Source organism: Bos taurus, chromosome 18 (genome assembly GCF_002263795.3).
Source record: "Bos taurus isolate L1 Dominette 01449 registration number 42190680 breed Hereford chromosome 18, ARS-UCD2.0, whole genome shotgun sequence".
In the NCBI taxonomy this organism is placed as follows: Eukaryota; Metazoa; Chordata; class Mammalia; order Artiodactyla; family Bovidae; genus Bos; species Bos taurus.
Window position 1 is genome coordinate 52037017 of NC_037345.1, and position 51639 is coordinate 52088655.

At 39.8% G+C, this 51639-nt stretch overlaps 2 protein-coding genes and 1 long non-coding RNA gene across 8 annotated transcripts; 2 read left to right on the plus strand and 1 right to left on the minus strand.

Moving 5' to 3' along the window:
* Positions 1 to 3061: 3061 nt before the first annotated feature.
* ZNF283 (zinc finger protein 283) lies at positions 3062 to 24259 on the plus strand. Of its 6 annotated transcripts, XM_059877574.1 has the most exons (6): positions 3062 to 3127; positions 4540 to 4598; positions 4855 to 5076; positions 5247 to 5334; positions 7637 to 7763; positions 14509 to 24259. In XM_059877574.1, the coding sequence occupies exons 4-6, from the start codon at positions 5326 to 5328 to the stop codon at positions 16209 to 16211; spliced, it is 1839 nt and encodes a 612-aa protein (XP_059733557.1). In that variant the 5' UTR covers positions 3062 to 3127; positions 4540 to 4598; positions 4855 to 5076; positions 5247 to 5325; the 3' UTR covers positions 16212 to 24259. The 6 variants fall into 6 exon arrangements, with proteins under 6 accessions (XP_059733557.1, XP_005219475.1, XP_059733556.1 ...); XM_005219418.5 differs by lacking the exon at positions 4855 to 5076 and having other exon boundaries at positions 3062 to 3238; XM_059877573.1 differs by having other exon boundaries at positions 4540 to 5076.
* Positions 24260 to 25581: 1322 nt separating this feature from the next.
* Positions 25582 to 45918, minus strand: ZNF404 (zinc finger protein 404). Its single transcript, NM_001104965.1, is given in 3 exon segments — positions 25582 to 27201; positions 30315 to 30466; positions 45809 to 45918. Coding segments are annotated over 2 exon segments (1494 nt in total). The 5' UTR covers positions 30460 to 30466; positions 45809 to 45918; the 3' UTR covers positions 25582 to 25852.
* An 81-nt stretch (positions 45919 to 45999) lies between these two features.
* Positions 46000 to 47688, plus strand: LOC101903309 (uncharacterized). The gene is made up of 2 exons (XR_238442.5): positions 46000 to 46123; positions 47450 to 47688. It is a non-coding gene; the product is annotated as an uncharacterized lncRNA (long non-coding RNA).
* The last annotated feature ends 3951 nt before the right edge of the window (positions 47689 to 51639 follow it).

Genomic DNA, 51639 nt, shown 5'->3' on the forward strand with positions numbered 1-51639 from the left:
TGCAAAAGTAGGAAGTTAAGAAATACCTAGAGTAACAGGCAAATTTGGTCTTGAAGTACAGAAGGAAGCAGGGCAAAGGCTAATAGAGTTTTGCCAAGAGAATGCACTGGTCATAGCAAACACCCTCTTCCAACAACACAAGAGAAGACTCTACACATGGACATCACCAGATGGTCAACACCGAAATCAGACTGATTATATTCTTTGCAGCCAAAGATGGAGAAGCTCTATACAGTCAGCAAAAACAAGACTGGGAACTGACTGTGGCTCAGATCATGAACTTCTTATTGCCAAATTCAGACTTAAACTGAAGAAAGTAGGGAAAACCACTAGGCCATTCAGGCATGACCTAAATCAAATCCCTTATGATTGTATAGTGGAAGTGACAAATAGATTCAAGGGATTCAATCTGATAGACAGAGTGCCTGGAGAACTATGGATGGAGGTTTGTGACATTGTACAGGAGGCAGAGATCAAGACCATCCCCAAGAAAAAGAAATGCAGACAGGCAAAATGGTTGTCTGAGGAGGCCTTACAAATAGCTGTGAAAAGAAAAGTGAAAGGCAAAGGAGAAAAGGAAAGCTATAAGCATCTGAATGCAGAGTTCCAAAGAATAGCAAGAAGAGATAAGAAAGCCTTCCTCAGTGATCAATGTAAAGAAATAGAGGAACACAATAGCATGGGAAGATTAGAGATCTCTTCAAGAAAATTAGAGATGCCAAGGGAACATATTATGCAAAAATGGGCACACAAAGGACAGAAATGGTAGGGACCTAACAGAAGCAGAAGATATTAAGACGAGGTGGCAAGAATACACAGAAGAACTATACAAAAAAGATCTTCATGACCCAGATAATCACGATGGTGTGATCACTCACCTAGAGCCAGACATCCTGGAATGCGAAGTCAAGCGAGCCTTAGGAGGGCTGGTGGAGGTGATGGAATTCCAGTTGAGCTATTTCAAATCCTAAAAGATGATGCTGTGAAAGTGCCGCACTCAATATGCCAGCAAATTTGGAACTCAGCAGTGGCCACAGGACTGGAAAAGGTCAGTTTTCATTCCAATCCCAAAGAAAGGCAATGCCAAAGAATGCTCAAACTACCACATGAGTGCACTCATCTCACACGCTAGTAAAGTCATGCTCAAAATTCTCCAAGCCAGGCTTCAACAGTATGTGAACCATAAATTTTCAGATGTTCAAGCTGGTTTTAGAAAAGGCAGAGGAACCAGAGATCAAATTGCAAACATCCATTGGATCATCGAAAAAGCAAGAGAGTTCCAGAAAAACATCTATTTCTGCTTTATTGACTATGTTACAACCCTTGACTGTGTGGGTCACAACAAACTGTGGAAAATTCTTAAAGAGATGGGAATACCAGACCACTTGACCTGCCTCTTGAGAAATCTGTATGCAGGTCAGGAAGCAACAGTTAGAACTGGATATGGAATAACAGACTGGTTCCACATTGGTAAAGGAGTGTGTCAAGGCTGTATATTGTCACCCTGCTTATTTAACTTATATGCAGAGTACCTCATGAAAAATGCTAGGCTGGATGAAACACAGGCTGGAATCAAGATTGCCAGGAGAAATATCAATAACCTTAGATATGCAGATGACACCACCCTTATGGCAGAAAGCGAAGAAGAATCAAAGAGCCTCTTGATGAAAGTGAAAGAGGAGAGTGAAAAAATTGGCTTCAAGCTCAACATTCAGAAAACTAAGATCATGGCATCTGGTCCCATCACTTCATGGCAAATAAACAGTGGAAACAGTGACAGACTTTATTTTGGGGGGCTCCAAAATCACTGCAGATGGTGACTGCAGCCATAAAATTAAAAGATGCTTGCTCCTTGGAAGGAAATTTATGACCAACCTAGATAGCATAATGAAAAGCAGAGACATTACTTTGCCAACAAAGGTGTGTCTAGTCAAGGCTATGGTTTTTCCAATAGTTGTGTATGGATGTGAGAATTGGACTATAAAGAAAGCTGAGCGCCAAAGAATCGATGCTTTTGAACTGTGTTGTTGGAGAAGACTCTTGAGAGTCTGTTGGACTGCAAGGAGATCCAACCAGTCTATCCTAAAGGAAATCAGTCCTGAATATTCATTGGAAGGACTGATGTTGAAGCTGGAACTCCAACACTTTGGCCACCTGATGCAAAGAACTGACTCATTTGAAAAGACCCTGATGCTGGGAAAGATTCAAAGCAGGAGGAGAAGGGGACGACAGAGGATGAGATGTTTGGGTGGCATCACCAACTCAATGGACATAAGTCTGAGTAACCTCCAGGAGCCGGTGATGGACAGGAAGGCCTGGTGTGCTGCAGTCTGTGGAGTTGCAATAAGTCAGACACGACTGAGCAACTGAACTGAACTGAACTAATCCTGTCATCTTAAAATGCAAATTGTGGGAGTGGGCCTAGTAAGACCTTTACAATCTTGAGACATTCTTTTGATTTATTGCATGACCAATTTAAAAAGTATATAGCTCCCTTGCTAAGACTAGCGAGGGGGGGACTCTCCGTCCACTTTCTGATGTCTATGTCAGAAGCTTTCTCTGTCCCTTTTCATACTTTAATAAAACTCTGCTACACAAAAGCTCTTGAATGATCAAGCCTGGTCTCTGGTCCTGAAACTAAATCTTTTTCGGAGATCACAAATCCGACATCGTTCAAGGTAAGCTATCATAACCCCCATCTCCACCTGCCCTGGACTTGAGAATGCCTTCCTCGACCTTCATTGACAACTTCTTAACTTTCCCTCAGCCACACCAAAGACAACGAAGCCACTAGGTTCGGCCAATACTCTTCTCTCTCCGGCAAAGATCAGAAATTCAGATTGGCTTTAGAAAAGGCGCCCCTGACAGGCTGAGCCAAGTTGCATGCTGGGATGAAGGTCCGGGTTCCCATCTTCCGGGGGATTCGCTGGCCCTGGACTACATTTCCCAGAAGTCTTTCGGCACAAATCCTCTCCGGGCGGGGCGAGTTTGCGGAGAGCGCTTCGAAGTGCTGGGCTAGAGCCTCTGAGGATTTTCGGGCTCTTATTTCCCATGAACCTCTGGGCCTAAACTAACCTCAGTCTCTGGGTCTCTTTCCGGTGTTTCCGAGATTTTTGGACTCTGCGTGGTGAGTTGGACGAGTTGGAGGAAGTGGTCAGCCCCCAGTCAGGGTGGGAGGGCTCAGCGGACTTCTCCAGCGCCCTGTCAGAAACGGCAGTGAGGGAGGGAGGCGCTCGAGGTGAGAAGGCCCGGCGGCTGACAGGTTGTGTGGTGTCCGGAACCTCAAGCCTGGTGTGTGAGCGAGAGTCTGAGAAAAATGGTGTGTGACAGACGGCGTGACAGAGCCAGAGTATGTCTCCCTAACGGTGTGCGAGATTGGGATTGTGTGACAAAGTGACGAGGTGCGTGGTCTTGTTAGTACGTGTGGTTTGCTTTGGCGGACGCTCTAGGTTCCCTCAGTCGCTGCCTGAGTTAAGTGACCACAAGAAAAGAAGCCCTGTATTAAGCCTTAGAATGTGTGTTTCCGGCAAGAAGACACAGATCGAGTCTTGAGAATTTTACAGTTTTACATCTGGAAGCGTCCTCATCACAGTCTCCTGGGAAGATGTGTACGATTCCTCTTTGCGGGGCCACCTTCACGTGTCAGCACCAGTGCAACCAGACCTCTGTCCCCAGGAATTGCTCTCAGCTGAGTTGCAGCTTCCCCTTTAATTCCGTTTGTTTGTGTGTGGACGACGGCAGATGTGCCCCCGGAGAGTGTTTTGTTTGTTTTTAGTTAGGTCTGTCTGTGTTCCAAGGAATTCTGGTGTCTCACGATTTCTTCTCATCCCTTCTCGCCGTCCCTACCGACCCCCTCACCCCCACCTCCTCCACCACCTCCGGTGCTGCTGGGTTTCTGAGACGACCCTGAGAAGTAGGAAAGAACTGTTGCATATTTTTGTGTTGCATACTTAGAAATCAAGGTTCAGGTGAATTTGTCTTTCTTTTTTTAATTCATAGTTCCCTTTGTTTCTTATCTCTCTCTGCTTCTCTTTTTTAAGTCTTTATTGAATTCGTTACAACGTTGCTCCTGTTATATGTTTTGGTTTTTTTGGCCAGAGGGATCGAGCTCACACTCCCTGGATTGGAAGGTGAAGTCCTAACCACTGGACTGCCAGGGAAGTCCCACCTTTGTTTATAATTATGAGAATTTTTGTTTTCCTTGACGTTAAGTATCTCCATTAGTAGTGTCTGTCCTGGGCCTTCTGGTGAATGACCCACCACGCTGATGCAGCCCTCTCCCCAGAGACCCCCTATTGTCCTTCTCCTCAGTCAGTAGCCATCTGTTCATATGGCAAATTGTTCAAATCCTCGAATGCATTGGAAGGCATTTTTCAAGGATTATATCCAAATGTTTTAAATTGACCATTCAGTGAAGAATGAGAATGGTGTAGCCACACTGGTTAGGTATCTACTCTGTAGGAAATATTGTTGTGTTTATGTGTGTAGATTTCCCTGCTCTGACTTTGAAGGGAAAAAATAATTTGTGTTCGTTCACAGGAGAATCTTGACAGTGAAAGTGTCTCACTGTGCTACAGCTACAAGATGTTGAGGAGCTGGTAGGTGTCATTTGTTTCAGACCCACTGATTTTCAGTGTTGGGCCTGTTGGTTCATTTTTCTTCATGACTGAATTCCCTATCACTCAATTTTTTACATTTGGAAATATCTTTATTTTTCTAATTGGGCTTCCCTGGTAGCTCAGCTGGTAAAAATTCACCTGCAATTCAGGAGACCCCAGTTTGACTCCTGGGTCAGGAAACTTCCTGGCGAAGGGATAGGCTGCTCACTCCAGTATTCTTGGGCTTCGCTGGTAGCTCAAGATGGAAAAGAATCTGCCTGCAATGTGGGAGACCTGGGTTCAGTCCCTGGGTTGGAAAGATCCCCTGGAGAATGGAACAGCTACCCACTCCAGTATTTGTGCCTGAAGAATTCCACGGACAGAGGAGCCTGGCAGACTACAGTCCATGGGATCGCAAAGAATTGGACACGACTGAGCAACTTTCACTTTTATTTTTCTGATTTCAGAGTTAACACAGGTTTGTTGCAAAACATTCACCAATCTGGGAAATGTATAGAAAAGGAAGTTAAAATTATATCCCATAGAGTTAATCATTCTTATTATTTTGATGTCTTTTTATTCAGTTGTTTAAGTCAGGACAGGCTCACTTCAGCACACCTGGACTAAAGCTTCTTTTTCCTTCTGCAGCTCTGGCTTTTCTGGACTCTGTGCTTCACCAATAGAGGAACTCTATGGAGCACTAATTAGTTCCTGGGATTCTAGAACCATGACTGACGTAAGTTGGTCTTTCTCCTTGACATGTTGTGATGTTTAGGTCATGTGGATCTTTTCCTGAATTACCCTAAAGCTTTCTACTTAACAGAACCCCCTCCTTGAACCTCCTTCTCAGTTCTTCCTGTTCCAGTAAAGGATGATGCCAAATATCCCAGCGTCTGCCCTCTGTGCCATTTCCAATCAGCACCATCGTATTCATCAACCACTTAACTCAACATCTCCTGTGGCTCAGTCTTCCATCAAGAGCAGTGAAGGGATGGAGTCCTCTAAGGGAAATATTTGAGCATCTGTCCAAGAATAACACAAAGAAATATACTGAACAATCAGTTCGCTTTTATTTATATACTAGGAAAACCAACAGTAGGTTGAGTTCATCATCTTTCAAAGGCATGAAGAGGATTCATATAAGAGGAGGAAAGAGGAGAGAATGAAGACTTAAGACCTTTGGAAAGCACCAGTTTTCCTTTTGCAAGCCAAGATGCTGATTAATTCATGTTCTATCTAGAAAAAAAAAAGGATAAAGTTTCCTCAATAGTTTTCCTTTTTCAGGCTAATATACAGCTATCAAAGAAGCGGGTCAGGGTGCTCTGCCCTTAGCCAGCTGAATGGTCACCCATGGGAAGAGTTTCAATTGTGTATTCTCTGGTAGAGCTTTGGTGTTTAACTGGCACAGATCCATATCAGGCTGTCTTAAGTCTTGCCTTTTGTTATTACTTCCATCTTCGTTCAGCCAGGGCTGCCCCGTTTCCCTTATTAGGGTTTCTCATTCCCATGACAGGTCTGTGGTGTGATGAGTTAGTGATGAGGGTTCCTTTGGATCACACAGGAAAACTTGGAACATCTACACAGACCTGAGTTTTCCAGAAAGATAACATAGAATATAGGATTTCTTAGTTTCAGCTTCAGTTTGTATGAGATCACATGTTTTGTGAACTTTCAGGATTAGAGTGGGGAGTAAGTGGTTCTTTCCAGGGATTCCCTTATCAATAAACACCAGTGTCAAAGTCCATTTTGTTATTGACCAGGTTGTGACATCTGTGTCATGTCATGATCTTCTATCCGTATCTTCCAACTCGAGAACAAGGAATGTGTTAAGCGATGGATGGTTGATGGTACCACATAAGAAGAGGATCCAGATTCTTAAATACTGGATGATAACAGACTCCTGGAATTAAGAAACTCTTTAAAAGTTTTGTTCACCCTAAATGTGTAATAGTTATTAATCTTGTACATTCATATGATGAACTGAGTTGCATCTAATAAAAATGTTTTATGTATTAAATTCATCATAATAAGAAAAAAATGCTAACCACAGGGAACTATACTCAGTATTTTATAATTACCTATAAGGGAAAAGAATCTGAAATCCGTGTGCTATATACCTGAAACTGCTGCTGTTGCTGCTGTCACTTCAGCCGTGTCTGACTCTGTGCGACCCCATAGACGGCAGCCCACCAGGCTCCCCCATCCCTGGGATTCTCCAGGCAAGAACACTGGAGTGGGTTGCCATTTCCTTCTCCAATGCATGAAAGGAAAAGTGAAAGTGAAGTCGCTCAGTCGTGTCTGACTCTTGGCGACCCCATGGACTGCAGCCTACCAGGCTCCTCCATCCATGGGATTTTCCAGGCAAGAGTACTGGAGTGGGGTGCCATTGCCTTCTCCAATACCTGAAACTAGCACAATATTATAAATCAACTATACTTCAGTAAAAAATTAATATAAGAAGAAAAAGGAAAATGCCTATGATATAATCTAAGAGAATGATTCACTTGAGGTTTAACGGTAATCTTTAATTTAATGGAAATCATTTTTCTAAAATAAGAGATTTTATAGTACATTTGGGAAAAGTGGTTTTTTTTCATATTTTTTTAAAGGGACAAGATGGTGTAGCAATTCCTATATATAAAGAATTTATGAAGTGGGCACATAGCAGGTTGTATGTATGTATACACACCCATAAACATCCCTGTCCCTTCCCACAACACACTTTTTATTTAATAGAGGAGAAACTAGGATTATTTTATGCATATCAGACAGATCTGGGAAGGTGAATTATCTCAACAGTATACAGGAAGTTCTTTCTGCGATAACAGGTTTCTTTTTGAACGTGTAGACACTCTGCTTTAATCATACTAATTTCCTTACTTTTTCCTACCCATCTGTTTCACAGGCTTTCAGCTGACTTGGTTGCTATATTTTTCTCTTCTTATAGGTTATCCTTCATACTCCTCTCTTTTTTCCTCTTGGGAATATTTTTTTAATTTCTTTAATTTCACAAGTAATGAGTGGGTTTTTGGTTTTAGGGCATGGTGACATTCAGGGATGTGGCCATTGACTTCTCTCAGGAGGAGTGGGAATTTCTGGACCCTGCTCAGAGGGACTTGTATGTGGATGTGATGTTGGAGAACTACAGCAACTTGGTCTCACTGGGTAAGGTCATATGCCTGAAATAATTTACTTTTCTATCTGCAACATCAGCTTTCTCCACTGGGAATTACAGGGCTCTTTTTGAAGAAATCAGGTGAATTTCACCTTCATGTTCTCAAAATAATGCGTTGGTATTCATTGGCTTAGAAGTGGGTTCATTGAGCACCTTGATCATCCCATCCCTCAGGGAGCTTCAACCCTCCTCTGGCCTTTTCTGCAGTGGCATCTCTTCAATGACCAAGGAGCTGGATTTGTATTATGGGGCATATGTTTATTTCATAACTACTGTCAGAGAAACCACATTTCATGCTGTGTTTAACGTCAGCATTTCTACAGGTGATCTCTGTCCTTGCTAGTCATAGTGTGGTTCTTTTGTGTGAGGGACCATAGAAAGGCCAGAAGAGAGTTAGTGAAAGAGAGAGTACCCAGAAGTGAGTGAGGGAGACAGGAAGAGCCTAGGTGACAGGCTGTGGTGTTGGTTTCGGGGAATAATGTGGATTGTTCTCTCAGTGATTAGAAGCCATGATTTGGTTTACGTGGGGTTTTAACTTTTTTATTTTTAAGTGTTACACAAACACCTATCATCAACTTCTTCCAGGGTTTGTTAGAAATTGCACCTTGTCAGGTCCTACTCCAGCATCTGTATTTACTTATGGTCCCTGGTGATTTTTATTCACCTTAAAGAATTGCTCCCCTTTGTTATGTTCTGACCCACATATGGGAAGTACAGCTAGAAACAAAATCCTGATACACTGTGGCTCTCAGAAGAACCTCTCTACTTTAATAGAGTGGTGGATTGAATGAACAGAAATTCATTGCATGCTAAGTGAACATGTTCCTTTACTTCCAACATATTTGAAGTTGAAAATTACAATCTGAACTTTGCACTTGACAAAGTTAAATCCTACACTGAGTTAAATCCTAGAAATGTCTCACAAAACTTGTTTTCACCTTAGCAAAATAACAACAGTAACAATAATAACATTAATAGTTAACATTATGCTTACTAAAAACCAGGCCCTGTACTGAGCAGAGCAAATACATGAATGTTTTTAACTTTTACAACATCCCCATGAGGTAGGTACTATTTTTAACCCTTTTTATAGATGAGATTACTGAGGCACATACACAGTTTAAATGACCTCCCAAGGTCACACAGCTGGTGGGGACAGAGTGGCAACAGTTGAACCTAAGAAGTCTGGCTCTAGAATCTGTGTTTTAAAATCACCATTATGTGTTCTGTTTGCTCAAAAGAGGTAGAACCTGAATGAGCCTAAAACAAGGTCATTTTTCTACTTTATATGATCTCATGTTCATTCCCACTGTTTCGCTCTTCTCTGGAGTCTTTGTCAATATTATTTTTACCTTTATTGCAAATTTAACCAAATGTTTTGCACTTATAATTAAAAAAACAAAACAAAAAAATCTCTGCACCATTTGAGATTTCTTTTCCTGCAAGCAGACACTCCATTTCTAAGCAGAAGAGCCCTGGATAATTGCTGGGGATGTGAGGAGGTGCAAGAAGTTAGATCCCAGGAAGGCAAAGGCAGGAGGGAGCCATCAGCCCAGGGAACAACCTCACAGGTCACACAGGAGGAGAAAGGGAACAGCTGGGATGGTGTTTGGAAGTTCCTTATGAAGGACCAAGGCCTGTGGAGTGAAGGCCTGACACCTGGGAGAAGATAGAGATCTCAGTTTGAGCTACCAGAGAAACTTCATCCTGATCTCATTTCTGAGACTCCTTGTTTCTCTTCTTCTATTTCCCTCCCATTTCAGTGAGGAATTCTTTTTTGTTCTTGTTGGAACTATTTTACTTATATGTTGGATATAGCTATTTTCCAGCTGTTTTGCATTTGTGTATGTGAATGAATACACATACTCGTTCATCAATTCACCACATATTTGGAGTTCCTACTCCTAGCCAGGCTGCATACTGGGCACTATTAATACCATCAGGAACAAGATTGATAACTTGCTCATTCTTGTGTACTTTGTGTCATTGGGGAGAAACATAAATAAATAGATAAATAGTATCATGTAATGAAACATGTTCATGAGAGGCAGGCAGCATAAGAGAACAGAAAATGATGGGAACTGATACAGCTAATTCAGATAAGGGGGTCAGGGAAAGCTTTTTTGAATAGAAATGTGAGGTCTAGAATCAGGTTATATGAATACCTGTGAACTGAAGGGCAAAGGTCCTGAAGGTGGTAAGGAACTTTATTGGAAGAACTCTAAGAAGGGTAGAGTTAGTAAAGGAGTGTGTACTGGCCCTGGAGATAAACACGGGTTAGATAATATACAGTTGTGTTGTTGTTTTCATAGGAATTTGGATTGTTTAGTTTCAGTCTGAAACCATTCATCTTTTCTTGATTTACATTCCTTATTTCTTGAATAAAAATTTACAATATTATGTTTCAAGTATATAGCAAAGTGATTAAGTTATACATATATATGTGTGTGTATATATATATATATATATTTCAGATTGTGTTCCATTATAGGTTATTACAAGATATTGACTATAGTTCCCTGTGCTATACAGTAAACGCTTATTGTTTTTCTATTCTGTGTATAGTAGTTTTGTTAATCCCATACTCTTAATTTCTTCCTCCCCTGACTTTCCCCTTTGGTAACCATAAGTTTCTTTTCTATGTCTCTGTTTCTGTTTTGTATATAGATTCATTTGTATTATTTCTTAGATTCCACATATAAGTGATGTCATATAATATTTGTCTTCCTCTGTTTGACTTACTTTACTTAGTATGATATTCTCTAGCACCATCCATGTTGCTGGAAATGACAATGTTTCATTCCTTTTTATGGCTAAGTAATATTCCATTGTGTGTATATATATCATATTCTCTTAAACCAGTCGTCTATTGATGGGCATTAGGGTTGTTTCCATGTCTTGGCTATTATAAATAATGCTGCTATGCACATGGGGTACATGTATCTTTTTGAATTAGAGTTTTTGTCTTTTCAAGATATATGCCCAGGAGTGGGATTACTGAATAATAATAATTGCTCTATTTTTATTTTTTTTAAGGAACCTCTGTTTTTGTTCTCCGTAGTGACTGTACCATTTTATATTCCCACCAACAGTGTATGAGGGTTCCCTTTTCTCCACACTGTCTCCAGCATTTATTACTTATAGACTTTTATGGTGGCCATTCTGACTGGTATGAAGGGGTGCCTCAGTGCAGTTTTGTTGTGCATTTCTGTAGTAAATAGTGATGTAGAGCATTTTTTTATGTCCCTGTTGGCTATCTGTATGTGTTCTTTGGAGAAATGTCTATTTAGATCTTGTGCCCATTTTTTGATTGGGTTGTTTGTTTTTATTGAGTTGTATGAGCTGTTTGTATATTTTGGAAATTAACCCCTTTAATGAGACTTTTATGAGGAGGAACTTTGAGGCTATTAAATGTTGTATTCCTCTTCAAACTTTCGGTTTATTCATATGTTGGATTTCTAGTCAGTAGGTTGTAATTTGTTCTTCCCATTATTTATTTTGAAGCTCAAAATATATGAGCTGGTTGCAGAGGTGGGTGGGAACCCTCTAAATAGTAGCTTCTGTGTCCTTTGACATGTCTCCATCACACTTAGAACACCTTATTTTCTGACATAACTCCATGTTCCAGCCCTAAAGTCAGCCTTTTCTTCGAGGTGCCCTGGTTCCTTTTAGTTGAGTATGGTATTTAGAAGCCAGAATCTGAGTGCTAGATTTGCTCATTGCTGCTGGGGAATGGCTGTCCCTAGGCCCTCTCAGTGAACAGAGTAGGAAGAGAATATGTTTATATGCAGCATGCATGTATGTACACACATTTACATCTATCCCATGAGTTCACACAGATGTCTCCAGTTCCTTTTCAACACTACAGGTTTCATTTCAGCTTATTCACCTTCCATATTTCTAACTCCCTTTTCTGACAATGAAAAACATGGGTTCCATTATTCTTACTCTATTTATAGTTGACCCTTGAACAACATGGGTTTGAACCATGAAGGTCCACTTATATGCAGATTTTTGTCAAGAAATATACAGTAGACTCCGTTTCCACAGGTTCTACACCCATGGAAAAGGAGGGCCAACTATGGGACTTTGCATCCTTGGGTACCTGAGGTGGGTTCTGGAACCAATCCCCCAAGATACCACCAAGGGATGACTGTATTTATTTGATCAAACTCTCTGTGACTAACCAGTCTTCTGTTACCACTGCCACCACCACCTTGATCACGTGATTGCCTTTCTTATCCCACTTGGACTGTGACAACCCATGCCAAGTCACTCAGCACATGAACACTTGTCCTTACCTTGCTTGCATTCTGACTCCTGACATGAGAAAACCTTTTTACATTGTGACTGTCCTCATGCTGGCTGACCTTCAGATCCTGCTCTGGGCCTCATTTTATTAAAAACTGATCCTTGAGGATGCGTTTTGAAAATATTATGTGTGATGAGATGGAAAGTCTTCATTAAGCTCTTCTGCTGTATACTGAAGTGTAGTGGTTACCTTGCAGGAAACTGCCTGTGTCATTGTTTGAATTATGAGTTAAACTAGCTGCTTTTTTCATGGAACACCCCTTTTTTTTGCCTTGAAAGAATGACTGACAGGCACACTATGGTTGAAGGCTTGAGTAGTTGGAAAACATTTTCTTCTAAATGAGCATGTCACTTTAAGAACAACTAAGAGTATTTATTGCCAATGATAAAATTTAAACTTTCAAGTAAAAATTAGAATTGTGTGAAGCTTATATCCATTATTTTGAACTTTACAGCTTCCTAGTAAATATTTTTCTGGTGAGGTAGATGTATTTTTAACTTATGGTTTTCTTCGATATTATGTAATGAAATACGTCAGCATTTCAAATATCTGCAGAATTCAGTGAACCAGTATTTTTCAAATGACCAGTGCATGATATTACAGAATTATGCATGGATAAAAGAAAATCATCTAAAGTGTAATGGATTCTGTAACATAATATGAAAAGTTCATGGGTATGGTTGCATACTCCACCTTGGAACTAACCTTTTAAGAAACCATCACTTCTCATGTTTTACTGTATCAAAGAATAGCATCCACTATTACCTAAACAAGCTCATAGAATATTCTGCTATTTTATAATTATATATCTGTTAGAGCCTGGATTTTCTTCATATGCTATTTTCTTCAGTGCTATTTCTTCAACCAAAATAGCATTGCCACAGTTTGAATGCAAAAGAATCCAGTTGTCCTCTGTTAAGCCAGATATTAAAGAGACTTACAAAATATTTTAAGAAGTTATTCATTAATTTTTTGTTTTGGAATTTTTCTTCCAAATATGGTTACTTTTCATAAAATGTGTTATTTAACATTAATGATTTATCATTTTTAAATAAATTAATAACTTTTAATTTCTCAGTTTTAATTTCTAATATGGTTAATTTCAAAAGATATAGCCTACATAAACAAAAGCTCTTTTGGGTCCTCAATGCTTTTTTTTTTTTTTAATATCTAAAAAGAAGCTAAACTTCTGTTCATTTACTATCACTGTTGAGCCTTAAACAAAAACATTCAAATACCAAGTAATTATAATGGAAGCTCAATTCTTATTTGTTGAACTACTTATTGAGGCTAAGTTGTAAATAAGTGCACTCCTTTTAGTTTACATTTGGTCATCTCAAAGTAATTGTAATATTAGGTTGGTCAGTTTAAATACTGGCTTCCTTTTGGATATACACACAGTCTTCACATCCAAATGTTATTGTATATAAAACAATAAGAAATTATTAAATAAAATAGCAATAGTCAGTGCAGTTTAGGCCTGTGCCCAATTATTGTTGATTAAAATTGCTTCCCACAATCATTTCCACAGTACTCATCCAACATTTATTAGCTTACCAAGGTATTATACAATCACCAATAGGCAAAAACACTAGATTTGTATACTTTGTATTTCAGATATACTTACACATGCGCAAGCAAGGGATTCACCAATATTGAAGAGTATAAGAGTCTACTGAGACCAAAAAGTTTGAGAACTATTGCTCCAGGGTATGGTTCTTACTTTCAGTATATGGTCTTTCAGAGACCTCAAAGTAGATGCTTGGGAGTGTTCATTGAGGTCTTTCCATTTGAACTGGGTTGACTTCCAGTGTGCAACTTCTAGAATCTCTGGTTGTAGTCAATACCCCAGGCACCTTGTGAATGCATAATATTTGGTTACAGATCCAAGGAAGAACCCCTGCATAGGTTCCTGGGGCTCCTTTGCATGGCTTCTCCTTTGATAAACCTTGAATCACAAATTCCACTCACCTTAGCAGCCCTGAATTCAGATCCTAATATCCTTTGCCCAGTGACTTGATTGGTGGAAGGGCACATTTTAGTTTAAGAGACTTTACAAAGGAAGATGATGAGGAACTTGTTAAAATGACCTTTGTGGAATCCTCCAGAAAACTGTCAAATCAGAACATGATAATGACAGAAAACAAAAAAATTCTGTAAAACAATTATCCTTTAATAAAAAATAAATTAAAAAAAAAAGCACCCCCCCCCCAAAAAAAAAGAACAATGAGATCACAAGAGCTGAAAAATCACAACTGAATTTGTTGTTGGACAGGAGAGAGGCTTGTGCTTAGGAATTTACTAAGTCTCCTGATGCAGTTCACTTATGAGTATTATTTTCAATTTGTCTTTAGTTCTAGTATAAAGGACTTTTTTTTCTGGCAAAGGAAATAAAATGTTGTGGTTTTCTTGTTTTCTTTCAGATTTGGAGTCGACATATGAGACAAAAAATACATTATCAAAAAAGGACATTTTTGAAATAAATTTTTCCCAGTGGAAGATAAAGGAAAGAAGTAAAACCATTGAGCTCGAGGCATCCATTTTCAAAAATAACTGGAAGTGTAAGAGCAGATTCAAGGGGCTCCAGGGACACCAAGAGAGATTATTCAGTCAAGTGATAATCAGCTATGAAAAAATGCCCACTTACAAAAAGCATGAATCTCTTATTGCACATCAAAGAACTCCTAATCAAGAAAAACCTTACATTTGTAAGGAATGTGGGAAGGCTTACAGACATGGCTCAAAACTTGTTCAACATGAGAGAATTCATATGGCTAAAAAACATTTTGAATGTAAAGAATGTGGGAAGGACTTTTTAAGTGCCTATCAACTCACTGTGCATCAGAGATTTCATACTGGTGAGAAACCTTATGAATGTAAGGAATGTGGGAAGACCTTTAGTTGGGGATCAAGCCTTGTTAAACATGAGAGAATTCATACTGGTGAGAAACCCTATGAATGTAAAGAATGTGGGAAGGCCTTTAGTCGTGGCTATCACCTTACTCAACATCAGAAAATTCATATTGGTGTGAAATCTTATGAATGTAAAGAATGTGGGAAGGCCTTTTTTTGGGGCTCAAGCCTTGCTAAACATGAGATAATTCATACAGGTGAGAAACCTTATAAATGTAAAGAATGTGGGAAGGCCTTCAGTCGTGGCTATCAACTTACTCAGCATCATAAAATCCATACTGGTAAGAAACCTTATGTATGTAAAATTTGTGGAAGGGGTTTTTGTTGGGGCTATCAACTTACTCGACATCAGATATTTCATACTGGCAAGAAACCCTACGAATGTAAGGAATGTGGGAAGACCTTTAATTGTGGCTCTAGTCTGGTTCAACATGAGAGAATCCATACTGGTGAGAAACCCTATGAATGTAAAGAATGTGGAAAGGCCTTTAGTCGTGGCTATCACCTTACTCAACATCAGAAAATCCATACTGGTGAAAAACCTTTTGAATGTAAGGAATGTGGGAAGGCTTTCAGTTGGGGTTCAAGCCTCGTTAAACACGAGAGAGTTCATTCTGGTGAGAAATCTTATGAATGTAAAGAATGTGGAAAAACCTTTGGTAGTGGCTATCAACTTACTCGACATCAGATATTTCATACTGGTGAGAAACCCTATAAATGTAAGGCATGTGGGAAGGCCTTTAATTGTGGCTCAAGTCTGGTTCAACATGAGAGAATCCATACTGGTGAGAAACCCTATGAATGTAAAGAATGTGGAAAGACCTTTAGTCGTGGCTATCACCTTACTCAACATCAGAAAATCCATACTGGTGAGAAACCTTTTAAATGTAAGGAATGTGGGAAGGCCTTTAGTTGGGGTTCAAGCCTTGTTAAACATGAGAGAGTTCATACTGGTGAGAAATACTATGAATGTAGAGACTGTGGGAAGGTCTTCAATAGTGACTATCAACTTAGTGTTCATCAGAGATTTCATACTGGTGAGAAACCTTATCAATGTAAGGAATTTGGGAAGACCTTTACCTGTGGCGTAAGCCATGTTCAACATGAGAGAATTAGTAATAATGATAAACCCTACAAATACAAAGAGTATGGGGAAGCCTTTATATGGACAGCCTATTCAAATGGGGCAGTTGATGCTGGTGAAACTTTATGACTGAAGAAATGTGAAAGAATGTGTTTGTGTATGTGTATAAACAACTTACTTAATGTGAGAAGTCTTACTCTTGAGAAACCTTTTGAATGTAGGGAATGTGAAAAACCCTAAACTGTATGGATAACTGATAGCAGAAAATTCATATTAGTGAGGAATATTTTGAAAATGAGGACTATGAAAAGGCCTTTCGGCTTCTGTATGATCTTGAACATCTATACTGATGTGAAGCCATTTAAATGTAGGAAATGTGTAAAGATCTTTAATTCATAATACAAAGTCTCATAAGCGTTGGAAAAATTATGCTCATCAGAAACTGTTAAAGGGATTTGGGAAGATTTTAAATTTAGTTTGGTTCTTGCATATCAGAGAATTCATACTGCTGTGAAATCCTGTGAATTTGAGGAGTAAGGGAAGCCTTGTAATCATGGTAAACATCTTAAAATACATCAGGGAATTCATCCTAATGAGAAGCCATTTGAATTAGAATTGTAGGAAGGCTTTTATACAAGTGCTACTCCAGCTATTGTCCAGAGACGTTCTGCCAGTCTATAAAATCATTGCCTGTCAATCATGAGATAAATGCAGAAAGTGAGAGTAAATGTTTGGAAACTTTCATAGAAATTTGATATTGCCATAACATTATATTTTACAAAAGTATCAGTCAATGAATGATTGGAAATTAAAAATGAAAAGTTTGTCCTTCCCTCTCTAAGTTGAGAGACAACATTCATACTTTAAAACAGGAGACAAGTTACAAAGTAACTTAATTAGAATAAGAATTCTTCACTCGTCAGACAATGATTAGAGTAGCAGAATACTTAATACTTCATAAGATATGTATGATGTATACTTCATCAGACTTTGGTAAATCTGAATAAGGAAAAGTCAAGAAAGTTGGCAACATTGTAGAATCATTAATAAGAAAAGATATAATTAGAGATATGGAGTTTTTCTTTTTTTATTTAAGGCAACACAATCTATTTAAACATATTTGGATCAATAAGCAAAGGAAAAGACTGAAAAAAATTGCTCCAAGATCTCTTTTTTAGAAACAATAGTTGGAAATTGTCATCTTCTTAGGTATCAATTTCAAGAGGAAAAAAAATTTTTTTTACTATCTCATCTGGATAACATATATATCTAGTAACAAAACTAAATGGAGATAGCCTCTAAAAAGCAAAAGCTAGATTAATTGAATTTCCGTGCATGCCTGTTCAGTTGCTTGTCATGTCTGACTCTTTGTGAACTCATGGACTATAGCCCGACAGGCTCCTCTGTCCATGGAGATTCTCCAGGCAAGAATACTGGAATGGGTTGCCATGCCCTCCTCCAGGGGAACTTCCTGACCCAGGTAAATGCACAATTTTTAATTAAAATGCCAGTAAGCAGAATCCAGATGTAAGATTGCACAATAGAAAATAATTTTTATGAAATTATATGAAATAATTTAATAGAGATAAAAATATCCAAGCCCCAAATTTTCTGGTTTAAATGGAAATATAGGCTAACTGACAAAAAAAAAAAAAAAGAATCAGTATAAGTTTAATTCATTCTGATAGTTCATCTTAGATTTGTGTGACTTTTAGAGTAGGAAATTACATGCAATGACTTAATTCTAAGAAGAATTTAATATTTGTAAATCAGAATGCATCTCAAAATTGGTGACTTTTCATTTTCATCTGGGTGGCTGTTATGATTTAGTGCCGACATGAAAGTATATTAGTTATGATGAAATAAAAGAATGTTTATATACTCAGAATTTGACCCTTTAAAAATGACTGATTTCCAAAAAATCAGTTACATAAGAACTGGACTGACAAATGTCTGTGGTTTATCTTGGTCATTGTTTTAATCTGCACCTCACTTCTCTGTCCATTTTTGCAGATAGGCCATCCATGGTATCTCTGTTCAGTCGTTTATGGTCTAGTGGTTGACAGCATTATTCTGCATAATTGTAATAATCAAATGTAATACAAATGTAATACAAATGTAATACAAAATATATCATCACCAGTTAGTATTTTACTCCTCCTGGGTACCATATTTACATGTTAACTAGGCGATATGGCGATATGGCGATAGCACCTTATCCTACCATTTCTGAATAGGTCTCAGAAGTCACCAGTGCTTAATAGTACTTGAGGAACAAAGGAAATTAATTCTCTGATTAAAGAAGCTTATGAAGCAGCATCTTCTAAAATACCCTCTTAAAAAAAATAATAAAATACCCTCTTAAGGAACTACCTAAAGTACCTTATCAGCTTATCAAAAGACTAAAGAGTAGTGAAGAAAATTGTTCAACTGTGTTTAAGTTGGCGTATCTCAAACTTCATTATGGAAATACTAATTCTCATGACTTATATAACATCTTGAGAGTGTGAAACTGCATTGGGAGGTGCAACCATAACTAAAAGAGACGATAAAGTTGGAAATTTCAGTCACCAAGTCTGATTGTTTAGCTATGACAGGATGACAGTATCGTACTCTCAGTTGCCTTCTAATGTTTTCTCTTATGAGTAAATATCTTTGTTGTGTCTAAGTAGGCATGGCTCCTGAGTTTTATCAAATGCCATTTTATCATCTCTTCCTGCAGTTGTATTTAATTTGTTATACTGTGATAATTATTTATACTGACAGACTCTTTGACTTCTTCCTGTTTCTGGTATACTCAGGTTAGCCATTGGTGTGCGTGTGTGTCTGTGTGTGTGTGTTTTGGATGCACTACTTGATTTCACTTTCTACTATTTAGAATTTTTACATCTTGTGAGTGAGACTATCTGATGATTTTCTTTTAGAATATATTTTTTGTTTTTGTATTGCGATTACCTCTTCTTTAAAATTGCATGACTGTATTGGATTGTTTTGTTTTGAATTGGAGGTCCTTAATCATTTTTCTGACTCTTTGCAACCCCGTGGACTGTAGTCCACCAGTCTCCTCTGTCCATGGGATTCTCCAGGCAAGAATACTGGAGTGGGTTGCCATTTCCTTCTCCAGGGGATCTTCCCAACCCAGGGATAGAACCCAGGTTTCCCACATTGCAGGCAGACGCTTTAACCTCTGAGCCACCAGGGAAATCACTGCAGATGGTGACTGCAGCCATGAAATTAAAAGACGCTTACTCCTTGGAAGGAAAGTTATGACCAACCTAGATAGCATATTCAAAAGCAGAGACATTACTTTGCCAACAAAGGTCCATCTAGTCAAGGCTATGGTTTTTCTAGTGGTAATGTATGGATGTGAGAGTTGGACTGTGAAGAAAGCTGAGCGCTCAAGAATTGATGCTTTTGAACTGTGTTGTTGGAGAAGACTCTTGAGAGTCCCTGGGACTGCAAGGAGATCCAACCAGTCCATTCTGAAGGAGATCAGCCATGGGATTTCTTTGGAAGGAATGATGCTGAAGCTATAACTCCAGTACTTTAGCCACCTCATGCGAAGGGTTGACTCATTGGAAAAGACTCTGATGCTGGGAGGGATTGGGGGCAGGAGGAGAAGGGGACGGCAGAGGATGAGATGGCTCGATGGCATCACTGACTCGATGGACATGAGTCTGAGTGAACTCTGGGAGTTGGTGATGGACAGGGAGGCCTGGCGTGCTGCGATTCATGGGGTTGCAAAGAGTCGGACGTGACTGAGCCACTGAACTGAACTGAACTGAATCATTTTTCTAGTTTAATCTGTTGATTTTCTTGTCTTTGAATTTCCACTTAGGACACAACAGTTTCACTGAATATCCAGCACAGTTCCTTTAAGGAATCTTCATAGTACCAGCCAAGATCCACATAAAAAGATCATTCCAACATAGTCCCTAATTGAAAATCTTCCAGTATGTGTTCTGGAAGATACTTTGTTGGGAAGTCAGAGTGCCTTATAGGACTGTTATAATTAGCCATGTCTTTCAGAGTATACTGGAGAAGGTGATGGCACCCCACTCCAGTACTCTTGCCTGGAAAATCCCATGGACAGAGGAGCCTGGTAGGCTGCAGTCCTTGGGGTTGTGAAGAGTCGGACAGGACTGAGCGACTTCACTTTCACTTTCAGAGTATACACATTTCTTTCTGTGTATACTGGGAGGTAGAATTGCTTGAATTTGTTTATGGGTATGCCCATGTTCAGCTTTAATAAGTTTAGTTCTACATATTAATAGATTTCCAAACAAATATACCAGCTGACACTCCCAACAGCAGTGTGTGTTCGTATCCTTGACAATATGTGGCATCATCAGTTTAAAAATATATGTACATATTTTGCTACTGTGGTAGGTATACAGTGCTACCTGATTGTAATGATTATGGTTCACATTTCCAGTTTTCTGATTGTCTGTTGGCTATTTGAATTTTTCAGTATCTCTTCGCTCCTTGCTCATACATCATTGGATGCATTAAGTGTGTACAGTTTCACAAAGTATCTGCACAATTTCTAGGACAGGATTTAACACCTAGGCCATCATCTGTGCATTTATCCTCCACTAGACAGGGAGCTGGTTGATGGCTATGATGGAATCAACTTTGTCTTTGCATCTCCAGCTCACAGTGTGATCCATGAGTTTTAGTTGTTTAACACAGTTAGGATACACTCATCAGAAATTAAAAGAACCAAAATGACTGAAGCAATGAGGAAGTATACTGAGTCATATAATATGATCCATTCTGGGCTGGTTGCCCTTTGTGCCTGACATGAGAGATACTGTGATCTCCACCACCATCACATCACTTCTCTCCTATATTGAGTTTCTAGTTCTCTGCTCGCTCCCCAGGTGGAAAACCTCCAGTTGCTTTCTTAGAAGGGGGTGACTTTAAAATCACTCACATGGTTAAAAAGATTATTCTCCCCTTCTGTTTCTGATGTCTCATTTTGGCCAGCAGATTCTTGAGCATGTTCTTTTCACGGTCCATGGCAGAAGCACAAAATGCTGAGCCAAAGCATCTTTAAGGTCTATACACCCATCCTGATCAGCTCACATTCTGTTGATTAGACAAGTCAAGTGGACAAGCCCAACATTAACAGAGGCAGGGGTGAGCCATGCCAAAGGCAGATGGTAAAGGAAGAATTGTGGGAAAACAGTACAAGCTACCAGGCTCATAACAACATAGGTCAGTCGGTTCAGTCACTCAGTCGTGTCCGACTCTGCGACCCCATGAATCACAGCACGCCAGGCCTCCCTGTCCATCACCAACTCCCAGAGTTCACTCAGACTCATGTGCATCGAGTCAGTGATGCCATCCAGCCATCTCATCCTCTATCGTCCCCTTCTCCTCCTGCCCCCAATCCTTCCCAGCATCAGGGTCTTTTCCAATGAGTCAACTCTTCGCATGAGGTGGCCAAAGTATTGGAGTTTTAGCCTCAGCATCAGTCCTTCCAGTGAACACCCAGGACTGATCTCCTTTAGGATGGACTGATTGGATCTCCTTGCAGTCCCAGGGACTCTGAAGAGTCTTCTCCAACACCATAGTTCAAAAGCATCAATTCTTGAGCGCTCAGCTTTCTTCACAGTCCAACTCGCACATCCATACAGGACCACAGGAAAAACCATAGCCTTGACTAGACAGACCTTTGTTGGCAAAGTAATATCTCTGCTTCTTAATATGCTATCTAGGTTGGTCATAACTTTCCTTCTAAGGAGTAAGCATCTTTTAATTTCATGGCTGGAGTCACCATCTGCAGTGATTTTGGAGCCCCCAAAAATAAAGTCTGACACTGTTTCCACTGTTTCCCCATCTATTTCCCATGAAGTGATGGGACCAAATGCCATGATCTTAGTTTTCTGAATGTGGAGCTTTAAGCCAACTTTTTCACTCTCCTCTTTCACTTTCATCAAGAGGCTTTTTAGTTCCTCTTCACTTTCTACCATAAGGGTGGTGTCATCTGCATATCTAAGGTTACTGATATTTCTCCCAGCAGTCTTGATTCCAGCTTGTGCTTCTTCCAGCCAGCGTTTCTCATGATGTACTCTGCATAGAAGTTAAATAAGCAACAACATAGGTGGCTTCCCTATATTGCCTTATGGGGGTAGCTGAGCAATAGTTAATCATTTCAAAGATAATATATCTCCATGATGTCAGCCAATAGAAAAATATAAACCTTTCCTATAACCATGCTAATAGTTGCCATATGAATTTATAAATTTACATCTATTTATTTCAAAAATAGTAAATTATCGTGTATTATTAAGGTTTAAATTGAGTCTTCCTTGGCTCAGTGGTAAAGAATCTGCCTGCCAATGCAAGAGATGTGGTTTCAGTCCCTGGGTTGGGAAGGCCCCCTGGAGAAGGGAATGGCTACCCACTCTAGTATTCTTGCCTGGGAAATCCCATGGACAGAGGAGCATGGCAGGCTACAGCCCATGGGGTTGCAAAAGAGTTAGACACAACTTAGTGACTAAACAACAAATTGAGTCTTATGATGACTTGTGGCAGAACCATTGTCACTAATAAGTCTGCTTATGAATCAGTTCAGTTCAGTCATTCAGTCATGTCCAACTCTTTGTGACCCCATGGGCTGCAACACACAGTCCATGAATAGTTATGAATAGTTGTGGAGAAAATTACAAGAAAAAGGGAGAAAATGTGTCAGAATTCTGTACGTTAAGATGCTTTGTAATACCCAAAGTTAAAGAAATTTCTCCTTCATACAGACTTCCTGAAAATGTGACCCCCACCATGTGAGCACAATTTGACAAAGAAATAAAAGGTATGGGCAGATAAACAGGTGTTCTTACTTTGTGGGGTTGTCTCACAACATGGAACTCCTCCAAATGAGTATTATTTGGACCTTAGTGCTGGACTGGGAGGTGCTCTAACAAAAGGCTGTGCAGGGTCCCACTGACAGCCTTTTATAAGATGGAGGCTATTGGAAGAGGTCATCAAAAGGAGGTGACAACTGGTTGACCTTAAAGCTGGACCCTGGCAATTGGAGACTCCTCCCAACTCCCTTCCTTGGAAAGTGCAGAATTCCCAATGTTCTCACACTAGGAGCCATTTCAAGGATGCAGCCTTGAGATGCTACTGTGTTGTGGAGACCATCTGGACAGTGTGACTGAACTCAGTTAAGGCTTCTCTGTAGACAGCTTACAGCTGCCCAAGATAAGCCTCCTACATAAGTTCCCTTGCTTATTTACACTGCCACCTACCAAGATGGAGCTGTCTGCCTATTCTGTTGCCCTCCATATTCATGGGTCGGTTTTGAATTTCACCTGGAAACTCCTGTTGCAAACCAACACCAAGAAGGGAAAGTGCTTGGAGATTTTGAAAGGAACTGGAAGATCAGAGGTGCGGAGCATCACTCCTGGATGTGCACTTCATTTCCCTTTCCCTGAAAGCTTAGTTGTGATTTAAGTATTGTTTGGCTGGATCCCCTCCCCTAAGAGTTCCTTCAAACAACTTCCATAGGTTACATTCAGTGGATGGCATAATTGCTGAGCCCCATCATAGCTGAGATTTTTTATTTGTGTGCGTTAGTCTGGGTTCTCCAGAGAAAGAGATGATACATATACACTTTGCCAACAAAGGTCTGTATAGTCAAAGCTGTGGTTTTTCCAGTCACTTATGGATGTGAAAGTTAGACCATAAGGAAGACTAAGTGCCAAAGAATTGATGCCTTTGAACTTTGGTACTGGAGAAGACTCTTGAGAGTCTCTGGGACAACAAGGAGATTAAGCCACTCAATCTTAAAGGAAATCAACCCTGTTAATCCAAAAACGGTTAACACAAAGAAAACCATACTGAGGCACATCATATTTAAACAACTGAAAACTGAAGGTAATGAGAAAATCTTGGCAGCATGAAGACAAAAATGACTTGTCTTCAGAAATGAAGCAGAAAAATATAAAAAACAAGACCCAGAATTCAGTAGCAAAGAAAAGAATCCATAAAGAACAAAGGCATTTCAGTAAAAGACACAATGAAAATTTGTCATTAGCAGACATATACTCCAAGAAATTAAGTTCTTCAAGCTGAAAGGAATTGATAATGGAATTTAGATCATTGGGAAAGAATGAAAATCATGTGAAAAGGTAAATATATGAGTAAATAAAAAAGTTTTTTGGTCTTAATTTCTTTAAAATACAAAAGACTTTAAATTTCCAAGTGGAGTGCTGATGTGACTTTATGGATTACTACTTCTTGACTGCAAAAAAAGAAAAAAAAGTACTGATGCAAAGAAGAGAGCTGGTGGTCAATACATGCATCAGGAGATTAAACATAGCTTCACTTATGTGCCCCCTGTTATTTGACAAAATATTGAGCACACAATATTGTCTATGAAGTTATCTTGTCAAAAATGTTTAATCTGATACCTAATCAAGCCTCTAGACATAATGTTCACAGTAAATGTGAAGGTTAGAGAAACAAGTTAAGCCTATCTGAAGAAAAATTAGCACAAATCTAGAATGGGCAACATTATATGGGTTACTTCTCTTGAGTCTTCAAAGAGTTTGACTCACAAAATAGGTGGACGATAAGTTCTTGACCAAAACAGACTCAATTGCCATAATCATAAAATATACGACCTTAGTTTGTTTTGAGCTTTTAGAAAAAGCAAACACTTTTGAAAGACATTTCTTAAATAATTGGAGAAATCTGTAAATGGACTGATTATAGAACATTATAGGTCTAGTATTAATGTCTTTTAGGTGACAATGGCCTAATAGTCATGTAGAAGATAATCTTTAAATCTAGGAGTTGTATTTTTGAGATGTTGATTTTTTTTTAGAGGTGAGGTGATACCTGAAACATTTACTCAAAAAGCACAGCACTATGATATACTATAGTATATAACATATATATGTATATATGTTCAATATGTTATAAATATGATAGCTGTGAATATATATACATTCTTAGATGGAGAGAGAGTGGCAATACACTGAATCTAGGTGGAAGGCAAACAGACCTTCATTATACCATTGTACCATTCATGTAAATGTGAACTTTTTCAAATACTTGAGGAAAACTTTGCCAGGTCAACACCTCTCTTTTGGCTACCCAACTGAAACCTCTAATTTCCATGAATTGTAGAGAATGTGAATTGTCTGTCACCTGTATCCCAGAAATTACTGTAAGAAAATTTCTTCAAGCCATTTTGTAATTTCCCAACAGCTATATACTCAACATTCAGCAAAGGCATAGGGTTTCTTCCCGTTATTCATATTCAGGGGGATGAGCTCTGAATAAAAAAATTTCCTGTTTAATACATTCTATGGGATTTTGTGCAAAATCAATGCTCTGACGTGAAATATGGATGAGTGATGATAGAAAGATTTTTAAAATGCTCATAGGGTCTTCCTTCCATGTGAATTTATAACAATACTAGTAATTATCATTAAAGAATAATTATTAATAGTAAGCAAATACTCTGAGCCAGACACCCTTCCAAGCATTTATATTTATGTTTAATAATCTTTAGCATGACATAGTTAGGTGGTAGAAAAGTGATAATATTAAAGGATGTGCCAAGGCTAAAGGCTGACTTTCATTACATTAAGAGTTTCTCGCCAATGTGAAATCTTTGATGTTGAGTAAGTTGAGAGCAACGAGTAAAGGCTTTCCCGCATTCCGTACATTTATGTGGCTTCACGCCAGTATGAATTCTCTGATGCTGAATAAGTCGCTCGCTACGATTAAAGGCCTTACCATATTCCTTACATTCATAAGGTTTTTTCACCAGTATGAATTCTCTTATGTTGAGAAAGACCTGATATAGAACGGAAGGCCTTTTTACATTCTTTACATATATATGGTTTCAAGCCAGTATGGACCGCCTGATGATAATTTAGTTTAGAATTAAGTCTAAAGGTTTTTCCACATTCCTTACATTCATAAGGTTTCTCCCCAGTATGAATTGACTCATGCATTTTAAGGTTCCCGACACGATTGAAGGCTTTCCCACAGTGTTTACATTCATATGGTTTCAAGTCACTGTGAATGATCTGATGTTTAATAAGGTAAGAATGGAGCTTAAAAGTCTTCCCACATTCTTTACATTCATGGGGCTTCTCACCAGTATGAATTCTCTGATGTTGTGTAAATTGATAAACTCTACAGAAGGCCTTCCCACATTCCTTACAATCATAGTGTTTCTCACCACTACGAATCCTTTTATGTCTAAGAAGGCTTGAGGCCCTACTAAAGGCCTTTCCACATTCCTTACATTCATGAGGCTTTTCACCAGTATGACTTCTCTGATGTTCAGTAAGTAGATAGCTGTAAACAAAGGCCTTTCCACACTGTTTACATTTATATGGTTTCTCACCAGAATGAATTTTCTTGTGTTGATAGAGACTTGAATGATGACCAAAGGCCTTTCCACATTCCTTACAGATATAAGGTTTCACACCATGATGAATTTTCTGATGGAGACACATGTGTCGGTAGAACCTAAAAGTTTCCCCACATTCCTTACATTTGTAGGGTTTCAAACCAACATGAATGTTCTGATGTTTAGTAAGGTGAGAATGACGTCTAAAGGCCTTTCCACATTGTTTACATTTGTAGGGTTTCACACCAGTATGAATTATCTGATGTTGAATAAGCTGTGAATACAATCTAAAGGCTTTCTCACATCCATTACATTCATAGGACTTCAAATCAGTGTGACTTTTTTTATGTCTAATAAAATGCTGGAGAACTGGGAAGGCCTTTCCACATTCTCTACATTCATAGGGTCTCACACCACTGTGGTCTCTCAGATTTTCAGTAAGATGTGAATATTTCCTAAAGCCCTTCCTACATTCCTTACATTCACATGACTTCTCTTTAGTGTGAATTCTCTGATGCAGAGGAAGAGATATATGTTTTTGGAATATCATTTGACTAAAATGTTCCACTTGAGATGCCTGTTGTCCTTCAAATTGATTTCTGCTCTGTGAGTCATTTCTGAAAATAAACCCCATGAGGTTGAAGGTTTTACTTTTCATTATCTCCCAATGGTATGAATTTACTTCAAAACTGCTTTTTTCTGAAGATAATTTGTTGTTCTCAGTTGTGAAATCAAAGTCTGAAAGAAAACAAGAAAATGAACAAATGCTATTTTTCCAGTACAGGGGGAAATATAGTAAGAATAATGATAAAATTGACAAGTAAATCCATTAGAAGTAAAAGGCCATAAAATTCTAAATTACTGTGATAAAGTTTTTTAAAGGCGCAATGGACTCTGAAAGTTCATATGAGAATGTAACATTTGTGAGTAGGCAAAGAGAAAAATCAGTAGTTCTCAATTAGTTGTGGATCAGAATTATCACAGGAATTTCTTACATATACTACCCTCCCCCCTTTTTATTTTATTCTTTATTTATTATAAAGAATAGCTTTATTGCTTTGCCAGGCAAAAGGAGCTACAGTGGGCTAAAACCCTCAAGACTACCAACCTGGAGGAGGCAGTGAGAAGTTTTATAGAAGGCATGATCAGCTTGTGGATATACTGCTGCTGAGTCACTTCAGTCGTGTCCGATTCTGTGCGATCCCATAGACGGCAGCCCATCAGGCCCCCCCGTCCCTGGGATTCTCCAGGCAAGAACATTGGAGTGGGTTGCCATTTCCTTCTCCAATGCATGAAAGTGAAAATTGAAAGTGAAGTCGCTCAGTCGTGTCCGACCCTCAGCGACCCCATGGACTGCAGCCTTCCAGGCTGCTCCATCCATGGGATTTTCCAGGCAAGAGTACTGGAGTGGGGTGCCATTGCCTTCTCCATGTGGATATACTACCCTTTAGATATCCACTGAGACTGAGTGAATCAAAATCTATGAGTAGGTCTTGATCAACTACATTTTAATGTTTTCTGTCAGATGGTTTTTCCAGTAGTCATGTATGGGTATGAATTAGACTTTAAAGAAGGTAGAACTCCAAATAATTGATGCTTTCAAATTGTGATGCTGGAGAAGACTCTTTTGAGAGTCCCTTGGACTGCAAGGAGATCAAACCAGTCAATCCTAAAGGAAATTAACCCTGACTATTGATTGGAAGGACTGATTCTGAAGCTGAAGCTCCAATACTTGGGCCACCTGATGTGAAGATCTGACTCATTTGAAAAGACCCTGATGCTGGGAAAGGTTGAGGGCAGGGGAAGAGGGCAGCAGAGGATGAGATGGTTAGATAGCATCATTGACTCAATGGACATGAGCAAACTCCAGGAGATAGTGGAGGACAGAGGAGCCTGCTGTGCTGCAGTCCATGGGGTCACAAAGAGTCAGACATGACTTAGTGACTAAACAACAACACAACCAGATGGATCTCTCTGTAATTTTTCCAAAGGTCTGTCTTTATCTTAGGATGAAACCCAAATATATAACCACGAATGGAGGTCTGTCTTTATCTTAGGATGAAACCCAAGCATATAACCACGAATAAGAAGACTCTGTCTTATTTCTACAAATTAATTTCAAGCCCTTGACATCTTTGTTCCCCTATATCTGACCACATTGCTTCTTTTCAGCTACAAGAACATATTGTGATGTTTCCCATTGCCTGTGGCTTCACATGAATGCTCTACCTTTCAGGAATCCTCTTAGGTAGCTTCTATAAATGACTACCTCCAGGTGTGGCAGGTTAGAAATCACTTCCTCAGAAAGGCTGGCCCTGCTAAATGTAAGTATATTCATATCCCTTATTCTATATCCCAACACCTAATTCTGTCTTCATGATGCTTTTCTCTAGTACATATTGCCTCATTTATTTTACTTCTTATTTTCATACTCTAAAACTCACATATGCATTCAAAATTTTTTCTAACTACTACTGAAAAACAAGTTGTATCATAAGGTATTACATAATTAACTGTAGAATAAAATACTGAATTAAAAAAAGGTAACGGATGAAAATCACAGTAAGTAAGGATTAAAGTCAAGGTCACTGGAGAAGGCAGCTGAGTAAAATTAATGATCTAGTTTATGAAAATTATGTGGCAATCACCAACTATCTCTCTCTGACTCTTAATCTCTCACATCTTATTGCTTCAGTGGGTGCGTGCATGCTAAGTTGCTTCATTCGTGTCTGATTCTTTGTGACTCTATGGACTGTAGCCTGCCAGACTCCTCTGTCCATGGTATTTTCCAGACAAGAATACTAGAGTGGGTTGCCATGCCTTGCTCCAGGGGCTCTTCCTGATCTAGGGATCGAACCCATGTGTCTTATGTCTCCTGCATTTGCAAGCAAGTTCTTTGCCACTAGTGCCACCTGGGAAGCCCTTTATTGACTCAGAACTGTGAGAAAAGTTCTCAAAAGATCTAACTTAAGTATAATTAGAATCCCAGAAGAGAGGAGAGAATGATCTATTTTTTCTAAAAACTGAACAAAGACACTTCTGACTGCTGCTGCTGCTAAGTCACTTCAGTCGTGTCCAACTCTGTGCGACCCCATAGACGGCAGCCCACCAGGCTCCGCCGTCCCTGGGATTCTCCAGGCAAGAACACTGGAGTGGGTTGCCATTTCCTTCTCCAATGCATGAAAGTGAAAAGTGAAAGTGAAGTCGCTCAGCCGTGTCCGACCCTCAGCGACCCCATGGACTGCAGCCAACCAGGCTCTTCCGTCCATGGGATTTTCCAGGCAAGAGTACTGGAGTGGGGTGCCATTGCTTTCTCCAACACTTCTGACTAAAACCTATCAAATCCCTGAAAGCCAACATTTCCACTGCTATAAAATTTTAAATAATACTCAAAAAGTTAATGAGCTTGATTCACCCTACCAATGTAAAAAATTACAAAGGCTCATTTGTAGTAAAGAGAAAACCAGACTCTTTGCTACCTGTTCTCCATACAGGTGAATTAGCAACTAAAATAGAATATTTATAGATATTCTGAACATATACATAATATGAAATTTGCCTTCTTTGCCAGCAGTTATGCAGAAAAATCCCAGGATTCAATCCTTTGGTCATTTAGAAAAGGAAGCAACTACAGGATGGATCAGAAGGAGGTAGGATGGTAAATGAAGGAAAGGGGAGATGTAGGTGCTGAATGGAGGAGCCCATTTCCATCTAACAACGCCCAAAATAGTCCTTTGAGAATATGGAGCAGAAATTTTGTGAGTGTATTGACACAGAGCATAAAATATACAGTAAAGAAAGTGGATATTCCAGACAGCAGATTCTACATTATTCCAGGCAGATGTCCTTACCCAGTGATACCAAGTTAGTATAAGTCTCCAACATCACATCTCTGTACAAATTCTTCTGATCTGAATTTAGGCATTCCCACTCCTCCTGAGAGAAGTCTATGGACACATCACTGAATGTAAGAGGCATCTGAAATGACAGATCCATGTATTATCTGTAAAAGTGGAAAAAAAATTCAAGATGAAATATTGAGTTGCAGCAGGGGGTGATATATCATAAAAACAAGTAAGCTGAAGTTAAAGATCATGACATAGTTAGATGAAAAGAAATAAATTAGTGTATCTGAAGTACAGTGCCTCAGTTCAGTTGCTCAGTCATGTCTGACTCTTTGTGACCCCATGGACTGCAGCACGCCAGACTTCTCTGTCCATCACCAACTCCCAGAGCTTGCTCAAACTCATGTCAATCGAGTCGGTGATGCCATCCAACCATCTCATCCTCTGTTGTCCCCTTCTCCTCCTGCCTTCCATCTTTCCCAGCATCAGGTCTTTTCCATTGAGTCAGTTCTTTGCATCAGATGGCCAAAGTATTGGAGCTTCAGCTTCAGCATCAATCCTCCCAATATTCAGGAGTGATTTCCTTTGGGATTGACTGGTTGGATGTCCTTGCAGTCCAAGGGACTCTCAAGAGTCTTCTCCAACACCATAGTTCAAAAGTGTTCAGCTTTCTTTATGGTCCAACTCTCACATCCATACATGACTACTGGAAAAACCATAGCCTTGACTAGACGGACCTTTGTCGACAAAGTAATGTCTCTGCTTTTTAATATGCTATCTAGGTTGGTCATAACTTTCCTTCCAAGGAATAAGTGTCTTTTATTTTATGGCTGCAGTCACCATATGCAATGATTTTGGAGCCCAAGAAAATAAAGTCTCTCACTATTTCCATTGTTTCCCCATCTATTTGCCATGAAGTGATGAAACTGAATGCCATGGTCTTAGTTTTTTTTTTTTTTTTAATTTATTTATTTATTTTAATTTGAGGCTAATTACTTTACAATATTGTGGTGGTTTTCGCCATACATTGCAGCCATGAGTGTACATGTGTCCCCCATCCTGAACCACCCTCCCACCTCCCTCCCCACCCCATCCCTCAGGGTTGTCCCAGTGCACTGGCTTTGAGTGCCCTGTTTCATGCATCGAACTTGGACTGGTGATGATCTTAGTTTTTTGAATGTTGAGTTTTAAGCCAGCTTTTTCACTCTCCTCTTTCACTTTCATCAAGAGGCTCTTCAGTTCTTCTTTGCTTTCTGCCATAAGGGTGGTGTCATCTGCATATCTGAGGTTATTGATATTTCTCCCAGCAGTCTTGATTCTAGCTTGTGCTTCATCCAGCCTGGCATTTTGCATGATGTACTCTGCATAGAAGTTAAATAAGCAGGGTAAAAATATACAGCCTTGACTCACTCCTTCCCCAATTTGGAACCAGTCTGTTGTTCCATGTCTGGTACTACCTGTTGCTTCTTGACCTGCATACAGATTTCTCAAGAGGCAGGTCAAGTGGTCTGGTATTCCCATCTCTTTAAGAATTTTCCACAGTTTGTTGTGACCCACACAGTCAAAGGCTTTGGTATAGTCAATAAAGCAGAAATCGATGTTTTTCCGGAACTCTTGCTTTTTTGATGATGCAACAGATGTTCGCAACTTGATTTCATGTTCCTCTGCCTTTTCTAAAACCAGCTTGAACATTTGGAAGTTCACGGTTCACGTATTGCTGAAGCCTGGGTTGGAGAATTTTGAGCATTACTTTGCTAGCATGTGAGATGAGTGCAATTATGCGGTAGTTTGAGCATTCTTTGGCATTGCCTTTCTTTGGGATTGGAATGAAAACTGACATTTTCCAGTTCTGTAGCCACTGCTGAGTTTTCCAAAACCATCAATCTCTATTTCACTTTTAAATAGAGATCAATAACTAAATTTAAACAACTTTCCAGATATACCAATGTTTATAGCTAGTAAGATAACATATAATTTATACTATAGCCCAAATTATTATGCTGAAACTTGGGGATTCTTTCTTTTAATGTTTTATTTTTTATTTTTTGGCTGTGCCGTCCAGCATATGGGATCTTAGTTCCCCGACCAGGGATGGAAGCCCTGCCCCCTGCAGTGAAGCACGGAGTCTTAACCGCTGGATCAGCAGGGAAGAATCAACGTGGGGATTCTTGACTAAAAAAGAATCCAAACAATTTTATCTAATTGGAGAAGGGCATCCATTATTGTCAAGACACAAGCATATTATATGTCAGATTATATCATAAGTATTTCCCTTATTCTGACAAATTTACACTTTCATAAACATCAGGTTTTTCATAGACATCAGGTTTAATCTTTCTTAAAGTGTTAGGTTATTAATAATAACATATATACTATTATAGTATTTCGGCTGGACAAAAATCCTGACCTCTTCCTCAAAGTTTAGTATTATCCAGCGGATGTGGTTCCCAGTGATCTTCCTTTTTACAATCTCTTATTGAACTTCTGGTTCTTGAGTTAGAACACACTAATATAGAATGATCCAGAATAATACTGAATCACTCAAGACCAGCAATTTCTCTTCCACCACATAATGGACCTCAGAACCCTATTCATTTCTCAGTGATTCCTTAGCCAGAACCCCACCTCTCTCTCTTTCTAGGAAGGGACCAACTCCATTTCAACCCAAACCTAAAAGCTTTTCAAAGCTGAAGTCTCATCCCACACTGAGACTGAGACCATTCATAACCAAATTCACCCTTTGTTGTTGTTCAGTCCCTAAGTTTTGTCTGACTCTGTGACCCCCATGTACTACAGCATGTCAGGCTTCCCTGTCCTTCACTATCTCCTGGAGTTTTGTTCAAATTCATGTCTATTGAATCAGTGATGCCATCCAACCATCTCATCCTCTGTTGGCCCCTTCTCCTACTGCCCTCAACCTCTCTCCCTTATCTACCTGGGAAACAGTGGAGAAAGTTCTCCCTCTTCTGGTCAAAGAGGACCACTATTTTTATATAATTAAACTACAAGCCCAATAAGGGAAGCTCCAATATTTCCTTCAAGGTACTCTACCCCTTCACTGCTCCAACACTGCCCCTAAGAGAAGACTGAACATATAAGATACATAAATTATTTGATGAAAAACTGAAAAACCAGTTCAAAAAAAGGGAGCAAACAGAGAGGACACAATCATTCTCTGTAAAGGGAAAAAGTGAAAATTGGCTTAGAGATACAGCTTCCCTAAGAAGAAGATTTGGGGCTAAAGAATGAAAATATTACCTGAATTAAAAACTATATTTCAGGAAGGAAATAGAGACATCCACTTACTAGGGCCATGATTTTAGAATTGCCAATCATTCTCAGAAGCTGAGTCCAGAGAAGCCAGAGCTGAGGGAGGAAAAAGAAGCTTCGAGACCCAGCGTAGCTCAGAACTCCAAAAATTAAGATATGAGAGCCTTTCTTTTTTCTTCTTTATTCCTGCTTCCCATTGTCCTTGCCACTCTTCCCCTTCCCAAACACATAAACACATGTCAGGGAATATGAGTAGGAGTCCAGACAATTCCGGCTTCCCTGATAGCTCAGGTGGTAAAGAATTGGCCTGCAATGCAGGAGATGGGTTCAATCCTGGGTTGGGAAGATCTCCTGGGGAAGGAAATGGCAACCCACTCAGTAGTCTTGCTTGGGAAACCCCAGGGACAGAGGAGCCTGGCAGTCTACAGTCCATGGGATCACAAAGAGTTGAACACAACTGAGTGACTAACTCACACACACACACACACCCCCCCCAGACAAATCCAACCACCCTTTCTTATGCCTAGGAAACAAGCCACACAAGTGTGGATACACAGCAGGGGCTCTCTGAGGCAAAGCCAGTTCCAGACACACCTCTCTGGCCTATTTCTAATTCTGATCACACCACATGTACCCAGCCTGGGTTGTCCAGTCACAATGAGTGGATCCTCCCCAATCCAGCCCTACCTGCCAGGGTTGAGACCAGGCCATACAACAAAAACTTCAATAAGCTCATGGCCTCCCAGTGGATCTGGACTCTGCTACACAAAAGGCAGAAAACAGTAGAGACCAATCTGAAAAACGTAACTACTCTAAAACTGCCTGCCCATATGAAGCCTGAACTTGACTCTCAAGGTCCCCTGGGGTGACCAACCTGGGTTTTTCCCATCAGGATCCACTTTGCTTTCTGACATGAATTATTTCCTGTGCTCCCCCACATCCCCTGCTCCCAACCCACCCAGTACCCACAAGAGAGAGGTGAATTTATGCTCACTATAGCTGTATAGCAACACATAGATTTTTGCAACCTTCTATGTGATAGCTGCTCTATACACATTAACTTTTAATCCTAAAATGTAATTATTAACTCAGTTCAACAGATGGGGAAATAGAAGCTCAAAGAAGTAAAGATATCTCCCCATATAATAAGCAGTAAGTAGAAGTGATGTGTTTTGAAGCACATTTCTATAATTTGTGTGTGTGTGTGTAATAAAGTTTTATTAAAGTATAAAGGAGACAGAGAAAGCTTCTGACATAGGCATCAGAAGGGGGCAGAAAGAGTACCCCCCTGGCTAGTCTTCAGCTGGATGTTATATAGTCACTGCTGCTGCTAAGTCGCTTCAGTCGTGTCCGACTCTGTGCGACCCCATAGACTGCAGCCCACCAGGCTCCCCCGTCCCTGGGATTCTCCAAGCAAGAACACTGGAGTGGGTTGCCATTTCCTTCTCCAACATTTCTATAATTATAAACTCAACTTTAACTGTTGTCTCTGACACCCAGTTTTTTTTTGTTGTTGTTGTTCCATTGTATGAAATCTGAGCACAGGTAATTAAGATATCACCTGCCAAAAGACCTATTAAAGATGTTTTAAATAAAGAGTACCATTTCGCAGGTATTCTACTGTCAGATTTTAAAAATTAATGATGCACCATGTATTAATAAGGCTGTAGGAAAACAAGAACCTTATGCTCATGCTGTCCTTTAGACCTATGAAAACCTACTGAAGTTGAGACTTGTACAAAAAAAATATGCATAAGAATAATTTAATGATAGAAAGCCATTTCAGAGTCTTCATCAAAAAAATAACAGTAAAACGTGCCTAGAAATGTATAAAGGAATATGATGACAGACACTAGTTAAAATGAAAAAAAAAAAAAAAGCTGGAGAAAAGTCTAAAGGTACTTAGATGGGTAATTAATTAAATAAAATGTATTCATTTATATAATGGAAATGAAGTAAGGGAATTCCCTGGTGGTCCAGCAGTTAAAAATCCACCTTCCAATGCAGGGAACACAGGTTCAATCCCTGGTAAGGAAACTACGACCCCACATGCTGCAGGGCAACTAACCCCTTGCACCGCAACTAGAGAGACTTGTGCCACTCTGAAGATCCAGCATAGCCAAAATTAAAAAAAGAAAATGAAGTAGATATTTAAAATGGGCCGATCACTGGTTCTCAATTGGGGGTGATCCTGCTCCTCAGGGCACACGTGGCAATGTCTGGAGACATACTAGGTTGTCAAAATGTGTGGAGGGAGGCTACTATCTAGTGGGTAGAGACTAGGGATGCTACTAAACACCCTACAACACACAGGAAAGCCCCCCACAATAAAGAATTTTCTAGTCAAAAATATCAACAGTGCTAAGGCTGAGAAACCCTGACTGTAGGCTTATTAAAGGAAGATAACATAATTCAGAGTGTCAATAATATGTTATTCACAATGCCAGTCTATGATAAAACTTAATGAAAATGCAAAGAAACAGGAAAATGTTACTGATAATCAAGAAAGAAAAGTCTCAATAGAAATAAACCCAAAGATAATCCAGTCAGTGGAGCTAACAGACAGGATTTGAAGATATTATGATGAACATGCTAAAGAAAAGAGAGGAAAAGATGAAAAATATGGAATGCAAAATGGAGCATATCAATAGAGGTTAAGACTCTTAAAACAAGAATCACATGGATATTTTATACTTATAAAAATATATTCAGTTCAGTTCAGTTGCTCAGTCGTGTCCGACTCTTTGCGACCCCATGAAATCACAGCACGCCAGGCCTCCCTGTCCATCACCAACTCCCGGAATTCACTCAAACTCATGTCCATCGAGTCGGTGATGCCATCCAGCCATCTCATCCTTTGTTGTCCCCTTCTCCTTCTGCCCCCAATTCCTCCCAGAATCAGGGTCTTTTCCAGTGAGTCAACTCTTCGCATGAGGTGGCCAAAATATTGGAGTTTCAGCTTCAGCATCAGTCCTTCCAATGAATACCCAGGACTGATCTCCTTTAGGATGGACTGATTGGACCTCCTTGCAGTCCAAGGGACTCTCAAGTCTTCTCCAACATCATAGTTCAAAAGCATCAATTCTTCGGCACTCAGCTTTCTTCACAGTCCAACTTTCACATCCATATGTGACCACTGGAAAAACTATAGCCTTGACTAGACAGACCTTTGTTGGCAAAGTAATGTCTCTGCTTTTCAATATGCTGTCCAGGTTGGTCATAACTTTCCTTCCAAGGAGTAAGCGTCTTTTAATTTCATGGCTGCAATCACCATCTGCAGTGATTTTGGAGCCCCAAAAAATAAAGTCTGACACTGTTTCCACTGTTTCCCCATCTATTTCCCATGAAGTGATGGGACCAGATGCCATGATCTTCGTTTTCTGAATGTGGAGCTTTAAGTCAACTTTTTCACTCTCCTCTTTCACCTTCGTCAAGAGGCTTTTTAGTTCCTCTTCACTTTCTGCCATAAGGGTGGTGTCATCTGCACATCTGAGGTTATTGATATTTCTCCTGGCAATCTTGATTCCAGCTTGTGTTTCTTCCAGCCCAGCGTTTCTCATGATGTACTCTGTATATAAGTTAAATAAGCAGGGTGAATATACAGCCTTGACGTACTCCTTTTCCTATTTGGAACCAGTCTGTTGGCCCATGTCCAGTTCTAACTGTTGCTTCCTGACCTGCATACAAATTTCTCAAGAGGCAGGTCAGATGGTCTGGTATTCCCATCTCTTTCAGAATTTCCCACAGTTTATTGTGATCCACACAGTCAAAGGCTTTGGCATAGTCAATAAAGCAGAAATAGATGTTTTTCTGGAACTCTCTTGCTTTTTCGATGATCCAGCAGATGTTGACAATTTGATCTCTGGTTCCTCTGCCTTTTCTAAAACCAGCTTAAACATCTGGAAGTTCACGATTCACGTATTGCTGAAGCCTGGCTTGGAGAATTTTGAGTATTACTTTACTAGGGTGTGAGATGGGTGCAATTGTGCAGTAGTTTGAGCATTCTTTGGTATTGCCTTTCTTTGGGATTGGAATGAAAACTGACCTTTTCCAGTCCTGTGGCCACTGCTAAGTTTTCCAAATTTGCTGGCATATTGAGTGCAGCACTTTCACAGCATCACCTTTCAGGATTTGAAATAGCTCCACTGGAATTCCATTACCTCCACTAACTTTGTTGGTTGTGATGCTTTCTAAGGCCCACTTGACTTCATTCCAGGATGAATGGCTCTAGATGAGTGATCACACCATCGTGATTATCTGGGTTATGAAGCTCTTTTTTTGTATAGTTCTTCTGTGTATTCTTGCCAGCTCTTCTTAATATCTTCTGCTTCTGTTAGGTCCATACCATTTCTGTCCTTAATTGAGCCCATCTTTGCATGAAATGTTCTCTTGGTATCTCTAATTTTCTTGAAGAGATCTCTAGTTTTTCCCATTCTGTTATTTTCCTCTATTTCTTTGCATTGATCACTGAGGAAGGCTTTCTTATCTCTCCTTGCTATTCTTTGGAACTCTCCATTCAGATGCTTATATCTGTCATTTTCTCCTTTGCTTTTCGCTTCTCTTCCTTTCACAGCTATTTGTAAGGCCTCCTCAGACAGCCATTTTGCTTTTTTGCATTTCTTTTGCATGGGGATGGTCTTGATCCCTGTCTCCTGTACAATGTCACGAACCTCATTCCATAGTTCATCAGGCACTCTGTCTATTAGATCTAGTCCCTTAAATCTATTTCTCACTTCCACTGTATAATCATAAGGGATTTGATTTAGGTCATACCTGAATGGTCTAGTGGTTTTCCCCACTTTCTTCAATTTAAATCTGAATTTGGCAATAAGGAGTTCATGATCTGAGCCACAGTCAGCTCCCGGTCTTGTTTTTGCTGACTGTATAGAGCTTCTCCATCTTTGGCTGCAAATAATATAATCAATCTGATTTCAGTGTTGACAATCTGGTGATGTCCATGTGTAGAGTCTTCTCTTGTGTTGTTGGAAGAAGGTGTTTGCTATGACCAGTGGGTTCTCTTGGCAAAACTCTATTAGCCTTTGCCCTGCTTCATTCCGTATTCCAAGGCCAAATTTGCCTGTTACTCCAGGTGTTTCTTGACCTCCTACTTTTGCATTCCAGTCCCCTATAATGAAAAGGACTTGTAGGTCTTCATGGAACTGTTCAACTTCAGCTTCTTCAGCGTTACTGGTTGGGGCATAGGCTTGGATTACCGTGATATTGAATGGTTTGCCCTGGAAATGAACAGAGATCATTCTGTCGTTTTTGAGCTTGCATCCAAGTACTGCATTTTGGACTCTTTTGTTGACCATGATGGCTACTCCATTTCTTCCAAAATATATTACTGAAAATTAAAACTGTACAGGATGATTTAACAGCAGAAAACTGTTTTAATTAACATAAAGTTAAATTAACAATAATCTTATACTGAGAGAAAAAAAGAACAGAGCTGAACGTAAGAGAAATACAAGAAACTGCCAAAATGTAGAAATGAACATCTAAAACAAAATAGAACAGAAAATTTATTTGAAGAAATAATGGACAAAATGTGCAACTGTCATGAAATATCTTGATATATAAATGAAAAAGCTCAGCAAACCTAACCAGTTGAAATAATGGAATCCATACCTAGGCACATCTTGGCCAAATTGTTAAGAAACAAAGCTGAAACACATATATTAAAGGTATGTAGTTTAAAAAAAAAAGACATCTGTTATAAATAAACAAGAAAAACAGTCCATATCTCAAGAGAATCTTTAGCAGCCTGAAAAATGGAACCATGTGTTTAAAAAGTGCTAAAAGGAAAAACCCTGAGAACTCTGACTCTTATACCCAGAGAAGATATCGTTCAGAAAGAAAGGTGAAATAATGATTTTTTTTTTTTTAACAAAGTGAAGTTGCTCAGTCGTGTCCGACTCTTTGTGACCCCATGGACTGTAGCCTACCAGGTTCCTCCGTCCAAGGGATTTTCCAAGCAAAAATACTGGAGTGGGTTGCCCTTTCCTTCTCCAGGAGATCTTCCTGACCCAGGGATTGAACCCAGGTCTCCTGCATTGTAGGCAGATGCTTTACCATCTGAGCCACCAGCGAAGTCAGCTGAGAGAATTTCGTATCAACAGACCCATAATACAAGAAATACTAAAGAACAGAAGTCAGGCAAAAGGAAAATAATCCTAGATGGAAGCATGAATGTGCAAAAAACCTAGGAAATATTTCAAGCTAAATGATAATGAAAGTATGGCATAACAAAGCTTGTGAGACACAATCACACCAATGCTTACAAAGACATTTTTAGGACTTCCCTGGTGGCCCACTGGATGGGAATCTGCTTACCAAAGCAGAGGACACGGTTTTGATCCCTGGTCTGGGAAGGCTCCACATGCCACCGGGCAACTGAGCCCGTGCACCACAACTACTGAACCTGTGCTCTAGACCCACAAGCTGCAACCACTGAGCCCATGTGTCTAGATCCTGTGCTCTGCAACAAGGGAAGCCACTGCAATGAGAAGCCCTGACTTGTTGCAACTGGAGAAAGCCCACTCAAAACAATGAAGACCCAGGGCAGCCAAAAGAATAAGTAAGTAAATTATAAAAAACAAAACAATAAAAAACCGAAAGATATTTTTAGCTTTAAATGTGTATTTTTGTTTTTGTTTTGTATTCACAAATGCTGCAGATAAATACCATTCATTATCTCATCACCATTGATAATTGCTAGGTGTACTGAAGTCATAGCAAATCAATTGGTAGTGAAATTATTATGAAAATACTTTGTCAAATTACTGCAATGCCAAGTAAATCCATAATTTATTTTCTCCCATAGATATCATGAGCATTTATAATGACTGCCCACTTATGTTTTCCCTTTCTTTTTACCCTTCTTTGATCCCCTTCACCTAAACATAAACATATGTTTTATAAAGTAGAATGGTTAAAAAACAATGATCTATCTCTGGAAGCTAGAAAAGGAAAAACAAATTAAGTCTACAGAACGTAAAACATACTAAAAGAAACAAATGGCATAAAAAAAACCCAGACATATAACAGAGAAAAATCAATAAAGCCAAAAGCTATTTCATTGAAAAGATAAGATTAATAAACCTCTTGGTATACTGTCAAGAAAAACATTGCCCATATCAGGAATATAAAAGGAGATATCACTACATATATTATAGACATTATTTTGATAAGAGATACATTGATAACATAACTTTATGAACTCTATGACAATAAACTTGAAAATGTAGATGCAATTTAAAAATTTCTTGAAAACACAATTTATTAAAACTGATATAAAAAAACTGATATAAAAAATGGAAAATCTGAATATAGATTTATTAAAGAAATTAAATCTGTATTAAGGACCTTCCCATAAAATGTCAGGCCCAGAGGCTTCAGTGGCAAATTCTCCAAACACTTAAGGAATTAAAAATGCCAACCAAACTATCTTTTCTAGAAAACAAACCCCCAAAATGGACCACATCATGAGGTCCATAATTATGACATCAAAACCTGACAAGGACATTATAGGAAAGGAAAACTACAGTATATCTCTCTCATGAATGTAGATGCAAGACTATTAAATAAACTATTAGCAAGAGGCCACTGATATGTATGAGCAAGAGATTTATTCTAGAAATGCAAAGTCACTTAATTTTCAAAAAGCAATCAATGTAATCTTCCAACTTTAAATAAGACAGAGTTACCCTGGTGGATCAGTGGTAAAGAATCCATCCACCTGCCAATACAGAAGGCACAGGTTCCATCCCTGATACAGGAAGATCCCACATGTTGTGAAGCAGGTAAGCCAGTGTGCCACAACTATTGAGCTTGAGCTCTAGAGCCTGGAAGCCAAAACTACTGAGCCCCAGTGCCCTAGAGCCCTGTGAAAGTGAAAGTCACTCAGTCAAGTCCGACTCTTTATTGACCCCATGAACTTCTCTAGGCCAGAATACTGAAGTGGGTAGCCTTTCCCTTCTCCAGGGGATTGTCCCAACCCAGGGATTGAACCCAGGTCTCCTGCATTGTGGGCAGATTCTTTATCAGCCGAGCCACAAGGGAAGCCCAAGAACACTGAAGTGGATAGCCTATCCCTTCTCCAGGGAATCTCCTGACCCAGGAATCTCCCGACCCAGGAATTGAAACGACCCAGGAAATCGAACCAGGGACTCCTGCATTGCAGGCAGATTCTTACCAACTGAGTTATCAGGGAACTCTGTGCTCCATGACAAGAGAAGCCACTACAATGAAAAGCCCGTGCACCACAACAAAGAGTAGCCCCCACTTGCAGCAACTAGAGAAAAGCCCATGCAGCCCGTGAAGACCTAGCATAGCCAAAAATAAAAATACATAAAATTATTTTAAAAAATAATAAAGGAGAAAAACTATTCAATGATTTCATTAAATGCAGAAAAACCATTTATAATATTCAACATCAGTTCATGATAAAAATCCTTCAAACTAGGAATGGAAGTGAACTTCTTTAATTTGATAAAAGGGATCTGGCAGAATAAAACTGGGAGGTGAAATATGGACCACTGCCCTGAGCTCAGGAACAAGGCAGGGTGTCCACTTTTACCACTTCCATTTAACTTTCTACTAGAAGACCTCTCTAATACCATACGAGAAAAAGTGAGATGAAAGGTATGAAGATTGGAAGGAAAGAGGTACAGCCAGTTTTATTTGCAGATAACATCATTTTGTACATAGAAAAAAATTTTTTCAATTCTATAAACTATTAATACATGAATATTAGGAAGTTTGTTAAATAAAAGGTCACAGTATAAAACAATTATATTAAAACAAAGTTATTGAAAATGAAATTTAAAAAATCTGAACAGTATAAAAAATAAGAAAAATATGAAACACTTTGAAATGAACCTAACAAAAGAAGTGTTTTCAACTTATAGACCAAAAGCAAAACATTAAGAAAAGAAAGAAGAATTAAATAAATGGAAACTTATTTCATGTTTATGAACTGGAAGAATCAATTTTAAGATGACCAATTTTCTCTAAATTGATCTATTGATTCAATGTATTCCTAAACAATATTAGGAGCTTTTTTGTAGAACATTAATAAAACTCATTCTAAATTTATATGGAAATGGCTCTGATGGTAAAGAATCCGCCTACAATGCGGGAAACCTGGTTTGATCACTAGGTTGGAAAGATCCCCTGGAGGAGGACATGGCAACCCACTCCAGTATTCTTGCCTGGAGAATCCCCATGGACAGAGGAGCCTGGTGGGCTGCAGTCCATGGGGTCGCAAAGAGGTGGACATGACTGAGCGACTAAGCACAGCACACAGCTAAGAATCCAGAACAGTCAGGGCAAGTTTGAAGAACAAAGTTGTTGAATGTATATTACCAGTCATCAAGACATATGTATTATGTAATTACTGTAATTAAAACAGTGGGACTGATACAGGATTTACAAAAAGACCAACAGAACAGAGTCCAGAAAGAGACTTGCACATATATAGCCACTTTTTTTTTTTAAACAATAAAAGTCTAACTGCAAATTAGAACAGAAAGGAAAGTCTTTTCAACAAATGGTACCAAAGCAATTGGCTAGCTGTATGGAAAAAATGGTTTTAACCCTGATCCTACCACACACACATATAAATTCAAGATGGATCATATGCCTAAATGTGAAAACTAAAGCTATAAAGTTTCTGGAAGAAGAAACAGGAAAATATCTCCATGATCTTGGGATAGCCAAAATTTTCCTCTTTTTTTTTCTGGTTTAATTTTTATTTCTACTTATTGTAGACTTAGAGAAAATTTGCAAGAGTAGTACAGAGGGTTTCCTGTATATCCCTCAACTTACTGTTGACATCTTAGGATTATCAAAACTATGAAATTAACACTGGTATAGTAGATACTATCAATGGCATATCTTATTCAAATATCACCAGTTTCCCTCCATTAATGTCCTTTTTCTTTTCCAGGATCCTATACATGATCCCACATTGCATTTGGCTATTATTTCTTCCCACCCCACAATATTTATTTATTTGGCTGCAATGGGTCTTAGTTGTGGCATGTGGGATCTTTAGTTGTGGTATGCTAACACTTAGTTGTGGCATGTGGGATCTAGTTCCCTAACTCGGAATCGAACCTGGGCCTCCTGTATTGGGAACAGAGTCTTAGCAACTGGACCATCAGGGAAGTTCCAGACTGTTTGTTATTTCTCCTCAGTCTCTTCCAGTCTACCCAGTCTTTCCTGTGGTAGTGGTTTTCAATTGCTGCCATAACAAATTAACCATAAATATATCTTAACACAACACACATTTATTATCTCATGGTGTTTTGTGGACTTGGAGTCTGGACACAGTTTCACTGGGTGCTCTCCTCAGGCTGGTCTTGAGGTTACAAACGGGTGTCAGCTGGGCTGTGTTCTCATTCAGAGGCTCAACTGGGGAAGAATTCAATTCCAAGTTTATTCAGATTGTTGGCAGAATTCATATCCTTGTGGCTAGATGAATGATGGCCTCAATTTTTTTATGGCTGTCAGCTGGAGGACACCCTCAGGTCCTAGAAGCTGCCTGCCATTTCTTGCAACAGGAAATTCTCCAACATTGCCACTTACTTCATCAAGCCCACAAGGCAAGTCTCTAGCTCCAGTCTGCTACAATGGAGTCTTAAATGATAAAATGGAACCATAGTAGTGACATCCCATCACTTTTTCCACAAAAACTAACATGATCACAGGACTGATGTTAGGCACAGGTTAAATAATTTAGAGACAGAAGGGCCTGGGGACCCTGACAAGGGTGATTAATCTGCATGGCCCTATGACTTACAGATATGTTACTATCAGACAGTATATTTCATCCCCAGGGAAAGAAGGATCATATGCCTTTAAAATTAAAGTGTATTTTACCAATGAGAAAACACAAACTCACTTTAACTTAAACTTTTAGTTTAACAAAAATTCTTTCCTCTCTCAGGATCCTATTTTTTAGAGACATGCAGCACTAAGAAAAGAGAAAATGAACATGAGACATCAGCATTTTCTTGGAGAGCACACTCATTTACAAAACTCGCCCCCCCACCCCCCCTCATCCAGTTCACCATAAACAACCAGATGGGAATAGGAAGGAGGCTAGAACAGCGTTGACCTTTCCCAGTGTGTGAGAGGCTGGGGTAACTGATGTCTAGGGTGGAATCTGTGGAATTGACAGCAGGCTTCTGGGGCCAGAGTTTTGGAAATGCTGTGGCAGTGAAACATAGCTGGCCCCTCGAAACTTTCAAAGGGGACCCTCCCAGGAGGAAACCCACTCCTAGACGTCATTGTTGCCGTTGCTGTTGAGTCGCTTCAGTCGTGTCTGACTCTGTGCGACCCCATAGACGGCAGCCCACCAGGCTCCGCCGTCCCTGGGATTCTCCAGCCAAGAACACTGGAGTGGGTTGCCATTTCCTTCTCCAATACATGAAAGTGAAAAGTGAAAGTGAAGTCGCTCAGCCGTGTCCGACCCTCAGCGATCCCATGGACTGCAGCCTACCAGACTCCTCCGTCCATGGGATTTTCCAGGCAAGAGTACTGGAGTGGGGTGCCATTACCTTCTCCAGGACGTCATTGCTGCTGCTGCTAAGTCGCTTCAGTCGTATCCGACTCTGTGCGACCCCATAGACAGCAGCCCACCGGGCTCCCCCATCCCTGGGATTCTCCAGGCAAGAACACTGGAGTGGGTTGCCATTTCCTTCTCCAGTGCAGGAAAGTGAAAAGTGAAAGGGAAATCGATCAGTCCTGTCCGACTCTTAGCGGCCTCATGGACTGCAGCCTACCAGGCTCCTCCGTCCATGGGACTTTCCAGGCAATAGTACTGGAGTGGGTTGCCATTAGGTCTTCCCAAAAGCCTGTTTGGGGCCGTATTCAGCTTCAGAAAATCTCATCTCGTGATCCAATCTGTGTCTTCTTGCTGGGATCCTCCATTCTTCCATTCTAACGCTAAGATTCTGGCTTCCCTCCTTTATCTGCCACAGACCCCATGCGGCTGTGAGGGGAGAGATACGAGGAATCGGCAGAGACAAAAGCCAAGAGTTCCAGTGACAATCCACACAGCCACACAACTGCTGCTCATCCAAAAGCCACGCATCATTGAAATAAGCACCATCACCCAATTAAATAATGACACACAAACATACACTTCATGGAGACACGTCTACACATACGAGTTTCTCAATAGGTACATAAATCTCTGCTGCTGTCGCAGACACGAGCCTTACATTCGAGGACCGACACGTCTTATCCGTGCCCGGAGCGTCCCAGCCTTGAGGGCCCGTCACCAGACGGCTACCGAAATAGACTATGGAAGCGTGTTCCGTTTTGGGGATCTGCTTAACACGTAGGGACTCCGCCACCGGAAGAGCACCCAGGGCTCGAGGCTGATGCGAGCCCGGTGGCTTCTGGGAAATGCAGTCCATCCGGAACATTTCTGGCTCTGAGAGAGCTCGGCGATCCGAATTCGCAGATGCCAGGACTGTGTCAGCGCGCGGTGGAGAACGGCTAGACCCCTCTGAAGGAAGATGGTAGCTGGTGAGGTTAGCATACACGGAAAAAGCGAGTGGAATCTGTGTCCAGTCTGTAGAAGGCGGGTGGGATCCTGGGAACTTCAGAGCCCCAAACCTGCAGCAGGAGGAGACGGCGGGCTCTTGTGTACGGTGGTTTCTTGGGTGTGAGCTCTGAGGATTGGGACTTCAGTCTTTTGACCCCCATCCCTACCCCCATTCCCGCTTAGGTAGCATCAGCATCCCGAGTAGCGCCAGAAGCACACCTGGCATTAAGTGTGCATTTGTTTTTAAAGAAAGAACCCCTGGGGTTGTGTGTTTGCGTTTTCATTCTCTGTGTTTCTGTGGGACCTCAATGTGTGTCTGTAACCATGTATGGCGGCTTCCCTTGTGGCTCAGCAGTAAAGAATCCGCCAGTCAATGCAGAAGATGGGGGTTCTATCCCTGGGTAGGAAAGATCCCCTGAAGAAGGAAATGGCAACCTGCTTCAGTTTTCTTGCCAGGGACATCCCATGGACAGAGAATCCTGGCAGGCTACAGTCCTTGAGGACAAAGAGTCAGACACGACTTAGCGACTAAACAACCACTATGTATGGGATTGTTTTTCTGTTTGGTTTGTTTCCTAGAGTGTAAATATGAAGATGGTTTGTTTCAGATTTTGAGATATTATAAAACTTGTTAAGCACACTTCCTTCCCACTCCTCCATCCCCACCCTGAAATTCCTCCTGCCCAGTATCTTGCGTTTCTTTCCGTTAAGGGCTACTTCTGGCTGACTTTTGCCAGAGACATACGCTAGCAGGGCCAACTCATCCATTAGACATAGTATGCAAAACGTCTAGAGCCCACAATACTCTTTGTTGTTAGGGTTTAGTTGCTTTTTCCGACTCTTTGTGACGCCATGAACTGCAGCACCTCAGGCTTCCCCGTCCTTCACTATCGCCCAGAGTTTGTTCAAATTCATGTCCACTGAGTCCGTGATGCCACCCAACCATCTCATCCTCTGTCGCCCCCTTCTCCTGCCCTCAATCTTTCCCAACATCAGTGTCTTTTCCAATGAGGCGGCTCTTCACATCAAAATATTGGAACTTCAGCATCAGTCTTTCCAGTGAATACTCAGGGTTGATTTTAGGGGCCTACCAATAAGTCTTTTAAAATCAGAAATAAACATTAATTTTTGGTCAAAGGAAATGTTTAATTCAAAGAAACTCAACTTATTATTATTACTATACCTAAAGAATCACAAAATACTGTTATTTTTATTTTCTATTTATTGTTGAAGGGCCCCACAGAAGTTCTAATACAGCCCCGCATCTTACCCAAATCAAATCAGATTTCAATTCTGCCTTATTCTTCTTCAGTTCTTCAGTGGGACTTGTGAAAACAGCACTGTACCTGCTGACCTTAGGTGAAACTGCAGTAAACTCTGACCTTCCCTCATGTGAGTCTTCCATGATCCCAGGATGAAGTGGATATTTCCTTCTCCAGCTGTCTGGGCACCTTGAAAATGAAGTTTGAACACATATTTTGGTCTCCTAATAAAACTTCCCTTCCCAGACTCTTTGTAAATAAGCATTAAAAAGTTTGAGTGCTTTTGTGACTGTGTGTGGAATTATATAATATAATGCACATTTTGAGGCCTGTGAGATTATGGCTTTAGTTATGAGATTGTGTGTTTTTATCTGTGAGTATGACTTAAAATGTATGTGATACCTTTAAAGACATGCTTTTATTATGTGGGCATTTTACGGATATTGTGAACGGATTACTTAAAATAGGCTTATTAAGTGTGAACAGGCTTATTAAGTGAGAAACTACATGAGATGGAAATGTGTGATTCTGATTTTATGAATATAGAACCCTGTGATATTATGACTGTATATCTTGGTGAGTGACGATAAGCTGCTTTTACTCTTCTCAACAATGAATGAGAGGAATGTTGCACCTTTATGGAACAATAACTTTAAGATTTGGGTTAAAGGATTTGCTATTTATTTGGCAAATCATTTGGATATTTTATGCTCTATTACTTAGCCTTAAAAAGAAAAAATTCCGACACATGCTATAACGCGGATGTATCTAGAGAACGTTGTACTAAGTGAAACAAGCCCATCACAAAAAGATGAATACAAGAAAAGAAAACTGCAGACTAATATCTCTGAAAAACATAGATGGAAAACTTCTCAACAAAATATCAACAAATTGAACTCAACAGAATATTAAAAGGATCATATACTAGGACCAGGGTTTCCCTGGTGGCTCAGTGGTAAAGAATATGACGGCCAATGCAGGAGACATGGGTTTGATCCCTGGGTTGGGAAGATCCCTTGGAGAAAGAAATGGCTACCCACTCCAGTATTCTTGCCCAGGAAATCCCAGGGATAGAGGAGCCTGGCAGGCTACAGGCCATGGGGTCACAAAAGAGTCAGACATGACTTAGCGACTAAACAACACTAGGACCAAGTGGGATTTATCCCTCCTATACAAGGATGATTCAACATATGCAATATGTACCACGTTACATCACTTTAACAAGATGAAAGATAAAAATCATAGGACCATCTCAATAGATACAGAAAAAGCATTTGACAGTACAACATCCTTTGATGATAAAAACTCTCAACAAATTGGTATAGATGGAACATGCTACTGCTGCTGCTAAGTCGCTTCAGTCGTGTCCGACTCTGTGCGACCCCATAGACGGCAGCCCACCAGGCTCCCCGGTCCCTGGGACTCTCCAGGCAAGAACGCTGGAGTGGGTTGCCATTTCCTTCTCCAAAGCATGAAAGTGAAAAGTGAAAGGGAAGTCACTCAGTCATGTCCGACTCTTGGGGACCCCATGGACTACAGCCCATCAGGCTCCTCCATCCATGGGATTTTCCAAGCAAGAGTACTGGAGTGGGGTGCCATTGCCTTCTCCTAGATGGAACATAACTCAATGTAATAGAAGCCATATACAGTGAACTCAGAGCTAACGTCATATTCAGTGGTGAAAGGTTGAAAGCTTTTCCTTTACAAACAGAAAACAAAGGTGCCCACTCTCACCACTTCTATTCCACAGAGTACTGGAAGTCCTAGCTGAGCAATCAAAATATAAAGAAATTAAAAGGCATCCAAGTCAGAAAGGAAGAAATAAAATTGCCTTTGCAGATACAAACAAAAGAGATATATAAATAAATATATATTTTCTAAACACTATACATCAAAACTGTTAGAACTCATTAGTGCCTTCTGTCAAGTTGAATAATACAAAATTAACATACAAAAACCAGTTGCTATTTTTATACAGTAACAATATATGTAAAATAATTCCATTCACAGTATCACTAAAGACAATAAAAATACTTAGGAATAAATTTAAATAAGGAGATGAAAGACCTGTATACCAAAAATGATAAGACTTTGATGGAAGAAATTGAAGACACAAATAAGCAGAAAAATATGCTGTGTACTTGGATCAGAAGGATTAATATCATTAAAATGTCCCTACTACCCAAAAGCCGTCTATAGACTCAGTGCAATTTGTATCAAAATTCCAATGGCATATTTCACAGAAATAGAAAAAAAATTCTAAAATTTTGTATGGAGCCACAAAAACCTGTAATAGCCAAAGCAATCAGAAGAAAGAAGAACAAAGCCAGAGACATCCCACTTCCTAATTCCAAACTCTACTACAAAGATGGGCTTCCCAGTAGCTCAGGTGGTAAAGAATCTGCCTCCAATACAGGAGACCCAGTTCCAATTCCTGGGTTGGGAAGATCCCCTGGAGAAGGGAATGGCTACCCACTCCAGTATTCTTGCCTGAAAAATTCCACGGACAGAGGAACCTGGCAGGCTGCAGTCCATGGGATCACAAAGAGTTGGACATGACTGAGCAACTAACATAGCAATTTTACTTCTGCTTGTATATTCAAAATAAATGAAAATAGTTATTTGAAGAGGTACGTGCACTCCCATGTTTCTTTCAGCATTATTCACAATAGGGAAACAACCTAAGTGTTGAAGTTGTGGCATATATACAATGGAATTTATTCAGCCATAAGAAGGAAAAGAAACAGACCCATTTGCAAAGCAAAGGTGAGTATTATGCTAAAGTGAGATTAAATCAGACAGAGAGATACTGTTTATTATCACTTGTATGTGGAATCTTAAAAAAGGCGAATTCATAAATACAGAGTAGAATGATAGCTATTCCAGGTTAGGGGGCTGGGTGTGAATGGGATACTGTTTTTTAAGGGTACAAATTTGGACTAGGAGATACGTCCTGGAGAGCTAATGGACAGCATAGTGATATAATCAATAATACTGTATTGTAAACTTCAAAGTTTCTAAGGGACTAGACCCTAATTGTTCTGAAACCAAAAAAGTCATGAAAACTAGTTGAGGTGATAGAAGTGTTAGCTGACACTAAGATGATAATCATATTGCAATACATTAATGCATCAAATCAACATATGTTGTACCTTAAAATTACACGTCAATTAACCGGTTAAAAAGGAAAAAGAATTACATGGTGTGATTTCTTAATTGGAAGATGAATAACTTTTTCGAAATACAAGTAATATTTCAATTTCCTAACGATGTAAGAAAACCAAAGCAAAAGCGGAGCATTTTTCTGCTTCTGTTTCACATCCCATTCAATGGTCGCATCTCGTTTTCTTGGCCAAGGTTGAATACAGGGCCAGGTAGTAAAGAAGATGGTTCATTATAGCTCAGTTCAGTTCAGTTCAGTCGCTCAGTCGTGTCTGATTCTTTGCGACCCCATGAATCGCAGCATGCCAGGCCACCCTGTTGGTCACCATCTCCCGGAGTTCACTCAAACACGTCCATCAAGTCGGTGATGCCATCCAGCCATCTCATCCTCTGTCGTCCCCTTCTCCTCCTGCCTCCATTCCTTCCCAGCATCAGAGTCTTTTCCAATGAGTCAACTCTTCACATGAGGTGGCCAAAGTACTGGAGTTTGAGCTTTAGCATCAGTCCTTCCAAAGAACACCCAGGGCTGATCTCCTTTAGAATGGACTGGTTCTCAAGAGTCTTCTCCAACACCACAGTTCAAAAGCCATCAATTCTTCGGCGCTCAGCTTTCTTCACAGTCCAACTCTCACATCCATACATGACCACTGGAAAAACCATAGCCTTGACTAGATGGACCTTTGTTGGCAAAGTAATGTCTCTGCTTTTCAATATGCTATCTAGGTTGGTCATAACTTTCCTTCCAAGGAGTAAGCGTCTTTTAATTTCATGGCTGCAGTCACCATCTGCAGTGATTTTGGAGCCCAGAAAAATAGTCTGACACTGTTTCCACTGTTGCCCCATCTATTTCCCATGAAGTGATGGGACTGGATGCCATGATCTTCATTTTCTGAATGTTGAGCTTTAAGTCAACTTTTTCACTCTCCTCTTTCACTTTCATCAAGAGGCTTTTTAGTTCCTCTTCACTTTCTGCCATAAGGGTGGTGTCACCTGCATATGTGAGGTTATTGATATTTCTCCGGGCAATCTTGATTCCAGCTTGTGCTTCTTCCAGCCCAGCGTTTCTCATGATGTACTC

What these genes read in the sequence shown, in the direction of transcription:
- ZNF283 (XM_005219418.5), top strand. An exon ending in ATTCTAGAACCATGACTGAC is followed by an intron (nt 5,335 to 7,636) that starts GTAAGTTGGTCT and finishes TTTTGGTTTTAG; the next exon opens with GGCATGGTGACATTCAGGGA. An exon ending in CAGCAACTTGGTCTCACTGG is followed by an intron (nt 7,764 to 14,508) that starts GTAAGGTCATAT and finishes GTTTTCTTTCAG; the next exon opens with ATTTGGAGTCGACATATGAG.